This window comes from Blennius ocellaris (genome assembly GCF_963422515.1).
Source record: "Blennius ocellaris genome assembly, chromosome: 10".
Classification (NCBI taxonomy): Eukaryota; Metazoa; Chordata; class Actinopteri; order Blenniiformes; family Blenniidae; genus Blennius; species Blennius ocellaris.
The window spans coordinates 23,146,365-23,218,453 of NC_137659.1; the positions used below are offsets into that span (position 1 = coordinate 23,146,365).

General features: G+C 44.1%; 3 protein-coding genes across 5 annotated transcripts in view; 1 reads left to right on the top strand and 2 right to left on the bottom strand.

The window, feature by feature from the left end:
* Nucleotides 1-302: 302 nt before the first annotated feature.
* paxip1 (PAX interacting (with transcription-activation domain) protein 1) lies at nt 303-17,130 on the bottom strand. Its single transcript, XM_080502851.1, has 22 exons — nt 16,968-17,130; nt 14,857-14,991; nt 14,727-14,770; nt 13,491-13,554; nt 13,265-13,375; nt 12,778-12,853; nt 12,074-12,592; nt 11,363-11,475; nt 9,623-10,535; nt 8,793-8,887; nt 8,583-8,678; nt 8,245-8,382; nt 6,200-6,321; nt 5,902-6,086; nt 5,028-5,071; nt 4,086-4,153; nt 3,907-4,009; nt 3,639-3,807; nt 3,264-3,364; nt 1,846-1,980; nt 1,663-1,738; nt 303-1,038 (listed from the first exon to the last, which is right to left on the bottom strand). Exons 1-22 carry the CDS (start codon nt 17,046-17,048, stop codon nt 944-946), a joined length of 3,483 nt encoding a protein of 1,160 aa, XP_080358977.1. The 5' UTR covers nt 17,049-17,130; the 3' UTR covers nt 303-943.
* Nucleotides 17,131-35,450: 18,320 nt separating this feature from the next.
* Nucleotides 35,451-38,908, top strand: LOC308135040 (homeobox protein engrailed-2b-like; the record flags this gene model as incomplete). The annotated part of the gene is made up of 2 exons (XM_080502914.1): nt 35,451-35,859; nt 38,592-38,908. The coding sequence occupies 2 exons, from the start codon at nt 35,451-35,453 to the stop codon at nt 38,906-38,908; spliced, it is 726 nt and encodes a 241-aa protein (XP_080359040.1).
* Nucleotides 38,909-59,004: 20,096 nt separating this feature from the next.
* cnpy1 (canopy FGF signaling regulator 1) overlaps nt 59,005-72,089 on the bottom strand; it is a 22,615-nt gene continuing 9,530 nt past the window's right edge. For 2 of the 3 annotated variants that reach the window (XM_080503882.1, XM_080503881.1), the window contains exons 4-6: nt 61,583-61,795; nt 59,504-59,600; nt 59,005-59,170 (exon numbers count right to left, since the gene is read on the bottom strand). In XM_080503882.1, the coding sequence (XP_080360008.1) occupies nt 59,130-59,170; nt 59,504-59,600; nt 61,583-61,795 (351 nt within the window). In that variant the 3' untranslated portion in view covers nt 59,005-59,129. The remainder of the gene's footprint in view (nt 59,171-59,503; nt 59,601-61,582; nt 61,796-72,089) is intronic. The other variant, XM_080503883.1, reaches the window with a different exon arrangement.

Below are 72,089 nucleotides of genomic sequence, written 5' to 3' on the forward strand. Positions count from 1 at the left end.
GGTTCTCCAACACTCCAGTGACTGCAAAACAACTCAAGTTTGTTTTACACAAATGTATGTTTATTCCAAAAAAGCAACGTGTACAAACTGAAGCCTTTAGACATTCTATATAAGAAGAAAAGAGTCAATCCTCCCATCAGTTAAACAATCATTTCACAAAAATAACATCCATTTATTTATTTATTTATTGTCAAACAGTAACAAAGAGCTACAAAAAGACTGCAGATCTATGCACGGATTAAAAACATTAAAAAAAAAAAGTCCTCTTCCTCGTCTTCCTCCTCTGCTGCACCATCAAGTGAATTTATATGTGTTGAGTGTTAAGGAGAGAAATGTTTCAGTGCCGTCATGTGTCCTCCAGCTCCACCAGAGGAGTTTTATTCCTGACTCTCAAAAACTCAAACTGAATTCCAATTATAAAAATGTGTTCAAGAAATAATTATAAGAAGATATTTCTACTCAGCTCTTCTGTGTTTCTTTGAAACAAATTACAAGGGAAACGTTGGCTGTGTTAAAAACACCATCAAACCTGCTTTTGTAAAAACAAAATGCCAAAATTATTAAAAAGTATTACTTAGAGTGGAAAAAACTCAATTCAATAACTCAATAGCTTCATTCAAGCAGTGAAATTTATGAATATTTTAGATTTAATAAAATGGGAAAAGTCCCTTTTTGGTTTTTTTTCTTGCAAACAAGAAAACTCGAAAATAAAAGAATCTCAAAACCTCTGAATATATTATTGAAAGCTTATTTTAATTAGTTTTTTTTTTAAGAAAAAGGCATTAATGCACCTTGTGTTTTGACACTTGGCCATGTTAAGTGGTGAGCGACTTCCTTTAGCACCGTTGTTTCTGCCTAGCAACAGCAACGTTAAAAACCTGACGGAGCGCCATACAAAGTGCCGCACCCGTCCAGCATTCTGACTCACATTTGAGACGAGCGGTCAGTTTGACCGGCGGCCTGAGAGAAAAGGATATGATTCGTAGTCCAGCTTCTGCGTGAGGACTCCGGTGAGGACGAACTCGGCGTTGTGGACGTCTGGACAGAAAGCATCGGAGGTGAGAGAAACTCAGAGAACCCTGTGGCGGCTCGTTCAGGGAGGAAACTTTCAGAAACACATGAACCTTTTTCAGGATTTCACACCAAATAAAGTGTCTGCAGCTTCAACGCCGGATAAACGTCTGACGTTAAGAAGAAAAGAACTATTATTCAGGCAGGAACTGAGGTTCTGCATTCATGAAGTGTTATTTATATGTATCGTATTACAATTTTAGCTCTTCTGGCCATTTTTACAGGTTTTCTTCATGGATTTTTCTGCCATTTAGCTGATTAAAGTCAATTGCTTCTAATTATTGGAGCAGTTTGAGCAAAACTAACTTTTTTTCTTCTCATTTCCTTTTTTTTGGGGCTTTCTCCTTTTTCCATTTCTATCTTTTCCTCATAGAAACGACAAAAAAAGAATAGAAGCTGTACGAGAAACTGTAATCATTTTACTTTGTATAATTTTTTTACACATTTTTTAGGTTTGTCTTTTATAAATCCATCTATTCTGGCTGTTTGACCTTATTTAGCTGTTTGTATTCTGGAGATTAGGCCAGTTTTGAAAGTGATTGTAAAAGACTCCAGGTTAAAAGCCGTGCGACGCTCTCAGGCCTCTCTTACCGATGTTTTTTAAGAAGTATTCCCGACACAGGTGAAGGTCGTTGTCACAGGAAATTAAGATGATTTCTGGAAGGTTCTGCAACACAAACAAAACAAAGGAAAAGTTAGTCTTGACATGATGAAGACAAAAAAAAAAAAACTACTGGGAGCTGCTCAGAGCTTTTATTTTGAAGAGTCAGACACCTTGTTCTGTTTGTGCTCCATGATCTTCCTGTACGACGGCTGCTTGGCCAGAAGCTTCCCTCCAGCAGACTCCAGGATGGACTTCATGGTGGACAGGCTGGGACAGATCCCGGGGGTCAGGAAGAAGTACTTCCCCTGTGAGACAAACACCATTCACACATTTAGCTCTCCTCTGATCTAAACCTGCCTTTACACGGCAGGATAAGCTCCCAACGTCATTTCCCCGTCAATCCTGACATTCTTAATGGGATGGACTGCATCTGAATAAGGTTCTTAGAGGGGCGTGTCAGAGTGAGACTTTCCTGATGTTCCTGGAACTTCTTTGTGGCTGTCAAAAACTCTTCCAAACAGAACAAGACTCGCTTCGATACGTGAACTTCCCAACTGAGCGTGGATTAGTTGTCATGTGTGTTGATGTGTTATACAGCATTCCCTCCCTGCAGCTTCCTCCTCTCTGATCAACTCTATGGCATTTCTCTGGATGCTGAGCGATATACATGTTCCTCTTGTGCGCTCCTTCACAGATTGAGCCCTGGGTGGCTGCCCACGACGCTCATAGCAAAATCCACCAGTGTAAAGAACCAAATCCTCCCGACTGGCTGATCCGCCAACGTTTCAAGCGAGTGTCCGTGACGCCTCGGCTCTGAATCCCATAATTCAGGTCAAAACCGTGCTCCGCCGTCAGGGATTGAAATTCGCGTTATTCTTGACTTGTCGCCATTATGTGTAAATGCACCTTCAATGTGACCTGACCTGCATGGTGATAAAAAATGAAGCTGTGGTTTATTTTCCAATAGATGCACTGTGTAGTGAGTAAACGCCGTAATCTCCAGATTATAAGCTGCTCCTGTTTTCACACGCCATGAACCCTGCAGCTCTTCTTCTTCTTCTACGGCAGTTTGCATCCGTTACGTTTCATTACCGCCATCTTCTGGTTTCATCTATCTACATTGTTTCCCACTGCTTTGGACGGACCTGACGATTTCCCTTCTTCTTCTTCTGCATTTGGATTCAACCGCCATCTGCTTGTTCATACCATCCCCACCGCTCAAAAAGAAAGAAAGAAAAGAGGCCTTCTCCCTCCCTCCAGCTCGCCACAGCAGCTGAGTGTAAAACGTATTTTTCTTACAAACAAAACGGAAAAAAAACAAAAAAACCACGCAATCCCCTCAATGAAATCATGTCCTGCTACAACGAGGAAACCTTCTGGACAAGTACGGCTTATAAACGTAAACCGTTTCTTTTCTTGTCCAGTTTAGTATGTGGGACTAATATTCAGCTGCTCAACAGTCTGGAAACTACGGGACAAAATGTAGCTAAGGAGATAAAAGTGAAACCTAAAAAATGGGCAGTTTTTAGTGAAAGAAAGGTTGAAAAAAATCAGAGGTGAAGAAAAGCAGTGATGGTTGTGGTCTGACCTTGAAGAGCGGAGCAGCGTGAGCTCTCTTCAGAGACTCCTCCAGGCTGAAGCCGAACAAAACCTCCGCTTCAGCGTCACGCAGCGTGTAGCTCTGCTCGTCTGACACACACACACACACGCACACGCACACACACACACACACACACACACACACACACACACACACACACACACACACACACACACACACAAGATAAGGATTCCACGGCTGCAGAATTATTAAAGTATGTAGAATCAGTTTGATCTTGAACAGTCGGTAGTTGTTTGTGAGGTCACGGCTCCGATACGAACTCCAAGCTTCCCCTCTCTGCTCGCCGGTTGTTTGTGAAGCTCCAGCTGAGAAGTGGCTCAGGCCACGTTTCCACACACTTACCCATGAACTTCTGGCTCCTCCAGCTCTCCTCCAGCCACTCGGGGCTCACGATGTGTCGCACCACCGACATGGCGGTGAGGAACTTGACGGTGCGGGTCACCTTGCCGGCCACCAGGTGAGTGACCTTCTGACTGCCGTCCGCCACTTCTCCGCCCAGAGCGTGGAGCGTCTGCAGAGTGGGGAGCACACACACGTTACAGTCTCTCACACACACACACACACATATATTCGCACAGACACCAAGGACTCTCCTGAGTAATCCGATTACCTTCGTGTACAGCTGCACTTGAGCCGGTTCGAAGCCAGTGAACAAGACCCGAGGAGTGGACTCTGGAGGAAGCTTCTTACTGGGAGACTGGATGTCCTCCACTCTGCACACACACACACAGTCAGAACAGTGTGTGTGTGTGTGTGTGTGGGGGGGGGGCTGTGGGGCTCTGGACTGACCTGGCCTTCTTGTTGGCCGGAGGGTTTGTGGCGTCGGAGATCTTCTGCTTCTGCAGCAGCTGCAGACTCTGAGCAGCAGAAAGAAAAACAAACGGTGGAGAAACTCGTCATTTCTTCTCCTTCAGCTGCAACAAAGAAACTCCAGAAAAACCTCCGTGAGCAGAATTGACATTTTACTCATTGCTGCTCCTCAGTCTACATTTTTCTTTTACATAGACTTTAACTGCTTTTTCCCCTTACCTCTTATTGATAATAACTAGATCAAATGCTCTTTTGCCTCTTTCCATTTTACATAAAAAGACTTGAAACATTTTGTCTGAACTGAAACTCCTCCGGGTAAATTATATTTGAAACTTTAATCCAATTATTTGCTTTAAGACAACATTTATTTCATTTTGATGAGTCGTCCCCGTTTATTATCAGACGCTTTATGGGTTCAGAAAGTCATTATTCGTGGACATGACTATGAATCCCATCGTCCAGATGGACTCTGAAAGATGAATCAAGCAGGTTGAGCCTCATATTTGTTCCTGCAAACGCTTCATCTACTGTTTTGGTTGCATTTACACTGCCGATGTGTGATTGAAGTAATATTATCAGTTCCATCCGCACTGGCATCTCCTCCAGCAAATCCAGACGTTCATGAAGTAATTTCTTCTCACGGCGAAGGTGGAGGCTGATCCTTCTTCAGATCTTCTATCAAGGCTGCAGATGGTGCTGGTTCCCTGAAGCTGCTCTCCTGATCAGTCATTTGTGCATCGTGTCTTTACGCCACGCTGGAATTCACTGAGCTCCTGAGAGCGACACATTGCTTCACCAATGTTTGTAGAAACATCTTGCATTCCGAGGTCACTGATCTTATTGGATGATTTGAAGAGCTGAGCAAATACTGTTGACAACAGTGTACTGTACCAGCACAGTGACATGAAGAAGTGGACTCACCGCTAAAGCTTCAGGAGAGACTTTGACTGGTGTCCTCCAGGCTCCTGCAGAGGAAACAGTGAAACACTGAGACACGTCACCTCACCACTGCTTCAGCTTCCAGCAACAGAAAGCAGAAAGACCCCTCCAATTATTATTAAACTTCATTCTTTTGTTTTACTTTAACATGCGGAGCCGCTGCATATTTGGTGGCCACATTTGTAACATCTCCCGCGGCGACACGTTTCACCTTGAGCCATGGAATTCCTCCAGACGAAGTCCCTGACCCACAGGAAGTCCAACACTCTGCGCTTACTGTATTGACTGTTATGTCCTCAGAGCAGGTACTTCCTCCGGACCTCAATATAAACAATCTGAAGCCCCGCCCTCACCACTTCCATGTGCTTATGTCCATTCAGTCATAGCGCCACCTTGTGGTAACAGGAATGGAACATGTCTGTACCTTTGCACTGCTCATGCAGTCGCTATTCTTTATGTTAGACTGAGGATTCATCTGAGTCACCTGCTGAACTTCATGTTTTCACTTTAAAGAGGCAGAAATCTTCACATCCCTGATAAGACACTTTTATTTTGAAATATCTTCTGGTACCAATACATGTCTTATGCTTTAAAGTTTGTATCTCTTACACTTACTATAAATTTAGCAGTAAAAAAGTGTTTTGATAAAATAATTGATCATTTTACCCTCCGATTATTCTTTTTTTAGATTTCTGCTCAGTTTTAAAGAAGAAAAAAAAAAAGCACTGCTGGCTGAGCTTGTTTTGCTCAAACTGCAGCAGAATTGACTGGTTGATTGGGATTGAATCCCGCGGTGCTGGAGTGTCTCAGCGTCTGTCCTACGGTGTGTGTGCGGGCTTTGCCTCCGGAGACGTACCCAGCAGGTTCTGGACCAGCTGTGGGCTCGGCACCAGGGGCTCTGGGTGCGTGTAGATGGAGTATCTGCTGTGCTGGATCTGCCGCAGAGCCTCGAAGTTTCCCAGCAGGATGTCACACAGCCACTGGGCGTTCACACACGGGATCTTCCATTCCTTGGCCTTCTCATATTTGAGCCCGCTGGGTCTGGGCAGGGAAAAACACCAGAGCTGAAATGAAACTGTTAACGCAACTCCACTGATCTGATGTTTTAAGCACGTTTCAGTTTCTCCAGCGAGAAAAGGCCGCCTGGGACTCACTCCTTGCAGATGAGCACGGTGTTGCTGCGACACAGATATCCAGTGTGCCTGGCGCCGGCCAGGTACGCCATCAGCTTCAGGTCGTCCCTGTCCGCATCCACAAAGCCCGTCACCGAGATGATCTGAGAGAAAACAGCAGGCTGGTCATCATCCAAGGCCACTAGTTTCATTCAAAACGCCTCTCAACTTCTTACAAACACCGACAAAGCAAAACATATAGAATCGATGAGGACTGTTTTCTGGATTACAAGTCACATCGGTGAGAAAACGTAGCATGAAAAGTTTCCTTCAGCTGTCAAGCAGTGACATCTAGTGGTTGCAGATAGTAGTACCATATGTTTTGATAAATACCGTATATAAGTCACATGGTCAAGAGAACAACTAAAATTGTGGCTGGAAGGTAAAATGTTCTGTACCTTTCTTAGTTCAACATACTGCTTTATAGTCCAGCTTAAAAGAATCGACACTCCTTCTCCACAGGATTGAAGAAGCCGTTTCCTCCAGTGTCTGACCTCTAGTGGTGAGCCGCTGCACGACAGAGAACTGGCATCTATTTCACCAACTAATGTTTCAGTTGCCGGGTGATTGGTCAGACTTTCAACCCTTTAATATCCCGACACATCCATACTACAAACAGTTGCCACCAAAAGCAACACGACATAAAGAGACAAATGAAGAAGTGAATGTTTTATGGTTTTCAGTTAATTTTTCAAGTTTTATTTTGTTTCCAAAAAAGGAAATTCGGATTTATTGAAGTTAATTTTGGAACCAACAACATCTGCAGTCAGGATTCCTGGTCAACATGCTTTACTCTTGGTTCCTACAGGTTTCTACAACTTAAACTCAAGTCCTTTTAAAACTACTTACAACTGAATTTAATGTTCATTTAAAGCCTATCTTCACAGCCATGCAGGTCAAAATGAGCAACGCCTTGATTCCCACTGTTCCAAGTTCAATTTGATTTGACTTGTTGGGTTTTTGTATTAAAAGCACTGAGAAATGACTGTGTTGTATTTGGTGCTAAATAAATAAAGTGAAACTGAATTGAAGTTGAGTTGATTTCTTGCACAAGGTGCAGCGAGCGTCAAATACATTCCCCTCCACTGGTGTCGACAAGATCAACAATTATTCTTTTCTCCAACTGGTCATTCTCATTACATTTGCACTTCCCCATGCTTCTCGCTACCGAGGCGTCCCATGAAGTTTCCATAATCAGATTTCTCAGACTATAAGCGAGTGACTCATGGCTTTAAAGCAGAACAGAAACACAATTTATTTTAGAAACAGTCAAATATAAGATGACTCTATTCAGTGAAAATCCATCCATAATATTTGCTCATTGTTACATGATCTCAGTAGTTTAGTGGTTAGCGACACTGCGTCATGACCCGCCCTACTTTGCCTCTGATTGGCTAATACTTGCTGCATTCTCAAATCTGATTGGTTAATGTCTATGTTTACCGTGCACCATGACGAGCCAACCAGAGACAGAGTAGTGCGGGTCCCTGAGACGCGTTTGTCCAATCAGGTGCAGCACGTGACTTGATGCTACATGCTAAAGAGAGTCAGGGCTAACGCAGTAGCGATGCTACACGTCATTAAAGAATGAGTGATACGCTCATGAGCGAGGTGGAGAGTTTGTGGCAGCACACGCTCTTGTGGACACGTCACGCCTGCCGCCGGCATTTTCATATCAAACCAGTGGAGGAGGAGGAAGAGGAGGAAGAGGAGCAGGTTTAACGAGCAGTGAGCGCAGCATTCGGTGTCATCCTCAACTATTCACAGTAGCTTTACTAAACTTAAGACCTGCAATATCAAATGTAATGCCTTTTTCAGACTTTTTTTAAGGTATCAAATGCGGATATGTATAATCAATCATTTCAAGACTTTTTAAGACCCGGCGGGAACCCTGCTTTACTGTAAACATGTTTTCACTTGATAAATGTGCTGGGAACCAAGAAACAACCTGTGTCTTATATCAAACACACCTGCAGGCACAGGGCTGCTGGCGCCGTGAAGAAGAGGAGCGGTTTGCGTTTACGTACGTGCTGGGAGCAGGGCTTGGCTCCAGGAGGGAAGGCGAAGGGCAGGTGCAGCGTCCGGTGAGGAGGAACCATCCTCTTCTTCTTCAGCACGGTGTTGAGCCAGTGGGCCGTCACACAGCGCTTCCCTTCTCTCAGAGCCTGAGACACAAAACCTTGACTTTCACTTCTTCTAGTGCAGAAACCTTCAACTCTTACAAACAAACAAGTGTTTTTCTTACAGCACAGCCACTGAATAAAAATACATTTTTGTATATATATTGGGTGCATATTGAGAATTTTTTTAAAAAGCAGGTTAATACTATTTACCAGTCGCCACGGTCAGTTCCACTCAGCCTTACCTGGACATACATGGTGCTGACTTGACTCTCACACAGCAGGTGAGTGCAGCGGCTGGTCAGGGTGGAGTCCACAGCGCCTCCACAGGCCTGGATGACCTGCGGACGGAGTTCAGGAAACACTCGTCTGCCTCAGACCGTTTCACCGAGTTCCATCAAACTGGATGAAAGCATTGCCGTTCGGGTCAACTTGTCCCTGACGGGTCGTCTTACCCTCTTCCATGTGGCCAGGAGTTGTTTGTCCGCCATTTGTTCGGGGTAGTCAGCGATAGCGAACACGCAGCCCAACAGGAAGCCGTCCGGTGGAACTGAGAGGAAACGTGCAGACGTCAGTCAGCGTGAATCACACAACGCCCCCGTGCAACTTTTAATTTGAATGCACACTGGAGCTGCATGATGCCAGTGAAAGTTGCTTTAATGTTGATTATTGCGATTGCAATGTGACTTGTGATAAACATTTCGGTGTATGATGTTGAGGTTCTTGTGCTCTTTGGGGTGTGTACATAGCAACATAACACTCATTGTCGTTTTGGACCAACTTGTAAGCATTTTAGAAGCAGAGCCGACTGTTGACTTTGTTGTTTTCAGTAAGAGTCCTTGATGTTTGTGTTTCTGACTACTGCATTCAAGACTACGTTTTGAATGCAGAGTGCATGGAACACTTTCAACGCAGTCAAACAGGAATGGCAAAGGCTGCGAATTAAAAATAAATAATAAATGCCGCAGCTTTCATCTTTGAGAGGCATAGCATTTTAACCGACGAAGTGAGCGCTCCTCTGTGCTGATAGCCAATCATCAGCTCGAGACTAGAGCCTCATGTGTATCCATCCACCAACAACGACGGCGCCTTCAGAGCCGCTGGAGGAATAATGTGGGATGATTTATGGTTGGAAATGTTGGTGTGACATGTTGTGGAGTGTTGCTTCAACAAGAGGAGACACAACAAGCAGCTCCTGGTGGGAGGTGATGTGATGTTACACTCTGGACCACAGCATTGCAGTGTGAAGTGACGGTAGTCCGACACCAACAGTCGTCATACTCACTCTCTTGTCCCGGCTCATGTCCAAAGAGTTGGGTGATGTGATGCTGCTGCTGGAGCTGCGGCTGCAGCGTCGTGGTCTGCGGCTGCTGATGTTGCTGTTGTTGTTGTTGCTGCTGCTGCAGGGCCTGCTGGTTCTGATTCTGCAGAACCTGCTGGTGCTGCTGGTTCTGCAGGTGCTGCTTCTGCATCTGTTGCATGTGCTGCTGCTGAAGGAAATGTTGCTGCTGCTGCTGCTGTTGCTGCTGCTGCTGCAGATGCTGCTGGTGCAGCTGCTGCTGATTCTGCTGCTGCTGCAACATCTGCATGCGCTGCTGCTGCTGAAACTGCTGGAGCTGCTGCTGCAGCGCCTGCTGCTGCTGGAGCTGCTGCAGGCCGGGTCGAAGGAGCTGCTGGGGCCGCAGCTGCTGCTGGGAGAAGGCGTGCTGTTGTTGTTGTTGTTGTTGTTGTTGCTGCTGCTGCTGCGGCTGCTGTGGCTGCTGCTGCTGCTGCTGGGAAAACATCTGCTGTTGGTGCAGAAACTGTTGCTGCTGTTGGGGCAACTGTTGAAAGCCTTGTTGTTGTGCAACCTGAGATTGCTGCTGTTGATGTTGCTGTTGTGATTGAAGCTGCATCATCTGATGCTGCTGCTGCTGCTGCTGCTGCTGCTGCTGCTGCTGCTGCTGCTGCTGCTGCTGCTGCTGGAAGTGCATCATGGGATGCTGCTGCTGCTGCGGCGGTAACTGCTGATGTTGCTGCTGTTGTTGGTGTGACTGGTGCTGTTGTAGTAACTGCTGCTGCTCGGCGGTGAGCGGCTGCGCCGTCAGCTTGGTCTGATTGAACAGAAGAGGGTTGGTGCTGTTCGGAATCTGAACATGGCTCTGATTGGTCTGCTGGTCCAATGGCTTTGTCTGATTGGCTGTGAGATTCTGGATGATCTGTGGGAAAGGTAAACAACGTTTCTACATCACATGAGCGAACAGTTTTTATACCTCCAGGGAAAAAGTAAAGACACCAGACAAACTGCTCATGCTCGCCCACTGATTTGCTACAAATTGCAAATGTAACTCAGTAAGGCGTTTCCTCAATACTTAGAAATGTTCGCAGGGTCGCGCTACAGACAAGTCCTCATTAACATGTTGCTTGGTTTTGCACGTTCACAACATTTGCACAGATCTCAGCAAGTAATTGTTGATTTTTTAAATCCTTGTCTGGAGTCCTTTTGAATTCAGTTTATATGAAACAGAAAGTGTTACAATTGAGCTTTCAAAAGGGCGGTGTGGTCTTCATCCAGCAGTTTCTACCCTTATTTCATGAGCTCGATGAGCCCAGATGTCTCATGGTGGAATCATTGCAGAAGTGAGGAGAAACTCCATGTTTAAATCGGTCAAGAATTCTTAGAAGGCTCACAGAACTGTTGCACAACATACGTGCCTCAGTTGCAAAGCAGCCATAAGTTTGTAATTCATGTTTTCCTGCAAGTGAAGCTCAGCAAAGTTTAACACAAATTACCTGGGAGTTTAGACAACATTGTGTCACTTGCTGTGAACGCTTTTATTTGAATGGAAGAGTTGTTTTTCTTTTGCAAGGTAGCGTTTTATATTATGGAAAAGGCGAGTCATCTATGCAATACAAATAGACCCACTTGTTTAATTGGTTCATTACTACAAGAGGCGCCGGAAAAACTGTCTACCAGAGATTCAGGAAGAAAACAAACAACATCAAAGACTATCAGAAGGACCAAGCGGCGTTGTTTTGTTCTTACATGTGCGACGTTGGCCGGCCGGTTGACCGGCTGCATGTCGGAGTTGTTGGTGATATTCCGAAGCGTTCTGGCGGCGGCGCTCCATCCTGGAAGGCCCTCTTGGACGGGCACGCCTGCAGCAGAGACAAGAGAGGAGCAGCTGTTAAAGATGCTGCTATTCTGAGGAAACATCTTCTAACTTATAGAAGTTTCAGATAAAGACAGAAGCAGAAAGTTATAAATACATTTGATCAATTAACCTTTGTCTAACCAGGAAAAAGAAGCCATTGAGATGGAGATCTCTTGTACAAGGGTGACCTGGCCAGGAGTTCCTAAGAGCTGGAGGCAGCCCTCTGTTAACTGAAAGGTCATTTCTTTCATCCTGAGCCACTTGGAGCTGAACGTTACACTGACTTCTGCATCACTGCCAAAACAGTGACAGTGAAGTAAATTGGACTTTAATAATGACTGATTCACAGATCAGAACGGATCCAAACCTTGTGATTTGAAAGTAACAATCAGGAATCAATTGCAGAAAGTGGCTGGAGATTTGAGGAGCCGTTAATCTTATTTATATATTCAAAGTGTCGTGAATAAAGAAGATTTCACCGTCGTTCGCTCTGAGAGGAGCAGGACTGTTATAGTATGTGAGAAATAAAGGTTCTGATGTTCCGTCAGCAGTTGAACCCCGTTTGACAGAAGTGAGCGTGACGTTTGAGCAGCCGAACTGACCTTGCTGTGCAGCGTGGCTGATGGCGGCGGCGGCGGTGCGAGCCTCGGCAGCGACGGCCCCCCCGGGGACCGGCGGCACGGTGGCACACAGGTTGATCAGCCCGCTGCTGTTGGACGCCGCCGGGTCCTTGATGCCGGGCGGCCCGGTCCGCCGCCGCGCCGTACCGGTGGGAGCGGGCGCCGTCGGCGTGACGACCTCCGCCGGCGTCCAGTTGAGGTTGGTCCCCTCCTTTTCGGTGGAGGAGTCGTCGTCAGAGTCGTCAAACATGCGCTCGCTGCGACGCTCGGGTTTGCGCGGGGAGGACGTCGGCGAGATGGAGTTGAGCCTTTTGGGTCCCGGCCGCCTGCGGGGGCTGGACTCCTCGCCGGACGAGCCGCCGCTGGTCATGCGGGACCTTCGCGGGCTGTAGCTGCCTGAGTGAGAGTGATCGTAGGAGTCTGCCTCGCTCTCCTCGTCCTCCTCCGGCTCCACGTACGCCAGTCTGGGGTGATAGAGCGCCTCGTCCTTCCTGCTTTTATCTGAGACGAGCAGGAAACGCCCAGTAAGGAGAAGAAATATCTGTTAGAGATTCGTAAATATCTGTACGTAAACATGAGATATGCTGAGTAACTCTCTCTCTCACACTCTGTGGTGTTGAGATCCAGAAAAGTGGCATTTCGGCTGAATATTCTATGGAAAACGAGGGTGAAACACACAATTCTACCTTTCACAGAGTCTGTTATCCAGTCCAGGGTCACGATCTTGATACCTTGATGTTTCAGAGCACATTCAAACTTGGCCTGGAAGCAAACAAACAAACAAACAAACAGATCAGTTAATAATAAGTCGAGAGTCTGAGGAAAGCTTTTCTAATGACCTGAGAACAAAGCGTTCAACCAATCACAGCACTAAAAGTAAACTAATACACATTGTTCTGGTAGCCTGTATATTCCTAATCATCCATCAAATCAGCCTTGTTTATTATTCACTTCTTGGGTCTCTTATTACTGCTCTACAACCAGCTTTCTTATCTAAATGCAGGAAAACTGGTTTATAAATACATCATAAAAGTAAAAATACGACTGGATCCCGACATCCCGAGTGTCTGAGTCAAGATGTGTTTTGGGTTGATTTTTTTTAAAAAGTGCTTCGGCTGCTTGCGAATGAATAAGAGAAAAGAGAAAAGATGTCCAGAGAAAAGATGGACTCACTCCTTTCGGCTCCTTCACCACCAAGTGTGTGACCTTCTTGTTGAGGTTGAGCTGACATTCTCCTCCGTAGAAGGTGATATAAGCCCACAGCGTGTTCAGGTCGTCTGGAAGCTGTGGACAAACACACAGAAGTTCTGAGCTCCGTCTGACAGACGCACACGTCTTATAAAAGTGGAAGCGGCTGAAGGACGAGGGGACTGATTCACTCGACGGGCCACACTCTCACCCGAGGAAGGCAGGCCGTCACACCGAAGAAGATCTGTCCTGATTCGGGGGAGAATCCTGTGACTCTGCAGCCGCTACGGTTATGGAAATCACAACTGCGTCAACCAGTTTACAGTACTACGTCACGGAGCACCTCAACTCTCTGGCTTTTTGTGGAGAAAAGGCGTAGCAGCGATGGTGTGGTTCAGGAGCAGGACAGCGACGACACAGCAGCTGAAACATGTGGCAGTCACAATGAGGATGAAGGATCGTCCACCGGAGTTGATGTGTGTGTTTATTTCAGCTCAATCCGTTTATTGCCGGTTCAAATGTGCTTTATAAAGAAAGTGAACGACCACACAATGGTCAAAACGATTGAATGATGAAGCGTGAGGTTGTACATTCCTGAGTCCGGTTGAAGATAGTGAGGCAGGATCAATTCCAATTAGTCAGGGTTTAAAATTATTTATCACATCTACACACATTTCAGTGTTTTTGAGGGTCTTGTGCTTTAAATGTTTGACCTTTGACCTTCTTTTCATGAACCGTTGTAAATTGTGCTCTACATACTCCTTTGACTGTTATGATTACAGAACTTTAAATATAGTTGGGAATTGTTTTTTTTTAGCATAATCCTGACTGATACAACCAGATTTCATACAAGTACAGTTGAATATCTGTGCAAACAATCCACAGCTTACCTCAGGGCAGTTGAGGCCACGCCCCCTTGATGCACACTTGAGCTCAAAGCACCAGACTATTGCGGCCACACATTTGAGCAAAGTCAAGCAAGTTTTGACGAAACTATATTTAACAAATTTGATGGATTACAAATGTTTAACTTACAAATATCACATAGAAATGTTAGAGGTGTTGAATTTAAACGTTTTTACGATGTTTCCACGATTCGGCATCAACGCTGCGAACGAAACAGTCAATTATATTGAATATTTCAAACATCCTCTTGTTTAACTTCCCATGGGAATTTATCAGAAACTTTCTGACATGTTTTTCACTCCTTTGCAACACGATGCTCACGCTGATGTCCGTCTGTGGTCGTCTCACTGAAGCTTTTGCCACAAGCGTTTAGTTCTTTCTTTATTTAAAATGATTCAGAAATCAGAATCTTATATTGAATCTGATGAAACCATAGTTATATCTGTTAGTTGCAGTCCTGAGTTTCACACAAAATGCAAACTTTCCAGTCATTAGGATGATAGCATTGGCTCTTGAACCTCCTGTTGCGGTGAAAGGATACGGCAAGAGATCTCCACACCGCACCGAGAGGATGACCCATGACGGCTGAAAAACAAAGTCAACTGCAGATGAAAACACTTCCTCTCTGCTTGCTCTCGCTCAGTGTGAAAACAAAAAGCCGCGGCCGTTACCTTGACAACGGGCAGGTCAAACACCTCTCTGGACTCGCCCACCTCGGGGTTGTCCCCGTCCTCGGCGATGATGTGAGTAGCCAGTGCATTGTAGGAGACTTCCTTGCCCTTTCCTGCTTTCAGCAGCTGCACCACCTGAAACAGCAGCGGAGGATTCAATCAGAAATCATCAGCAGCAGTTACCATTCATGTCGGTCGAGACTCACAATATTCAAAATATTTCGAAGAATATATATTGGATTCATTAACAAACAGTTAATCAATGTGGTGAGTTTGACATTTGAAAGAAAACCACATAAAGACACAGTTGAGCTGTTGTATATTAACCCATGGGGGTGAGCAAAAATACTGATACTTGGGTAAATATCAACATTTGTTAAAATGATACAATATTGATTTTCCAGTCTTCAATATCGACACGCTCCCTGACAGGGAGTTCCCCCGGGCAGTGCAGGACACATCTGTGCAGTGTAGTTTGGGCTTTTCAAACAGGAACTGAAGTGAGTTTAAAAAAACAAGAAAAGAAAAAAGATGAGAGTAATGAAATGGACGAAACACATTTGCAAAGACTGCCTCGCCACAATACACTACAACAAAACCAACTCCCATGTTCACCTGAAAAAACACCACGCTGAAGAGTTAGCAACAACGCCTCTCATGCTGAATGTGTCTGTCTGTCTGCAAAGCCTGCAACGGTACCAATCCCCGGACATGTCACAAGATGTGAATCTCGTCGCAGCGCGAGCAACAAAGTGGCTGAAATATCTACAAAAACAGTCCAACCGCCACACGCAAACTACCAGCATACAACAAAGTCGGTAACAAAATGTTAGATCATTTAAAAGAATCACTTCTGACAGTTTCATGATAAGACATTAAATATGTGTGATTTTGCTCACCTGTTTATCAAGAACAAAATTCATATAATCATGTCTCACTTGAAAATGTCTCTGAAGTAGAAAAGTCCTAAAATGTACACTATAATTATAACTATAACTATATATATATCCTTGTTTGTCAATACAACGGGCTACCATATGCACAAACTCAAGAGAATCTCAAGATATTTTCACGTACAGCCTTTGGCAGAGCCAGATAATGTACACAGCTAAAATATGGCCGCATTATATCAGGTAGACATGATATACGCAACAACAAATCAATTTGTGTTGAACATAAAGGTATGCGAAGTATATACTTGTAATTTCTCTTCAAATGTGTGTCCTTCTGACTTTTCGGGGAATGACTGCACAGTGTATGGAACGATAATCTATCTGTTGTGACGGGAGCAGAAGGCATGTTGCATATGATGATAATTGAGATATATTTTTCAGCTCTGGCCTCAATCACTGCCACAGAATCCGGAGTTGGAAGTTAGAATCAGAGAACTTCAATACTCTGATAGTGGATCAAGTGCGTTGCTTTCTTCAAACCAGTTGTATTTGTTGAAATGTATTTAGTAGATTGACGGCGAGCAGCCCCGACGTGTCAATCATCACAGATGTAAGACGAAACACGGCGGCTCGGCGGGATGTGACAGGTCTGGCATGCATCTGCAGAACGAACACAAACAAGGCGAGCAAGGCGCGACGTGGGAGCACTATTTGGCAGGAAGTGCTGCGCGGCTCCCAGCCACAGGTCTCCAATAACAGCGCGGGATAAAGCGGCCGCGCATGCGCACTCAGGAGGTCCAATGGAGCAGAATATGGTCGTTAAATAACAGTGTAATCCTGGGTGCTTCAGTACGCATCTCAATAAACAAGTAACTGTGCGGGGGTAGAAGAGCAGGCGAGCTTCAAACAAGACAAGTCATATAATGTCAACGCTGAGGCAGCGACCAACCAGGCTCGAGACGAGCAGCTCAGCCCCCAAAACTAACAGCTAATGCTAAGCGACAGAGCCGGGAGAAGCACGAATATACAGTCAACACGAAGCGCGAGCAGTTTCTGAGACCTCACAGCGACGTTTAGACCGCTACAATCAAAACACACGCCCAGCTCATAACGGAGCGTGCAGTTAGCTCGGCTGCTCGCTCCCCACTCAGATTGAATGGGTTAGCAGGTTAGCATGCTACTTGTGAAAGCTAAAACAAGCTAACGCCAGAGCCTCACCTTCTGGTCAATGTCCCCAACCACGTAGAATTTGACATCTTTAAAAAGTTCATCGGAAACCTTATTTTCCTCGCCAGACATGGCTGTGTGGTGAATTCATAGGACTAAATATTAATAAAAGACTGCAAAGCTGAGAAGGAGTAAAGTGTCTCTGCTGCTTGATGTGGACACACTCCAGCGCCAAATCACTGAGCGCGCCTTGGACCGCTGCATTGTGCGGAGGGAGGAGGGGAGTCCAGACAATATCACCAATTGTACTTACATTTATTAAACTTTATCTGACCCTATATTGAATTACACCACACAATTGTATTGTCTTAAAAGGCTATTTGCTTGAGAATACGAAAATACTACAAATTAATAATAGTATCTTGTACATAGTTTATTGTAATAACATGTAACCCCCCCTCTAATATGAGAGTTAATGTTTATATCTCGATGTGTGACGGGAACTTGACAGGACAGGACACTTCAGTGTTATTGACATTTGGGACAAACGACCTTAAAAAGTCACATTATTAATACATGATAATAAAACACGAGCACACAGCAATGTGATGCAGTGAAATATATTCGTGGATTTATAATGCTCGATCTTTAATAGTATAAATATGATTCAGTTGGACTTCATATAATGTCTGTGAAAATGATGTAAACGCCTACTGTGGTTTATTGTGCAGAACACATCACTTTATGACAAATCGTTGGCTTCTTCAGACGGAAGAATCACCTATTTTGGTTTGGACCATCAAAAAGAGTCACTTCTCTTGACTCCCCTGTGGCTTAATTCTCAGATATTTAGTGGCTGAAATTATTCTTGTGTCTGTCCAACTGTCAAGTTGCAAAGATTACTATCCTCGGCCGCCGTTAAATATCATTATTGTTCTTGTGCCTGCCTTAGTGGAAAAGTGCAAAGATTATTATCCTTGGTGGCATTTAATGTTTATTTTATTTCTTTCCTTCGGCCCTTTTTTCCTGCGTGCCTGAAGAAGCTTATTTGGGATCTGAGGCTCGCAGGTTTGAATCCCACAGCTTCAGGCACTCTGGTTTTCCCCAACATTACAAAAACCTACATTTCAGGATGATTTGCCGTGCTCATAATTTGTCCAGATATGTGTGTGTGTGTGTGTGTGTGTGTGTTTGCCCTCTAATGGACTGGCGACCGGTGGAGGGTCCACTCTGGAGCGTCACGCATGTTCAACTTGGATTCCTCTAAAAGTGCCAAGAATTTACTGAGCTGTATTCGGTGCCATACAAATATAATTGAAATGACTTGAAAGAAATAAGATGGAAGCCAACTTGATCAATTTCTTCTCTACATTTAACCCATCCTACTCATCGTCAAGCTGAACTATACACGCTCGGAGCAGTGGGCAGCCACAGTGCACAGCGCTCTGGGAAACAGTAGAGGTCAAGGATCATGCTCAAGTTATCATAGTGGTGAAATTCAACAGGCGGAATAGAAAAAGCAGAGAGGTAAGAGGGGCTTCAGCACTTGAGTCCTAAACTTCGGCACTCTCGCCACCTCTGGAGAAAAGTAGGTGTGCATCCCGTCACATCCTGTCACAATCATCCAAACAGGTTTTGCTTCTCTGCTGAAGGATGTGTAATTCTGATTTTCTAACATGTCATTCCTTTTACAATTTGTTCCTGTGCTGGTTAATTACTTCTTTCATTAGCAGGTGTCAAGCCAGCTGGCAAGTGCACGCACACACACACACACACACACACACACACACACACACACACACACACACACACACACACACACACACACACACACACACACACACACACCATGCATTGCACGGTGAATCAGGGCTGCATCAGCTCTGAGCGACCCTGACAAACTGAGTCCAGAGCAGTAATTGAAGGAGCTTCCTGACAGCTACATTAATGATGTAGACGGTCGCCTCTTGATCTCCTCACTATGAAATGAAAGTATCACTTTCGACACACCTCTGCTCATTACGCACGACGTTGGTCCTGCTCTTTTTTCCCTGTCACCCCGTGCCCCCCGATCAAAGTGATACTGGGCCACGGGAGCAGTAATTGGACGAGCCATTTGACAGCTACATTTACGCTGATCAGCAGATGACCGTACAGCCATTAGATTTAGACATCTCTCTTTCGGCACGGCTCTGACATGATGAAGCAGATTGATTAAGGAACGTTTACCCATGTGGTGTTTTCTTTCACAGGTATGAGAGTTGTATCTTCATAAGGAGACTCGATGACTGCTCAAATGAATTAACTCTGGAGACATCCAGCAGGAGAAACTGTGAGGACATACCTGGACGCTGAGTGTTCATTATAAAGATATTTCCCGATGAAATCAGCTCCACTAAGAGAAGAGAAAGTGTCAAAGCTGGGATAATATGTGTGACCAATAATACAATGTCTGTTTTATCAGGCAAATCAGAGTGACCTTAAGTTTGGAGAAATGTCATGTTATTGTTTATGTCAACAATAAATATGGTGCAAAGGAAACACTGAAAGGTCTGATCTTAATGAAAAGGTACATACATTAGTCTCAATACAGTCATTAAAACAACTCATTAAAAAGTCATTTAAAAAATGTTATTGTCAAGGGAAGACAATAAACTTTTGATGTGTTTTGGTTGTTTATTTATGTGACAGTTGTGAAAAATGACACTTTTTCTGTGTAAACAGAAAATAGTCAATAGAATTGTTTTTACACATGCATGAATGTATTGCCAACATCAATTTAAGATTGGAGAAATGTTTGTACTATTCACTGTTTTTAATTTAATAGCTCTTCTCCAAAAAAGTGTAAATTTACTGCACCGTCATCTGAATACATGAAGATTCCTACACAGAGACAGTGAGTGGCTCTATATAATAAATACAGACACCTTTACATCATCCTGCTCTCTGCTCACATGCCTATTTGGTTTAGTTCAAGAAACAGCACCAACTAGTGGCCTGACATGCCAACTACACGTTTTTAGCACTTCATAGTTTCTGCATGTTTGTTTTCCAAGCACCCTTAAAGGTTTTCTTTCTGTTAAGTAAAAATCTCCTCATTGAAACATTCATAGGTTCAGAATAAATCAGTGATTTATGTAAGCTGTGTGCTTTAGAATTAGAATTAGAAGCTTAGAATTAGAAGCTTTTATTGTCATTGTACAATAAAATTGCACAACGAAATTGCGGTGTAGCTAAAAACACACAGTAGACATACAATATAAAATACCAATGTAGCTGCCTGAGGTACCTTGGCTAATAAGTAGTGCGGTTGAGCACAAGGTACCTGTTATTGCACAGAGTAATATGGAGTATGGTGTATTGCACACAGTATGAGGTAGATGGTCTGAGGTAGTAGTTTATAAGTGTTCAGTGCAGTGATAGCTTGAGGGAAGAAACTGTCCCACAGTCTGTTGGTCCTGGTACTGATGGACCGGTACCGCCGTCCCTCAGTCTATTGGTCCTGGTCCTGATGGACCGGTACCGCCGTCCCTCAGTCTGTTGGTCCTGGTCCTGATGGACCGGTACCGCCGTCCCTCAGTCTGTTGGTCCTGGTCCTGATGGACCGGTACCGCCGTCCCTCAGTCTATTGGTCCTGGTCCTGATGGACCGGTACCGCCGTCCCTCAGTCTGTTGGTCCTGGTCCTGATGGACCGGTACCGCCGTCCTAAGGGCAGCAGTTCGAACAGGTGGTGTGCAGGGTGGGTGTGGTCAGCTGTGATCGCCTCAGCTCTTCTGAGGCGCCGTGCCATGTAGATGTCTTTTAGTGTGGGGAGGGGACAGCCGATGATCCCCTGCGCCGTCTTTACGACCCTCTGGAGCCTCCTGCGGTCGGCCTCGGTGCAGTGGGAGAACCACACGGGGATGCAGTAGGTCAGGATGCTCTCCATGGTCAATCGGTAGAAGGTCACCAGCAGCTTCTGGCAGATGTCCTTCTTCCTGAGCACCCCCAGGAAGTGCAGCCGCTGCTGGGCCTTCTTGACGATGGCCGAGGTGTTACCAGACCACCAGAGGTAAGCCCAGATCACGGTGCCCAGGAAAGTGAAGCTGTGGACCCTTTCCACGAGCTCGCCGTTGATGTGAAGGTGGGGTGGGTCCGACGTGCGACTCCTCCTGAAGTCCAGGACGACCTCCTTGGTCTTGGCGGTGTTCAGGATCAGGTTGTTCATGGAGCACCAGGCGGACAGTTGCAGGACCTCGTCCCTGTATGCCGACTCGTCACCGTTGGTGATCAGTCCCACCACTGTAGTGTCGTCGGCGAACTTCACCATGGTGTTGCTGGGGTGCGCAGGTCTGCAGAGGTATAAGTTCTGATAGTGAATCCATTCGTCTTTGATATGCACTCCTGGGTTGCAGGTCACTGGAACTGATCCAACAGGTTGACAACAGGTAACCTGGAAAACCTCACGCACAGTTACAGTCTCCAATTAGCCTTTCATGCATATTCTTGGGGCTTCCTGAGTAAATCCATAGCTGCACAGAGAGAACATGCAAAATGACTTCAACCTAGAACATTGTTGTTCCACCGGGTGTCACCAGAAAGGACTGCATGCTAATGCTATTAATTCATTCTGAATATGTACAATATTTCCATTATGTCTGTGAATAAAGCCTCCTCCTAAATGACATATAGTTAGTGTGTGAGGGTTTTACTTCCTGGTTTTTGGTCTCCTCTTGTCAGGCTGTTAGTGAAGGTGCATTCGGGGGGAAGCCCTTCCTTCACAGTGCAGTGTGTATCAGATGCAGTCTTGAACTATAGGTGTCATTCTCAGGCTGTGGCTTCGTTCATTAGGATCATAGGATCTTTATGTCTGGTGGTGCTTCCGGCCCAAAGCACGACTCACACCATCATTTGGAAACTCCGAGCTGATTGGCTGGAGGTGATGAGTCGGCGCCAGTCGTGGCAAATGCCAGTTTGTTTGTTTTTTGGTTTTTTTGACAAAATCATTGTGGGAAACCACATTACATGAATTTTGTACAAGTCTAGTGGTCAAGTTCTTGCCTCACACACGGCAGCAGCAAGGCGAAATGTTTTTTCTTATTTTCACTGTTTTGGATCAATGAGCTAACCTCTATTGCTCAACAATTTCACAAGATTGGCACCCGTATAACCATTAAATGATATTTAACAGGGTAACCAGTTAATCCAACCAGTTTATCCAATATTAGTGCATCCGTTACAATGCATTAATGTTTACGGTGGATTTATCGCAATGATTTGTAGAAACGCTGTCATTCAACCAGTTTTAACCAGAATGTGACCCAGAAGAAGAAGAAGAAGAAGAAGAAGAAGAAGAAGGCTCCTGAAGATGATGAGTTAAAAATATTGTGTCTGAATAAATGACTTAGTTTGGTCGTTTGTGTTTTTGCAGTTACTACCAAGTAGCTAATGCTAGCTCCTGCTAACTGCTAGTTTTTCATATGATACTGAATGTATTCAGCATATCAGTGAGACAGAGCTCCACTACCAGAGTGGTTGTCTCCTCACATCCATGAAAAGAAAATCTGTGATTCTCCTGTACGAGCACACCTTAACTAAAATGTGGAGCAGGGAAAAAGAGGGAGATGACATACATTTCCACTTCTGGGTTCTCATACACAGGCTATGATGACACATATTACTGTTAGAAAACCATTATAAAGACAAGTTTGCCTAATATGGGACTTTTATGTCAAATAAATGTGATCATCTCCACATCAAGCCATTTTACCGGAGGTTCGTCTTGCAGGAAACATCACAAACTCCAGGAGCGGTGTCCTCCAGGTGACTTTTTTCGGCCAATAGGTCACCTGCTCAGTACGTCTCTGATCCACAGAGAATAAATCAATAAATCAGAAACAATGTTGGTTAAAAAAAAATGTAAACATTTTTTTAAACAAATTTTAAACAAGAAAAACACAGATTTTTGTCAATTTTACATTTGTCTTTTGTTTTGTTTTGTTGTTTTTTGTTGTTGTTGTTTTTTAATTATCTTTCAGAAGTTTTATGTTATATTTGTTTTTTAAGTGCTTTTATACAACTTTTCAAAGACCATTGTAGCCATTTTTTAGTTGCTTAGGTTTTGATGTCATTTTAGGTGTTTTACCTTTGATTTAATCAGTTTTTGCGACTGTAACTATTTCACATTCAGCTATTTTAGTTGGTTTTGTCAGTTTAATCAATTCCCTTAGAATGTTTCAGTTTTTGTACCCTTTTAACTGTTTATCCATTGTAGCTTTATTGAATTTGTCTTTTTGCACCGTGATATAGGAGACCCTTTGAACAACTGTCATCTGTGCAACTAAATTAAAAAAAGATAAATATGTTTATTTGCATATTATTATGTTAGAGCTGCCACGGATTAGAAATCTCTGATAGGTTTGACTGCGTTGTCTTGATTTTTAAATGTTAAATACGTTTTGGTTGTACAAATCTTCTCGGTGGGCGTGGCCAAAAATTGTGTGTGTGTGTGTGTGTGTGTGTGTGTGTGTGTGTGTGTGTGTATGTGTGTGTGTGTGTGTGTGTGTGTGTGTGTGTGTGTGTGTTGTCATTATCAGACCATTATGGAGCAAAGGGACGTTTTAATTGAAAAAGAGAGAATGACCTCCAAGAGCGGAGGAAAAGAAGTGAGAGAGAGTCTAATGGAAAACTTCCCCAGGGTTTGGCACACAGTACTTACTGCCACCCAGATTCAATCAGCAGCATCAGATTAAAGAGATGGAGGAACGCAGTTTTAATTAGGGCATTTTAAAACATAGTTTTTAGCAGGAACAATTATAGCATTTGCTTGATGGTTTGTGAAAAGACGACAGAACGAGGTGCGTAAAGAGATAAAGTGACGGTTGCTCTGCATCCAGTCAAGGTCATATGAGTGTGAAACTGCATGTTCCAGCTTTCTGCTTCAGTTTTTATGCTGTGGACTGAATGTCTGGACCTTCACTGTCATTGAGGGATCGTTTATAATCAAGGAAGTTAAATCATGATGGATGAACCATCGCTAAAGATTACTCAACAATGTCAGCGGTAATTACAGATTTCAAACACTCATTTAAAAGTCTCATAATATTCAGTTTTCAACAATTTGTCTGAAGAATTTGTCTAACCCTAACCCTAACCCCATCCCGAATTTCATCCAGTCAAGCTCATGTTCACATTTCCCTGTTTGATCCGGACCAGAGTTCTCTTCAGGGAGTGGAGAGTCATATTCTTAAATCGCAATATAGACGCCACTTGCTACTGGTCCGGCTTCCATGATGTGTCGTATGTTGTTACTCGGCAATAAAAAGGATGTTTCCAGCCATTGATCCGAGTAAAAAAGTGCTCAGAGCTTTAATCATTACAAAAATAATCCTCCATCAATAAAAATCAGTGAATAACAGTTTCATAGTTCTTTAAGATGCCAACCAAAACAAACCTTTCTCAACAGCGATCAAAAGACGTACGCTTACTTCCAGTAGCTTCACCGGAAAGGAAATTCTGAGGCATATTTAACCTCCCCAGCCGGAAAATAATGTCACTGCCCCCTTTGGTGGAGAAAAAAGACAAGAAACAATCCATACGAACTTAAACCCAAACTGGCTCCAACAGGGAGTTTCTGGGAAAAACAGTTTCGTTTGGGCGTCTCGCACGCTCCCCTGACTCTGAACCGCATCTAACAAAAGATCTCTGGTCCCCTTCAAGACGTCCACCTCGGTACTCATGCAAGCGGTGTTTCCAGTGGGCGGGGTGAGAGGACGCGACCTAGTGCACAATGCATTCTGGGTGGTGAACAAACAAAGCTGACCGCACGAATCAGAAGAAGCAGATGCAGAAAGAAAAAGTTGGAAAATATCCCACGGGCAGACGTGGAGTCGTGAGGAAGAAGTCGTGAGGAAGAATTTGTGAGAAAGACGCTCATTAATATCTGGTCTGTCGACTACATGTCGCCTTTCACTCCCCGAAAGTGAAAGGCCCCTAAAAGTCCCTCTAGTGGCTCCACTGAGAACAGGAGGCTTCTGTCTGCCTACGCCGACTGCAGACCGTCTCAGGAGAAAAGCTTTCCGGTGTTTCAGATTAAGTCGTTTTCCCTGTTAACTGGTGACCCTTTAGTATCCCTTGTTGCTGCAAATAACAGACGTTGATAATGGGAGAGAAATGTGTAGCCATCCTGATGCATGCTGTTTAACAGTATTTACAATAAAGTTTTAAAATGTTATAGATTTTGTGAGTCTTATTTGAATTTATACTGTTACTAGCAGCAGTGATGAAGGGTACTTAAGGAAGTTGGTCACCGCTTAACAGGGAAACCAGTTAATTTGAAACACTGGTACAATGTGTTAATGTTTACAGTGGATTTATCGCTGTGACTCGTATAAACAACGTTGATCAACCAGTTAGGAGCAGAATGTGACCCAGAAGGAGAGACTTCTGGAGAAGGTGCATTAAAAAATGTTGTATCCTAATAAGTTACTCAGTTGGGTGTAGCTGTGTGTGTGTGTGTGTGTGTGTGTGTGTGTGTGTGTGTGTGTGTGTGTGTGTGTGTGTGTGTGTGTGTGTGTGTGTGTGTGTGTGTGTGTGTGTGTGTGTGTTTGTTTGTTTGTTTGTGTGTGTGTGTGTGTGTGTGTGTGTGTGTGTGTGTGTGTGTGTGTGTGTGTGTGTGTGTGTGTGTGTGTGTGTGTGTGTGTGTGTGTGTGTGTGTGGCTCCTACTAACTGTTATGGTTTTTCATATTATACTGAATCTATTCAGTATATCAGTGAGACCGAGCTCCACTACCAGAGGGAGTGGTTGTCTCCCCTCATGATGTCATGAAGGGAAAAATCTATGCTTCACCTGTATGAATCACTAAAAACTGGAACAAGGCAGTGAGTGAGAGGACAGACCTCGTACATGTACATAGGCCATGGGGACACATGATACTGCTAGAAAACCATTATCAAGTGAATTTTGCATCAAATGGGACCTTTGATGTGTTGATGTGTGATGGGTGGATGGATGGATGGATGGATGGATGGATAGATGGATGGATGGATGGATGGATGGATGGATGGATGTGAGAGTGTGTAGTTGTCTCCTCGTGTTTGTCCTGTGATGGACTGGCAGCCTGTTCAGCCCTCAGGATTAATGCGACTTGACCCCGACCCGGGAATAGAAGATGGAGGGATGAATCGGATTGTAATCCACATGAATCCACTTGATGTGAACTGATCTCCGTCTGAACTGAACTGAATAAACCTGAAAAAGGCAATTAACTGAATTAATGTTTGAATACCTACCAAATTCTGATTGAATTGCAATAGTTTCAACTGAATGAGAGAGAAAGAGAAATAAAGAGAGAGAGAGAGAGAGAGAGAGAGAGAGAGAGAGAGAGAGAGCACAGCCTACAGGCAGAAGACACAATATTATTTACATGTAATAGTGAAACACGGAGGGTGAGGAAGGGAAGGAGCTCAGTGTCCAGCAGCCTGAACCTTCAGCAGCTTCAGTAGAAAATGGTTCCCAGGAGACCTGAACCACCTGGAAGCTTTATTAAATAAAAGTAAAGTCTTAAGTCTAACCTTAAAAGTAGAACCTGTCAGCCTCCTTGACTGGAACTGGGAGTCGGTTCCACATGAGAGGAGCCTGAGAGGTTCAAGCTCTGCCTCCCATTCTGCTTTTAGAAAACCCAGGAACCTCCAGTGAGCAGAGGACCGAAGGTTCTGCTGAGTAATGTGGAACTAACATCTCTCTAAGACACAATAAAGCTGCTTGTTCACACACCAGATCACCACTATGCTGGTTTTTCTCTTGTTTCTGACAAGTAAAACAAGGGAAACTGTATTTAGCTGTTAAAGTTTAGGTCCTTTAATGAGCTGAAGGGTTTCCTCTGATGGTGAGTGCACACAAAATCCACTTCTTCAACATTCCCTCAGTGACCCACACACAAACTGCAGAGGTTTTACAGTGTTGTCGAGTGCATCTTGTGTTTTTAGTGATCTCAATGAATCGATAACATGTAGCAATATAAAGACAAGTGTAGTTCCATGAATTTTAACTTGATATTAGTAAAGCCACTGTGTGTGCACAGACAACACGGTGAAACTGCAGAGATAAAGTGCCTGGAAGGAAATGAAATGTAGATTTTTATTCTTCCCTCAGACAAGTTCTGCTGCATAAAGTCTCCTCTGCTTGATATCATGAGGCTGTTTAATGATCATCATTATCACATTATAATTAATTTAACCTAATTAATAGAGATGGCATCTTTTTGTACAACACATCGAGTTGTACGATTGTATTACTTCTTTAGCTCATTTGATCAATTATATTGGATACAGCAGCGTTTTGTTTTGTTTCCTGTATGGACTGGTATCTTGTGATTCACTTTTATGGATTGAAGAACAAAAATAAAAATGTTCGTCTTTTAATTTGCAGAACCCATGAAAGAATGGTCTCTAGGTAGGCCATGATGTAAACCTCACATCCACTGGCCCTCTGTCAAGCATAGCCAGAGTGAAACAAAGAGAAGGAGCAACAAGAAACCTGAACAATACAACTAATTTGTGGTCTTTTGTTTTATTTTTTTGCCTCCTTTTCCCCAGACCTACAGGCCAACACCTCCCGTTTCAGATTCCACCGAGAGCTGCATCCTTTTATTCTGCACAGCACAAAGTTAGTGAGCTCTTTGAAAATAATAATATAAAAAAAAAAGGGCAATGGAGCAAAACCTCTCTTTGTGAGCGGGCAGCCTTGTGAACTCATGCAGGACCGAGCGCCGGTCCAGGACGCCAAGCTCCGCTGGAGCCCGGGAGGCCCCGTCAGCCCGGCCTGCAGCTGCATTCACTGCGGGTTTATCCACGGCATGGCGATCAGGGGGATTAGAGAGGGACCTGAGAGGAACAGGCCCGCTCCGGGCCTTTTGAAGGCGCTGTCAGAGGTCAGCAGAGCCGAGTGGAGCCGAGGAGCCAGGAGGAAGACCAGCAGAGCTTCCAGGTAGGAGCGGTGTCGCACATTCGGCAGGAACCTTGTGGGTTTCGTCAGGATGACTTCTGATTTAAAACAGTGGATGTTTGTTCATGTCAGTGCTCTGATCTTAACAATCCCATTTCAAAATGTGGATTCCTCCCAAAAATCATTAGAATACAAGTAATTGTTTCACGCAATAACAGGACAGGTTGATGTTTGGAGCTAAATATCAGATCAGCTTGAATAAAAAACAAAATGTGTCACTTTTAGTGCTGCAGAGGTTTAACAACCATTTCCAGACACGATTCACTGGGACTGGCTGTATCAGAGGCTGATGTGAGAAAAAAAAACATAGACTGACCTCAAATTTGAAAAAGCTTTGTCTTTAAGAACCAGGAACACAATTCACATCATTTCTAATCTGTTATCATGAGGATTTGGGAGGTTTTCTGCATAATTTGAGTGTTTAACTGTTCAGAAAAAACTGCTGTGATGGAGGCTCTTCAACATTTTATTCTATTTAACCTATAAACGTGGAATATGCTGTGTTCAGCCCTGGATTTAAAATCTCATCTATGAAAACAACATGACTTTAAACTACTTGACCTGCACAGAATGTTTTGTTCTTTTTTGTTTTGAACACCTGTGAATGACAGTAAACTGGACGTTGATCTGGGCTCTGCTGCTCTTTGTGATTTTTCCTTTAACTGAGACAGTTTTATTTGAATGTGCAGCTGCTTTGTTCTCAGACCCATGAAATATTAGCAGAATTGGTCCAAATCCACATTTTCCCTTTGTTTCAGGGCAAAGAAGCACTTTATTATCACATTCACGTCAACTGAACTCTTTCCTTTTGTGAAGCAGTTGTAAATGCCATGTGAATCCTTCGTTGACACAATGAGACACACAGATAGCCACAGCCGTCACTGAGGCGTCAGGCTGCACTCGCCTCCAGGCCTCACTGCTCAACAAAATGGAAAATCCAATTTCCATTCTGAAAATAGAATAACCATAAAATTCTTTTCTTCCTTTTTAAAATTCATCAGTTTTGTTTTAAAAGTGTAGTATAAATACAAATGTAATAAAATGCTGTGTGTGACAAGTAGAAAAATGAGAAAAATGGAAATAATAGTGAAAATCCTGTTTAATAAAGGAGTGTGAAAATGTTTATTAGGGAGACAAATGATGGGGGAAGGGGGTCACCATGTTAAAAAGGGGGGTCCAGACACCCTTCTACCCCATGAGTTCTGCCTTTCATTTGTTTATATTTGCTAGTTTAACAGTTTGACCTATAATTGATGGGTAATTAACTACTTTTATTGACTAATTTCTTGATAGATTGTCTTCTTTACCATTTTTAAGCTCTTCTGTTGTCCTGCAGGCCAGATTTTCCCTCCTGGCAGGCCACACTGCATGTTTGCCCCTACTGATTTAGAGGAGCTCATATTTCTGTGTATGTTTGTCCAGAGTTGTTTTTAATTCTCTGAAATTCTCTGACATCCGGTCAAGAAAAGGACAGTTTTTTTTGTTTTTATTAAATATGTTTTCTTCTCTGTTGAAATGCCTCAAACGCGGCTTTACCAGGAGTCCTCGAGAGCTTCACCTATAAGGTCACAGTTCAAACAGCGTGCGGCTTTTTACTGTCTTTCACTTCCACACGAAGTGCGCGTGTGCGTCCGCGCGCTAATTCCCCCCGCGCGCTCTCTCTGTGCGTAAAAGGCAGCAGACTGAGCGGAATAGGAAGTGTCCCTCTAACCTCGGAGCCCCTCCGCCCCCTCTGGGAGGGTTTTTGTAAAGCGGACAGGAAGCTGATGGTCCCGGCTGACCTCCGCTTTGTCTCCCCGCTCATCTCACATCTGGACTCCAACACAATGTGGACAGAAGCGGCGAGGCGCGTCTTCAGGCCGCGCGCGCGTCAACGACAGCGGACTGAAACGAAGCTGCCTCCAATATCCAATATCCAATAAAGTTCCTCCAAGGCTGCGTGGCGTGACCGGAAAGACTATAATATTGATGACATTATAGCCACCTGAGAACAAAACACCAGACGTGGAATAGAAATACAAATTCGTGTAATATGTGAAGTTTGTATAATTGAAATGATCACGAGGCCTGTGCTGAGGAAAACTAAATAAACTAACAACACCACGTTTCAGAATTCCTAAATAATCTCAGCTGCTCACAGAAAGGTCATTGAAAATGGAAAACGGTGCAGAACAATCGGTACAACTGACAGATAAATGAGGCGTGGTTTCTTTATATTTTTTATCACGAATATCAGCTTTTGTTTGAAAAGGACAAAGGCGCAACTTTGACCTCACATTCGGATCATTTAGGGCTTTTTTAAAACATTATTTATAATGTGTTAAAAGAACTTCGTGTGATCTGATGTTCCAACTTATTAAATCATGTTAAAAACGTATTTTTGTGCTTCAATGCTGCGTTTTATTCAAAAGCAGAAACAATTAGAAAAGAAAATACCAACCACACAAATAAAATGGATGACTGTGACTAATTTGTTCGTTGGGTTTTTTTTCCCACTTTGATGATTATTTGTCTCTTTCAGGAGCATTAATCTATCAAAAAACAAAAAAAAAACACCACAATGTTCAAGAGACAGAATGAGAGCATTGATCAGATTAATGTTTCGAAATGACACTTCCGGTGAGAGAGACGTGGAATATTCTGATAACAAAACGTTTGTTATGTTCCAAGCGTATAATCTTTATTGTATATATCTGACAATGGTGTGTGTGTGTGTGTGTGTGTGTGTGTGTGTGTGTGTGTGTGTGTGTGTGTGTGTGTGTGTGTGTGTGTGTGTGTGTGTGTGTGTGTGTGTGTGTGTGTGTGTGTGTGTGTGTGTGAGACAGAGAGAGAGAGAGAGAGAGAGAGAGAGAGAGAGCAAGATAATTTCATTTTTAGACAAACTAAAAACAGATTTGATAACTTCAAATGAGAGCTGTAATTATGCCACCTTCCTGTCATTATCAGTCGCTAATTGTTTGTAAAGTTAAAAACAAAGGCGGAAATTATTGTTGTTTTTCACATTATTACTTCATTTAATTGTTCAAGTGGTTTCAGACACGGAACTATTGCTCAAGAGGACTTTTTTGTCTATTTTTGGTGGCGCGCGCGCACACACACACACACACACACACACACACACACACACACACACACACACACACACACACACACACACACACACACACACACACACACAAGACGCGCCGATAGACAGAAATCAGAAATCACGGGAGGAGACGTGGAGACATAAAAAGACAAACAAACCGGTCTGGATCAAGTGTCCAGCCACATTGATGTTCTCCATTACTGTCCCTCAATAAACATGTAATCTTAACCTTTATTGTTCGAGCCACCCTCACGTTCATCCCAACCCGCCCTCACCTCCACTTCCACCTCCACCTCCACCTCCACCTCCACCTCCACCCAGATCAGTTTGCCCCCTCGAACGCGCAGCAGCGTTGGTGTTGAGCGCCTCGTGCAGAGTTTGACTAAGGAGGCCTCAGCCTGCCTCGAACGCCACCAAGAGACTCCAAGACCCCCCCCCCCCAAAAAAATAAAAATAAAAAATAAACCAAGGTTTCAGCCTCATAGCATTAAAACAGCTCCAAAGTGCGTAGTTGATCTTTGATATTTGACTGTTTTACTGTTTTACTTCTGCTCACGCCACTTTTACACAACAATGTTTCCGTGGGATCTTTTCTACGTCACACGGTTTAAAGAAATGAATGCTCTTAAAATCATCAGCTCCCTTCTGTCAGGAGGAGAGAAGGGACCGGTCACCACTCATTGCTTGCATTAGCCCTTTTAAGACGGAGACTTTTACGCACGGAGACGACGGAGGTGATAAGTTATCATTCTGATGTTATCCATGCATTTAAAACAAAAACAAAAAAATGCAATTAATGGGCGTAGCTTTTGCTTTTCATTGGCGTTGCTTTTCTGCTACAAAGACATTTAAAATGACAAATATAGGTCAAATAGATGAGATTGTTTTTCATGAAGAGGTGACGAAATGCTGCGTGGTCAAACGATCGATCTATCTATCTATCATATATCTATCTATCAATCTATCTATCTATCTATCTATCTATCTATCTATCTATCTATCTATCTATCTATCTATCTATCTATCTATCTATCTATCTATCTATCTATCTATCTATGACTATAACAAGCAGCAGAGGTATTGTAAGAGAAGGACGGTGTATGAAATGTACCTGAGCCTCACGTCACCTGCTCGACTCTTCATTGGTTTGTGAAGGTTGAAGGCGCACATCGTGTAAAACGGTCATTTTCACTCATTCCTTAAAACTATCTTTGTCAATTGTTCATTTAAAAAGCTCCAACCCTCGTATGAATTTATTATTATTATTTGTAAATCATTTCTCAAGAAGGCAGGTTTAATTCCAAGACAGAGCTTTTCCCCACGTGATATGCGACAAACGTCACTTTGATAAGAACTCGCTGAAAACATCAAAGGAATATTATTTGTTCTAAATTTTGGGAGGAAAACACAAACCCTGTGTGTGTGTGTGCGTGTGTGTGTGTGTGTGTGTGTGTGTGTGTGTGTGTGTGTGTGTGTGTGTGTGTGCGTGCGTGCGGGCGCACAGCTCACGGACTTACTATTTTGGCACCAGTGTTTCGTTTGAGGACAAACAGTGAAGGTGAGGTCCAGTTTTGTTATTTCAGTTTTGGTGGAGGAGAGTTTTAATGTTGCGTGTTTGATCAGCACTGCGGTGGAATCTGAATCTGTCGTTTATTATCTCTGTGGGGAAATAAAGCAAGTCCCCTTGAGTCACATTTGCAGTAAGGAAACATTTCAAGGTTATAGAATCAGACTTGTTTGAGCCGTGGAAGGACTCACACAGTGAAAATGAGAAGTTCCATTTGATTATTAGCCATTTAATTTTCCTCCAAAGTAACAGGAGCAATATACTCTCCAATCAGCACTCAGAGTTCACTCACATTATTTTCTAATTAAAGTGAACATCATATACAATTTTCAATGCACCAGGGCCGGACCCAGATAGAGAATGGGAGGGGGGTGAGGGGGGGGGGGGGGGGGGGGGGGGGGCAGTTCCACTTGTGAGGCCCCAAAAAGTAAGAAATATGCAGCTGATTCCTTTGCAAAACAGGCAACTTCTTCAGTTCTTCACATTTCTTTACAATAGAAAAGTAAAAAAAAAAAAAAACAGGAAATATTTCATTAAATAGTTTACGTGAATAGATTTTTGAAAATGAAATGAAAACATATAAACTGCAGTTTTTCCTCCTCTGCTTTGGCATGGTGTCTTTCACTTTCTTTAAACATATGGAAATGTTAAATCCTATCACAAAATATTTGATCATGCTTATAGGAAATAAAATCATGCATCTACTTGTTTATAATAGCGCCTTCTATTTGCAAACAACACGATAAACTGAGGAAAAGTATTACTCAATAATTTTGCTGCTGTAATTCTGTAATGTAGGATTTTGGAGTTTTGAACTTTAAAACGGATTTTTATGATATATTTTTAGCCTTAAATCACATTTGATAGTATTTACTTACATTGAAAGTTAAAGAAAACCCTTTTCATGAGTCACTTAATTTGTCTTCTTAGTGAAGACAGAAATGAGTTGTTTACTTCCTCCAGTCAACATCAAGTCCCTTTGGTTACATACATTTCATCAACATCTGGTACTTCAGTGGAGTTATGAGTAATATATTCAAAAGACAGTTAAGTCGCTTTAGTGTTATAAAAGAACAACCGAACCTTCCCAGCATTGCTAATCATTACACGGTACAACATTTTATTCGTAGTAAAGAGAAATATTTTCACGTGGAAATAAAGGCCATCATCAGCGCTCCTGTGCACTTGAAGCTGCAGCTGACAATTATACCGATGACTGACATCCCTGTAGACCAATCACAGCCTGGGAAATACACGGAGGTCCCGCCCAGGTGGGCGGGGCGACCATGGCAACGCCCCCTTTCACTCGCCTACAAGCTTCAGTCTTTCTCTGAGAGATAAAACTGCACAGACCAGAATGGAAACAAGCCAGAGGGTTTGTTTTATTATGCTGGTTCATGTTTCTAGTGATCCACGTTAATGTCAACATATTCCAGTGCAATATACATCCAGCAGGAGCAGACCAGAACTTCTCCGTGATACACTGGCATGGGAAATCCAATTCATTCATCCATCTGAAGGTTAAACTAACCATCACTCATCTATTTCATGTGCTGCTTTTACTTTCTTTGTGGTGGAAAACAGCCTGCAGGGAACCACAGATTAAATTCTGAATATTCAATATGAACTCGATTAGACACAGAATAACTCAGTTAACGTGACTGCGGTGAAAAATTATCATTTTCACGGATAATTGTCATATTTTAGATTGTGTAAGTCATCCAATTTAGACGAAAATCAGTTTGTGTGGGATCAAACATCAACAAGAAGCAAAATATTCATTTTCGGGATCTTTTTTTTCCTTCATATACTGTATATTAGAGGTGCTAGACATTCAGCCTGGGTGCCAAAAACAATTGCAAAAGATTGTCTGGTATTTGTCAGTAGGTGTAGCTCATGCTGCTAATCCATCAGGATGTTGGTGTTTTAGTGAGAGTGCTGGACATGGTAGAAAACTGAGACCTGAGCCAGGAGACCAGTGACACAGTGAAAACCAGCTCCCTGGTCGCTTCGTCTGAATGAATGCATGGAAATGCTCCAAACGCATGACGACATGCGGGGATGTTCCGCTGTCATTTTGCAGGTGACATCGTTAAAAACGGCACACTGTTGAAATTGATGCTATTTTAATTTGTAAAATTAACCTTTTTTCATTAAACATAACCTGTTCTGTGATGTAGTCACGTCGTTTTGTACTGAATCAAAGAAGTAAATACATTTAGGGGTTTTTATGTAGATATTTTGCTGATGAGGCCGTTTGGAGACAGAACCGGTGTGAATGTGGCTCCTGGACTTAAACATTCTACCTTTATGGTTTCACGTGTAGGAAATTTCCGCTGGCACCTGAACGCATCTTCAATTGTGAATTGCGGATTGGAGTTATCGGCGCCTCGTGGGGAATCCGGAGCGTCACGTGACGCGCACTCCGGCTTCCCATTGGCTCCAGGCACGTGTCTGATTACGCTATAGTGTGACGTCACCGGAGGGCCCGGCAGCCAATCAGAAATGGGAACCAAAAAGCGTAGTGAAAGTATTTGAGCGGCTCTTTATTAGAGCAGGTTAGTGCGCGGCGGCGGTAATTGTTGTGCAGGGAGCCGGGGAAAAAAAACCCAAATAACAACACGGTGGTTTATTTTTATTTTCTCCAACTCGTTTGTAATTTTGGAAGTGAAGAAACATCGAGTCCAGCCATGAGGTTCTGACCAGAAACTGAAGCATGTTTTTTTCTTTGTCAAAATCATCAGAGGCGCGTTTTCACTGCAAAACTGAATTAACCCCACAAAGAGTTCGTTTCCCAAGTCGTCGCTTGTGGCGCGTGAGAGGGAGGAAAATAAAGCAATAATTTCCTGGGATCGGGAATCAGGTGTTCGGAGGCTGCGCGGGCTTCATCACCATGGAGGAGAACGCAGCGCGTCCGGAGGAGTCCGGAGAGGAGTCGAACCGGGCCATCCTGCCGCTCCTGCAGCCGCCGGCAGCGCTCTCCCACCGGATCACCAACTTCTACATCGACAACATCCTGCGGCCGGACTTCGGTCGGAAGAGGAAGGACGGCTCTCTGTTTGCAGAGGAGGACAGTCTGGGAGTGATCCTCCGGAGAGACGAGCTGAGGGGCAGGAAAGCGTCCAAACCGGGGGCCGAGGCGGAGGACTCGGGCTCCTCCGACGACGACCAGCAGCCGGACTGTGAGTCCGGGGATGCGGAGGTGGAGGGCGGCCAGCAGGCCAGCGCCGCGCCGCCGGCCAAGCCGATGCTGTGGCCTGCCTGGGTTTATTGCACGCGCTACTCGGACCGCCCGTCCTCAGGTTGGTGCGACATAAAACACTAATCACTTTTTTTTTTTTTTTTTATCATCATCATCGTTATTATTATTATTATTATTATTAACTTTACTTAAAAAAAGAAAAAATAAACTTTTCCATTGATTAAACACACCGATTTGCAGAAAATCACCCCTTTTTCGAGTATTATCATATTCGAAAAGGGAAATTTAAAGAAGCGCGTCAAAACCTGGAATTCGTTTGTTCATCGAGCTGATTCCTAATAGACATATCACAACCTGACAAACCAATTATTGCTTTGTCATAACTAATACCAGCTACCGTCATTATTCCACCCTCATCGTTTCTGTTGCAAAAAGCTTCGCGACAACAAACTTCCTACAACATCAAATTAAAACACGACTTCACGAGGAAAATAAAGACTTATTTCAAATGTTTGAGGTTTACTATTTTGGTCTATTTGATTTTGGAAAACCGGCCATAAAGTCCACAAGCTGCAGTTAGAAATAAGCTTTCAATTAAAAACCATCTCCATGTTAAGGTGAACATGTTTAGAAATAAAGTTAAACCAAGTTTAACGCCATTGTTCCCCCATCTTCTTTGTTAATATGGCATTAGCATATTTTTTTTGACAATGTGGGGGGGTTGGTTTCCAAAAAGTGAAGGCCGTGTATCCCCCAAAAAGAAAAAGCTCCAATGCACCCCCACAAAAGACAAGAACGAATAATAATAATAATAATAATAATAATAATCATAATAATCATAATAATAATAGTAATAATAATAATAATAATACTTGTATTCGACTTTGATGCTAAACTTTGATTTGAAAGGTTTTATTTTGAAGAGTGTCATATTATCTTGAAAAGTAAAGAGCATAGTTTGTCATTTTTGTTAGATATTTTTTTCCATTTTGCGTAAAGACGCGACATTTACTTCTTTTCTTTGTCACGATGGATTTAAATCAGTCTTATTGATCGACTAAACAACTTGGAGAGTGGAAGGAAACGCATTTTGATCCCCGGAAGAGTTTTTAAACGCACTCAAAAGGAAGTGATGTGTATTTTAAATGTAGTAAAGGAGGAGAAATGAAAAGTTTCCACTGAGGCCCAGGCAGGCAGCATCGAGCTTGTGAAAAGATCACAAAGGGCCTTTAAAAAAAGAGGTTGTGCAGAAAGCAGTTCTCATTTCCACCATTTATCACATTTATTAAACTCACACGACTTTAAATCTAACAAACCGAATGACCAAGATCTTTAAAGTTTGTTTTGTAAATCGTGCATTGTTTTTGTTAAAGTCCATTTTTTTTAATATGCTTTGGAAGTCACTGTTGTAAAGCGCATGACTTATATACTCGAGCTGATATTTCCTTCCGTCCTCGTGTTTCTGATATTTAATTTCATGTAGAAAACGTCTCGTCCGAAACGAAACCGGTCGTTTTCTCTCTCTTTTTTTTTTTTGGAAAGTACTTTTTTTCCCTTCAAAAATGGAGTTCCTATGGTAACAGGGAGGGAAAGAGGCGCCTAACTCCCCCATCCTCCATCATCCCAAACCCCACCCCCATGTGCACCACCACCTCCTCCTCTTCCTCCTCCTCCTCCTCCTCCTCCTCTTCATCCTCCTCCTCTTCATCCTCCCTTTAATTTCCGGGAATAAAAAAAAAAGTTGTGGCAGGAAATGAGTCTCAGAACAACAAAGATGGAAAAATCCGGCAAAGAAAAGTAACATTTGTTTTATAATCAGTGAGAATCTGTCCGTGCACGTGAATCGTGCGAGTTGTTGAATCTTTGACGGTAAAATAATGGCAGTGAGGTGAAACACGCGTTTCTGGGAAAGGAATTTGGATCAAATCAGCCAGAAAATCAAGACTCGACCAGTTTGTGTGGTTTTGAATCAGTTTTATCATTTAAAAATACACATAAAAAAATCTCTTTGCTCTGCGATCATTCTCCCTTTTCCTTTCCAAACATTATTTTAATATAATACTGATCATAACACTATTTATTTTTACTAAAATACTCCATGCGACTGTGGATTGTTGCAGAACGAAACCCTGTCACATATACACGTTGAGTAATTGTATCTTGATGTGGATGCCTGTTTGTTTGGGTTTTCTTTTTAAAGCGTCCATTAATTGAACCAAATCCTTCACTCACGCCTTCGCAGGCATCATTATTTTCTACTTTAAAGAAAATGCACTTATTTTTGTGGGTAACTGGAGGTCGGATCTCCGTGAATAGTGGCGATATTACTGAGTTGGCAAAAAGACAATGCGAAGTTGATTAGTTTGTGTGTTTACTTTTTTTTTTTTTTTTTTGGCACTGCGTAAATAGACTGAGGCGGAAATCACGAGGGAAGAAGTGAGTCTGGACCCCACCCCCAGTCCTTTCACGGAAGAAAAACATACATTTATACCCCCTGCATATAAAATTACTGCCTCCTCTCCTGAAATTAATTAAATAGATAAATAAATAAATAAATGGAGGGAGGCAATGTGATCGTCCGGCCAAGAAAATAATGAATGAATATTGAGCAACATGAGATCTGGATGAGTGTTCAGTTCGCGGCCAGAATATCCAGTGTTTTGGTTGAGTTGGTACAATTAAATAAACCAATGTATTCTATTAATCTAAAGATTTATTATAATGAGCCCCAACATTGGATCTGTTGCCGCCTGAGCGTCGATAAATGCTGTTCAGTAACTCTAACCTGCTGTTATTGCCCCCCCCCCCCCCCCTCCCCTCATCCCACCCAAGGGCCCAGATCCCGCAAACCAAAGAAAGCGCCGACCCCCAACAAGGAGGACAAGCGGCCCCGGACGGCCTTCACCGCGGAGCAGCTGCAGCGGCTCAAGACGGAGTTCCAGAACAACCGGTACCTGACGGAGCAGCGGCGCCAGGCCCTGGCCCGGGAGCTGGGCCTCAACGAGTCCCAGATCAAGATCTGGTTTCAGAACAAGCGGGCCAAGATCAAGAAGGCCACCGGGGGGAAGAACTCTCTGGCGCTGCACCTGATGGCGCAGGGACTGTACAACCACGCCGCGTCCAAGGACGCCAAGTCGGACAGCGACTAGAGACCCGAGGGAGGATGGAGGCTCTGAAACATGCAATAAAATCACTCCAGTACCAGCATTCATATTTAAAACTCCACCAGAGACGATGACCAGACGTTATTTTTAGTGTGTGTGTGTGTGTGTGTGTGTGTGTGTGTGTGTGTGTGTGTGTGTGTGTGTGTGTGTGTGTGTGTGTGTGTGTGTGTGTGTGCACGCGCACCGGGGCTGCAGCTCTTGACCAGCTTCAGGCTGCGTTCAGGCCTCAGCCTGTAGTGGGAGACCTCCTCCGTCCTCCATTATTATTATTTGTTATTTACCTGAACAACAACAAGCCGGGGCTGTCTGATCGCCTCCTGCTTGTTTCTTCTAGAGAAGTGAAAGAATCATCGAGGTTTCAATTGACATTTGTGGTGGGGAAAAAAATGCCGAGTGTGATTTTAGCGAAATACAAGCAATAATTTGGGATATATGAGAAATGATCAGTATTATTTAGGAATAAAGTCAGTTGTTCCTGTTTTAAACAACATTTTTCAATGTAATATTTTAAAAACGAGTTTGTTTTTTCTCACATCCGGCCGGATTATACTTAAAATTGTTGCATCGTTCATGATGATTTTTTTTTTTTTAACTCTCTGGTCGTGGATTGGATGAACTCAGGCCCTGACAAACCTCCAGACATCCAGAAGATGAGCTCAGGCGCTGATGAACACACGAGGCCTGTTCTTGTTTCTGTTTCTCTGAGAGTGTGCAGGGTGGGGGGGGGGGGGCCCGCGCTGCTGCAGCCCCGTGTGACCTCCAGCGTCTGTCCGCCTGTGTGTGAAAACTCTTCAGCTGAAATCCAAAGATTTGATCCCGCTGCATTGTGGGAACTGTGAATCCAGAATCAGCCCCTGGTGGCGTTCTGACCTCTCGGACTGTTGCTCATGTTTCTACCTGCAGGCAGAGGAGGAAACGAACTCCGCTCAAACTTTCTACTCGAATAACCTTCAGTCAGACTCCATTATGAGTGAGGAGAAAAAAATAAAATAAATTTAAATCACACAAATAATTAGAAACCATGTAAGTGCGTTGAATTATTTGTCAAATTCCAATGAAATAGTTTTCAGTATTTTGTGTTGTCAAAGGCAATGCGTTGCTATGTTTTGTAATCTTTTAAAGTCATTAAATGTAAGTGGATAGAGACCGTTTATACAAGCCGAAATCAACCGGTGAAAAAACTGAAATATTTAATAAAAATTTAAATTATTCCAAAATTATAAAACTCCCTGACTGGAACAAAAGTATAAATGGATGTCTTAAAATAAGCTTTAGTTCGTCAAAAATACACGAGACCCCTGCAAAAATCATACCCAGAAGTTTATAATTCAAATAATTCTTTACAGAAACAAGGAAAATTAAATAAATAAATTACTTTTATGCACCCAGATGAATAATTGTGCATTTAAGTAAACGTGGCAAACAAATGCAGACAACGTGACATTTTTTATTTTCAACTTTCTGGACACAAACCTGTAAAATATCACCTCAGTATGATCCGTTTTGACAATAGCAATGCGAGTATTAGTAATCTATTACTTCCGCCTGTGCCTGCAGGTCTGAGGATTCTCCTCAGTGTGAGAATGTTACCATTTATCTGGAATTAAAGGTCGACTTTATACCAGCTGAACAAGAGACTTGGCGACTGAAACCATCACGTTTATCTATTGTTTTCATTTCTTTTCAGGAAATTAGATTTTTATCTGATGTGAAAAGTGAAACTGTGTCAAACCCTGGACCTATACAGCAGAGGAGGACATGTACAACTACAAATGTGCCGGAAAATACTTTTATTGGTTGCTAAGAAAATAAAGGGACCGTTCTATTCCTTTTTTTTTATAATCCTGCGAACGTCTACGTGGGAATCGAGGGGCTCCGGAGTGTTTACATAACTTATTTTTCCTGCAGTAACTTTTGTGTTTGAACGCACCAGCTGCCTGGTCACGAGCCAAACTGAGGTCTTATGAAGCAGTGAATGTCTTTATTACACTTTTATCATCATTTCCTCTCTGGACGAGCGTCTGTCTGCCTTAAAGCTCTACGAACTTCCTCCGGGTTATTCCGACAAGAGCAGCTGTTTTCCATGTCGGAAATGGGATTTTTTTTTTTTTTTTTTTTTAAGAATGGATTTGTTTGTCTCCTCTCAGTAAGTTCTCTTTTATATACAACATGTAAATAATTTATATCATAATGGTGTGGTGGTAAATAAACGACAGCAATGCAGAAATCACATTTTCTGATGGTTTTATTCCTTTTCTTTTAATGAGATTTAAATGAAAGAAGTCACAATGAGTCCTACAACAATAAAAAAAAAAAAAGAAAAAACAGCTGACAGTCTGCACACTGACCACCCCTCCATCCTCAAATCTGCTTCCTCTGCAACATTCACTCAGCGTTTTCTGTCCACGCAGCACATTTCCCTTCTGGCTGCGTTAGAAATACAACCACCATTAGAATACAGTTTGGATGGAAAAAGTACATTTCAGGCTGCTCCTCATTGAAAACCAAACAAAATCTGTATATGCAAAGCAAAGAATGTTTACTCACACATACCCCGCTCAGTGAAAAAAGGAAAACTAATAACACAAACCTTTAGGATGTGTCTTTTCATTTATTTGGCTCAAAATTTGACCATATTCACATTTTACTATTTATATTTTCTATTGATACAAGCATGATGATGATGATGATGATGATGATGATGGTGATGATGGTGGTGGTGCTGGTGATGGTGAAACCCTTGAGCACATTTGATACTTTGAGTTCAACAGAAAAAGTAAATTAAACAAACCTATAATTTATGACTTTAAAGTAGAACAAATAAATTCATTATTGACAGTAAACTCATATAAACCAACCATAAAGCATATTTAGTGAAAACAATAGTGTGCAGAATGTTAAATAGCTTCAAACAAGAGTAAATACATGTTGCAATGCTCTGAAAAATGAAAACTGGAGGTGTTAATGGTTCAGTTTGAATCGTGTTTAATAAAATGCAAAGTGAATGAACAGACTCTTTAACATTTCATCCTGAAACACAGACCTGCTGTTTTCTGTTTCTTCGTTTTAACTTCATGATGTTTGTATCAGGACTGTTTAGGCCATGACATTAGTTTATATTCTACAAATTCACCGTAAAAAAAAACCCCGTTTGTTTTATTACTGGCATTATTACACTGCTGCAGAAGAAATCTGGATCCAACTGGATGTTTTCCTCTTGGTGTTTCTTGGTTGAAAAGTAACATTTCCTTTGCACACTATTCTGTATTATGATGGCAATATTTGTGTGAACTGATTATTTCCCTCATTCTAGTTGTGTTTATTACGATGCAGGATGTTGAATCTGAACCAATTAATGTTACAAGCCGTCACCTCAGCAGGTAAAACTATGTCCACACTTAGCTGCGTAATTGCTAACTCAGCAGTTCTGGAATCACTTCCATTCCCGGGACTGTGTAAAAGCTGCTAAGAGGACTGAAGCTCCAGGGCGCCATGAGGCTGTGGAGACAGTGAAGACGATTCTGACTGATCTTCATCTTGTTTCACTCTGCCTGCAGGGACATCGTGGGCAGGTCAGCTTGATACAAGGCCAAGGCTGTGAGAAACCCACACGTTTCTGAGTTATTCATCCATATTCAAATTTGGTTTTGTAGAAATGTTGCAGGAAAAAAGTGACAAAAATCAAGAAAACAAAGTCACAAAAGGATAATTCCCATTCACATCTCCATGGAAAACAGAGCAGAGCGATGACTGAGAACACATGGTTGGGTTCTGACCCTGCTTCCTCCCCACAACTGACCCAGCAGCTAAATGATGCATCTGAGCATTTTACCTGAACACCCGAGTGCGGCAGAGGGGGGGGAAAAAAAACCCAAAACCAAACCAGAAAGCGAGAAAGAAGTGTGACGATCAGTGAGGAAATCCACCCAGAAGGAGCTGGGGCTGTCTGGAACTGGTCCATTGGCAGCAGCGGCAGCGGCGGCAGCAGCGAGCGGGACTCAGTGAAAGGCTGCAGAAGCTCTCATCTGCATTTCCTTTCTTAGCCGGCTTGTATGTGGAAGTAACGCCCAACGGCTGCTGACTCGAGGAGCCGAGCCTCTCATGACTGGGAAGAGGAAAGAGAGGAGAAAGAGCAGCAAGCTGGGCTTCTATGCACAGTCTGGGGCCGCCAGTGTGTGTGTGTGTGTGTGTGTGTGTGTGTGTGTGTGTGTTGGGGGAGAGCCTGGATGAAGGTCAGAATTGTTTTGGGTGACCATGCGAGGAGCAGCAGGTGGAGCAGCAGCGGCCAAGAGTCGGTGTGAAACGGACACATTTCCACTGTTTGGTTCCAACTGAGTCGTGGATGAGAGAAGAGCCTCATGGCACACTTCACATCAGCACTCAGCAACCAGCACACAGACAACAACAACAACAACAACCAACTGTCAGAGGAGAAGCCACACTTTCACCTTTAGCTCTCTATTTTAATGATAATGATGTCAAATAAAGTGGTTTGGGGTAAAAAGTCAACATTTCTTTCCCTTCTTAAAGCTCTTCAGTTGAAACTGGTGTTCTCACTGGTGCTGATTGCAGGTCAGTTGTTGAGAAGAAATTCTGATAATAAATAATAAGTAAATAATAAATAAGAACTAAAATGAGGATGTTTTTAGTATACACGTTTTTTTTTACAATGCTATTTATAGCAATATTTACTATATTCACAATATATTAAAAATAAATGCCATATCAAATAATTATATTCTAATGTATTAATAAACAACATCTAAATATTATATTTCTATCATATTCGTATTCATGATCAGGTCAAACATTAAAATGATGCAATTAATTCAATCCAATTTAATATATGTCACTCAGTAATAATGTAGAGAACAGGATCACTATATGACGTTCTGAATATGTTCAACCTCCATTACCAAGAATGACCACTAAGTGGCAGTGTACATCACACATGTACATGTTTTATTAGTAAAAAGAGGACGATAGCGATGAAGACGGTTTCATGTTATATCTTTTCATTATATATGTGGTTCATTTTATCTCTGCTACAACGATCCATCCATCCATCCATCATCCATCCAACCAACCATCCATCCATCATCCATCATCCATCATCCATCCAACCAACCATCCATCCATCCATCCATCCATCCACCCATCCATCCATCCATCCGTCATCCATCCACCCATCCATCCATCTATCCATCCACCAATCCATCCATCCATCATCCATCTATCCATCCATCCATCATCCATCCATCCATCCATCCATCAACCCATCCATCCATCAACCCATCCATCCATCCATCCATCCATCCATCCATCCATCCATCATCCATGGTCATTTCAGTGTCTTTACCAGCAGTGCTAATAAACATAATAACATCATGATAATCCACGTGTCCCAAGAAATATTTATTACTAAAATAATTACTTGTTCAATTGTTTTAATACTATAAGACAACCATCAACAGAGTTGCTACGTGATACACAAACACCTGACATCAGTCAATCACTATCGTCAGTTGTTATTTATCTTTTCATTAAACTCTGCATAGCCCAGAGACACTGGTGAACGTTGGATCACCACTATATTCCTCAACTTTTACTGCTGATGCATCCTGGGGCAGAGAGATCCTACAAGGGCAACCACTACCACCACCACCACCACCACCACCACCACCACGACAATCACCACCACCACCACCACCACCACCACGACAATCACCACCACCACCACCACCACCACCACCACGACAATCACCACCACCACCAACAACAACAACGAGTTAGATGAGTCGGCGTCAGGATCATGCTGAGGCAACAAGCAGACCAACCTCCACCACCCAGCATCTTGCTCGATAACATCCAGTCTTGTCTCTGGACAACCAGCTGGACGACAGAGCCGGGGGGACGAACCGACGGGACACGAGAGACTCCTCATCATCTGCCTCATGGAGAAATGACTGACCGCCACGATCCCGGACCACACCGTTCAATCAGGAGTTCTTCACGGTTCACCATCTGGACACCATCCTGAGTCAGGAAAGTCTAGAGGTGGAGGTGTCTAATACCAACAACTGGTACAGAGATGTTGTTTATCTGTCAAAGTCCTGTGACTGGAACTCTTAACTATTAAACATTGGTCCTTTAACTTCCCCTGAGAATTCATCTCTGTTATTCTCAGCACTGTCTACAATCATCCGTGAGCGGACACAAACGCTGCGTTAACCGAGCTCCACGATGCTATCTCTAGCTAGCAGGCTAACCAATAGGAATCAGACTCATCCTGGCCGGGGGTTGTAACAGTTGTAGGTGCCGGGTTGGACTGACCAATTCGAGTCAATCCCACTCTTGGCGACCACGAAGTGGAAGAAGTTCGATGCAGCTCTGATGGTGCTGTCGGTTTACGGAAGCGTCGGTGAATTTATTGGGAAACTAACAGAGGACACTATCCCCAAAGAATCTATCGGAGAGTTTCTCAACCAGAGGACATGGATGAACAAAGGAATGTGACACTTGCAGTGACACTGCGAGTGTCACATGTGAAAGCGGCGGTTCAGGCCCTGAACCGTCGCCTCCAACACGGAACTCTCCACCGGAGACATGAGACCTGAATCTAACACCTTCATGAAGTTTGCTGATGACACAACAGTGATGGATTTGATCTCCAACATCAACGAGAGGAAGTACCTGGTGGAGATCAGCCACCTGGAGGACATGCAAAGAAGACAGCCTCCTCCTGAACGTCAGCAAAACCAAGGTGCTTCAGGTATCTGGGTGTCGACATCACATAAGACCTGACCACAAAGCAGGTTTAACATATCCAGGTTATCTTTGTGTTATCTGGATTGGCAAACCCTGGCATGTGCAACCCCTGATACTATGAATCAGGCTATCAATTCAGTAACCTGAGGCTTTATCCCATCTGGATCAGTGTACATTCACATTAAGAGGCGGGGTTTGCAGCATCTGACCAATCACAAACCCTGCAGAGCAGCTTACTTTACCTTGGAGGAGCAGACAATTCTTCAAAAACATGAAGACCCAAAGACGTCATCCAGGCCAAAAGCAACACCAAAATCCAGGAAGGAACGCTGCAGAACTTCACACACTGTGCTAATATCATGTCAATTCATCAGCCAATATGAACTGATGGCAGTGTGATCGATCACTTTCACTTCATAACGACATAAACTTGTCTAACAGAGCTTCCTCACTGATCTTCCTTCAGTTGATATGTTCTATGGAGTTGTTTGAGGCTCCGCCCCCTCGTGTGTTTGTGTTGGAATATAAATTCCTCACTGTGACGGCACACGTCTGTTTTTATGAATCCATCTTCCTGTCAGGTGCAGTGTTGCCACAGTTACCATGAAAAAGTTATTTGATTACTGATTACCAGTTACTCCATAAAAAGGCAACTTACTGATTACTTATTTTTAAAATTAACTACCGGTAAGCTAGATTACAAATAACTTTTTAGTTACTTTCATCAGCTGCCGACACCACCCCCCACTGTCTCAACATGAAAATTACAACCTGTTTTGCCACAAACTCTGCTGATCTCTGCCTCCTGCTCCTGCTGATACATATTTAACCTTTGACCTTCATTCTTTGTTGTATTTATATCTGACTCATGCTTTTATTATCACATTTTACTGTTACTGGTATTTATTTACCCTGAGATGTAGTTGTAGTCTGTTGTTGCACTATTTAGCTATTTATTTGCACTGCCTGCTCTATGTGACTTTTTAATTGCCCCCCAGGGACAAATAAAGTCTTTGGTTGATTGGTTGATTGATTGATTGATTGATCGATTGCTTGATTGATTGATTGATTGATTGATTGATAAAAAGGGGGGCTTCCTGCCAATGTATCTTTTTACAACAATAGTATATCATCTCTACAGTTATGTTCCTGTTGCCATGATATAAGGTTTAGTGATGATGTTTGTTGGTTCCGATTCTTTTGTGTTACCTGAACGCACCATTAGAGTGAGTGTGCCTGTGATTGGCTGGAGTGGAGAAGGGGGCGGGTCAGGTCAGATGGCATGTGTCCATTTGGAGGAGAATGGTGGGAGTGGCCAGGTTCTGTTTAATAAGAAAGTGGTTTCACAGACAAGAAACTTGTCCTGCGAGACGCTACAACATTAACGCTACGACAGTAACGCTACGACAGCAACGCTACGACAGTAACGCTACGACAGTAACGCTACGACAGTAAAGCTACGACAGTAACGCTACGACAGTAACGCCACGACAGTAAAGCTACGACAGTAACGCTACGACAGCAACGCTACGACAGCAACGCTACGACAGCAACGCCACGGCAGTAACGCCACGACAGTAAAGCTACGACAATTACGCTACGACAGTAACGCTACGACAGTAACGCTACGACAGTAAAGCTACGACAGTAACGCTACGACAGCAACGCTACGACAGTAAAGCTACGACAGTAACGCTACGACAGCAACGCTACGACAGCAACGCCACGACAGTAACGCCACGACAGTAAAGCTACGACAATTACGCTACGACAGTAACGCTACGACAGTAACGTTACGACAGTAACGCTACGACAGTAACGCTACGACAGTAACGTTACGACAGTAACGCTACGACAGTAAAGCTACGACAGTTACGCTATGACAGTAACGCTACGACAGTAACGCTACAACAGTAACACTACAACAGTAAAGCTACAACATTAACGCTACAACAGTAATGCTACAACAGTAACGCTACAACAGTAAAGCTATAACATTAATGCTACAACAGTAACGCTACAAGAGTAACGCTAAAAAAATGAAGGCTACAACAGTAAGGCTACAACAGTAATGCTACAACAGTAACGCTACAACAGTAATGCTACAACAGTAATGCTACAACAGTAACGCTACAACAGTAAGGCTACAACAGTAACGCTACAACAGTAAGGCTACAACAGTAATGCTACAACAGTAACGCTACAACAGTAAGGCTACAACAGTAAGGCTACAACAGCAATGCTACAACAGTAACGCTACAACAGTAACGCCACAACAGTAACGCCACAACAGTAACGCCACAACAGTAACGCCACAACAGTAACGCTACAACAGTAATGCTACAACAGTAACGCTACAACAGTAAGGCTACAACAGCAATGCTACAACAGTAACGCTACAACAGTAACGCCACAACAGTAATGCTACAACAGTAATGCTACAACAGTAACGCTACAACAGTAATGCTGCAACAGTAACGCTACAACAGTAATGCACAGTGACTTCGATAAGTAACTTTAATCTGATTACTGGTTTAGAAACAGTAACATGTCAGATTACTCATTACTGAAAAAAGTGGTCATATGAGACTAACTAGTTACTAATTAACTTGTTACCAGTGCCACTGATCAGGTGTGACCAACATTATTTTCCTCATTAATACAGATCAACTGTCGTGGAGGTAAACAGACTTGACCACTACACTGGTTGACCTGTTATCAGGAACATCACCTGCTGGTAGAGGGTTAGTGTGAGTTAGATGATTTACCTGGTAAGAAGTGAACCTCAGTACGTAAAACCCTGTCTTGATCCAGAGTTGATGGATTCTGCAAATAGAGGACTTGATTTGGTGATATTTTACTTTATTTATTTATTTATTTATTTTGCATCATAACACGAATATTACTCTGATTTTCCTTTGTAAATTTCAGCTTATTCAAGTTTTGCAAAAATAAATTAAAAAGCATTGTAAACTATTTCTGTATCTTTACAATGGAAAGAAGTAAAAGGTTTGTCGGTGATGCTGTCATGTTGTCACACTGTGGGCTGATGAAGACTTGTTGGTATTTCATAATAAGAGGCAGGACAAAACTCGTCGGCTATTTCTACACACCAAATCTCAACTCAACTGAATAATCTTGTTTTTAAATAGAGAACACTTGGTTGTATTACTGCCAGTCGCTGCAGTCAGCATGATGTTTCTGCAGACCTTCGATTTGTCATGTGTAAAACACATGGTTTTGGTTAGTTTTGGTCATTGAAGAGGGTATTTTATTATATGGAGGTAATGATAAATGAGTTATTATTTTGATCACATATCTGTACTTTTTACTTGAGGATGTTTGTCTTTGCTGGTTCTAGCTTCCACAAATGATGACGTGGAGCAACTTCCTGTTTTTCAAAATAAAATACATTATTTCAAATCATGCATGATAATCTCAAGGCAACTTTTATGATTGGTGGTAAGACTTTAAAAGTATTTCTTCTTAAACATTTTCCATTTATAGGAGTTTATAGCTCATAGGAAGTTTCCCCAATCCAATTGACTATTGATTTCTTTTCACTTAAAACTTGGTTTATAACTTCTGTAAACACAATTAATGACAAAAAAAAGTGTCATCATTTAGACAACTATTACATTTGTGCACCGAATACGTTGATATAAGATCAATTCCGAGTGCAAGTTTCCACAGCAGTCAGTTTGTACTTGTATTTTCCCTCTTTTGAGTAAATGAGTGAAATCATTACTTTTGCTGAGTATTTCAAAACGGGTATCTATTTAAGTAGAAGCTCCTTGATTCAGAAAAAGGAACAGCCCGTGGTGAGAGGTTTGAAGTCAAGCTGGATCCAAAACAGGCTGTTTTGGGCTTAAAAACATCTTATTTACCCAAAGTTCATGCTTCCCCTTGTCATAAACTTAACCTCTCCTACAGGCAGAGGCAAAGGGCAGACGTGCAGAGAAAAGAAAAGTACATATCTCAAAGTATGGATGTCCCCCGTGTCTCCGGCAGACAAAAGACGGCCCCCGCGGTTCCCCTTCCCCCCACTGAGTAATTTAGCCGTACTTCTCCAAACGCTTCCTAGTCAAACGTGGAATATGGAACGAAGGAGGACGGGGGCTTTGTGGCGGAAATATAATTACGGCGGCTAAAAGCCGGTGGAGGCGGAGAAAGGGGGGATGACATCAGAGCAATTTCACACCCGGGCCTGGGACGGCCGGGCCAAGCCTGGGCCAATCCCGGGCCAAGCCTGGGCCTCGCCGCGCTACGCTGATCAAAGCCCGCTGCAGCTGCCACTGAGGCGGCGGAAAAAAAGGGGCGACTTAGCTATGCTAATCTCCAGGACAAATATATTTTAATCTTGTTAGAATACAAGTTAATGCTGCCGCTCAGTCGCCAAACTTTATGCCAGAAGAGAAACGACCCAAAAGTGCAACACTTTGTCTTTAACAGGTTAAGCTCTCACTGACCGTCGTCCGCGGCGTGCGGCCGCAGCGATGCAGCCTCCATCACCATAGCAACACTGTCAACACACATTTGAACCGTTTTCACCAACGATCCACCAAATGAAATTCACTTGGAGCCAAAAAAAAAACCATGTTTAACTTTGAAAAGGAAGATTAATAGAGTTCGTTAAATGTATATGTTATAAGGCTGCAACGACTAAAGCCGCTGACATTGCTTTTATGAAAGTTAACATAAGTTATTCTAGCTTTGTAGTTATTCATTTTTTTATATTCATTTTAGCTTTTTAGTTATTATAGGTTTTTCCACCAGTAATTTTTGACATTTTTGAGACATTTTAAGCAATTCAAGTAGTTTCATCATTCATCATTATTTTTCTTTCTTTCTTGAGACGTTGAGCCACTTTTTTCATTTTGGCAGATTTACCTTTTCACTGATAAATGATTGTTTCAACAATTTAGCTCACGCAGTACTTTCCATGTATAAAATGCTTTGATTTCAGTTATTTCAAGCCACTTTACTAGTTTCAGGTGTTTGAGTAACAATTGTTTTCACCCATTCTAAGCCATGTAGCTCTCCGTCATCAGTCTAACTCATTTACATTTTGACTATTTTAAGTTGAAACCATTTTTAAGATTTAGCAATTCAACTTATTTTATTAGGTATCGTTTTTAGTTGTTTGTCTCCTGCTGTTTAAATCGATCTGGCTGCTTTTCTGTTTTAGCTTTGTCTGAGCTATTGTTGCCTATTTAGTGATTCCACATCATAGATATTTTACTTTTATTTATCTACTTATGAATATATAATACATTTATATATAATATAAATATGAGCAGTTTTTCATTACTTTAAGAGGTTTCAGCTATTTTGGGTGCTTTATAAGGTTGTAGCCATTATTTGCTGTTTTGGTTGTTTGAGCTATATCAAGCTTTCATCAGAGTTTTGTTAACTAATAATCCGAAACATAAGAAATCAAACATTTTGTTCAGCCAGCACTAGTGGCCGTTCAAATCTCAGTTAAATTAACCTCTGTTTGGATTTTTTGGAACCCATTTGGATTAATTCTCTCTGAGAGACGCTGCTGGACCATCAACATTCATCACCAGCAGTGAAATTCAGAGGACAGATAACACAGATTGATGCAAATAAATCCATTTTGTTTATTCAGAAAACAGAAATATAGACTGTAATGATATTGTTGTGAACACGACATAAACTGTGATTATCAGTCATGTGTAGATGGATTTAAATCAAGACTTGATCAGGACTTTTAGAGTTCATGATGACCTGAATTCATGGAAGTGCCAATGATACTGTAAAAAAGAAAAAACTCCAGTGTCATTAGCAAAGAACTCTAAAGACGTAATTTGCTCACCCGACGTCGCAGTCAGAGGCTTTCTTGATGAAAATTAAAATGATACAATCTGCACTCCAAATTCTAATCTGGGGGTCGTCTGCAACCTTTCCCACCAAAAGAGCCGTTTTTGTCTCTTTCAACCAAATAGAATTCTTCTGGAACCACAAAACATCTTTCATCATAAAGTTATTCACTGGGTTTTCCTGAAAGTACATTTAGGACATTTCATGACAACAATTTAGAATGAAGTGCTGATTTAGCCTCTGAAGCCGACTATCATTGATTCAGCTCTTTTGGTTGTTTTTGCCATTTTAACAGTTTGATCCATTTTCGCTCCATTCTTGACAACTTCAACCATTTTGGCTACTTTTTTCTTTCTACCCACATGGAAAGAACCTATATGAGGATATATGCACATATTTGAAACCTATATGCAGCATATATGCACATATATGACAATATATATGCTGCATATATGCACATATATGCTGCATATATGCACATAAATGCTGCTTATATGCTGCATCTATGCATATATATGCCACATATAGGCAAAACCAAGGTGCATATATGTGAACATACAGGCCGTATAGGTCTCCTGCACTGCTTCTTTATTTCCACATATATATATAGCCCATATCTCACTTTGGCAACTGTCATATCAAGGCAATAACTAAGAACTGACTAAAAAACAATTATGCAAGAAGAACTTATGTATGTGCGAACACGTGAAATTGGTATCACATGTAATTGGCATGTTATTTAATTTAACTATGGCAATTAAGTGAGAGGAGATGGAAAGCAATGATGTCTACATGTTTTCCAGAAACATTTATGAGAACAATTCTTTCTTGTACGAAGATAGTGGAAAAGAAGGAAATGCATAACAAAATGGTTTGTCGTTTTCTTTATTTTGTCAATCAAGCCTTTTTTACAATTTCAATCACTTCCAGATTCACATTCCAGCTCATACACATTCACCGTTATACCCACCAAATGTGTGGAGGCTTTAATATAGTCATGTTATAGAAAGAATGGAAATAGACACCCCACCCGTAAAACACATTTTTATTTTATTTGTTTAGAATCATTTGGTAGCCAATCCTCCTTTCCTGGTTTTTAACAACTTGACTCTTTTTTTTAATCTGCAATTTTTGCAATCAGGGTCTTTTTAACCATTTTAATTCGGAGTGACTTTATTGAAAATAATCCAGGTATGCAAACAGTTTAAAAAAAAAAAAGAGAACAGCCTGACAATGGCTGTCCATGTCATGTTCAGAAAGCTTGGGAGAACCGATACAGAGGAACTAAAGAGGCGCATGTGGCTCTGGAGCTGCAGGCTGCAGGCCGCTGCTCCAGACCAAGCAGGACTTCATGGGTGAAGACGAGGACGACAGGAAAAAACACCCGAGTGTAAGAAAGAGATGCTCCAGAGTCAGTCTGGGATCTTTTCTTCTAATTCCATGGTGGAGGCATCATCACATTCTGGGGCTGCTTTGCCCAGTGTGCAACTTCAAACCTTTCGAGTAAGTTTAGAGGCTTTTATCCAAAATCTGTCCCGCGATGAAACTGTGTCCTCTGGACTGGTCCACAAGCTTCTACCCAGACATCAATCAGTCTCCTGGTGACTGGCGGTGTGTAGGATTAATAATCATTCTTGGTTTCACCGACGATCAAAGGACTGAAGGTCAATTCAACCACATGAGATCTTTTACACTGCAGCATGGGAAATCGAAAGAAAAACACCAAAGTTGACCGAACAAACTTCCTTTTTAGACATTTATCGAATGAAATTTGTATGTTTTTATAGCAGTGCTTTATCAGAATTTAGACTTTAGGTACAAAGAAGGACTTTTTGACGGCCGTTCAGTCTCACGTCCTCGTTCAACAGATACACAGACACTGAAATGGCTCCGCACATGGGAGAAAAGTGAACATGTGATGATCTTAGGGGGGAAAGTATGGAGAATAACTGCATTATATATGCAGATATATACAGTATGTAAGCAGTTTTGACGCTAAAAGTATGAGTGACATTTGCTTGATGAAGTGAAATTGACGTGATCTGTTTGTAAGAGATCAGAATTAAAGCACCAGAGTTAGACAGTCACCTTGTAGGTGCGTCTGGCTCCTAGCTGATCTCAGGCTGTTTCTATTATTCTTACTAGGAAAAAAAAACCCTGCTGACTTCTAAACCGTTTGGAATAATGAGTGAAATACAAAGCAGAGCACAATGGGGCTTTTACCATCTATCAAACATACATTATCATTGTAGGATCAGTGTACCGAAATACACACACAAAAGACCGACTGAACTGCAATGAATTATTTAATGAATTATGAATCATTTACTGTGCATTCATCAGATAATTCAAAGTGAGTGTTTTTAATATTAGTAATGAATTTGACAAAAATTGCATGATTAGCTATTAAGCCCTTTCTAATCACTACATTTCCCTATAATTAACAGTCTTTTAACATCGCTTTGAGTGGCCAGAAATAACTATTCTACTCTATTACTTCATAACTGGTGGCCACAAGGCAGAAGCATAATCGTCAATGATAAATGACCAAAGAAAACAAAAGAAAACCCCAGAATATAGTTAGAGCAGATTTGAATTATGTGCAAGACAAAGAGCAAGATAGATGGATTATAGAGCTTTATTATCAGAATTGAAAAATATACACCATAGGCACATACATGAATGGAATATCTTTTCAAAAGGCTGAAATTAGGCTTTAATAGCATCTAAAAACAAAGAAATAAAAAGTATAAAAGCACAGTGAGAACAATTTTGAAAAACAAACATCATTTATTGTAAATTCTATCATTAAATAACATTATCTGATGTCGAACTCTTGTGCGTTTGAACATCATTTCACATTAAAAGCATCAATAAGATATTTTTACTCGGCATGACGAGAGATGCAACACATAACAGCAGCTCCTCTTTGTGTTCAGCATGACTGTATTATTGACTCCTTGATTCTCACCAGATTGATAATATTTTGGATAAACGTAGCTTTGTGAGAGTTGAAAAGAAAAAAAACAAAAACAAAAACACCATATTTATACCTAAAGCATGTTTAACAGATTTGCTCATCACGAGTGTTTTCACGTCCTGGTAGCGGCTGCCTGGTAAAAGTCAATGTGTGGGCCAATGGGCTGCGAGCAGAGAGCATTAAAGGCGTCTGTCCCCCCCCCCCGCAGCACCCTGTCAGCACCTTGGTAACCCTTGATCTGTCAGGGGTGGAAGCTGAGCCGCTTGACATTTCCAGACAGGCAGCGGCACAATGAGCTCGTATGGGTCCTACTGTGACTGGAGCGCCCCAGCAGAGAGGAAATCAAACCGGCAGCGTGGGGGGGGGGGGGGGGGGGGGGCTGCATGGGCGCACTGCTGCCGCTGCAGTGCAAAAAACACACAAACAGCATCCGGGCCTGTGCTTGTCATCATTTATTCATCATTTCAGGGTCAAAACCCACAATTAAACAAGAGAGGATTAGCATTCTCGCATGAACGACAAGAACAAACCTCCAGCAGGGGCGGGTCAGTGTTTGCTGGTGAGAGGAGGAAGAAAACAAACCAAACAAACAGAAACAATCTGATTAAAGGGATATCAGAGGACGAGTCAGGAAGGAGGTGTGAGTTTCTTCTTCTCTTTTAAAGGGAACCTTTGGTTTCTTCGTGATATTCGGCCGGCACGTTGACGTAGGACGATGTCCTCTGGTTCACTTCAGAGCAAATCTTTGTTACAATTAATTGAATGTGTGAAGGTTAAAAGGCTGTTTGAAGCACATGTCCCTGTTTGAGTTCATATGAAGGGGATTTAAAGACGCTGCAGGTTATTAACTCAACGTGTCCTACTGGCCAAAGGGATCTCAACAAGGACAATTGTGGACATAATTCAATAGAGCAGTGGTTTGGAACAACATGAGCTTGTTTAGCCCTTCAGTAGTGGCTCCCTGAAGCGTTCTCAAAATCATACATAAATAAACAGTTATCATTTTTTTTTTTTTCTTACTCAAGAGTCATTTTCAAATTGACGCTTAAAAAAGGCACAATAACTACAATGGGGGGAAAAATAACAAAAACCACAAGAAATTAGAAAAAAACTGCTTAGAAAAAAATTTATGTCAAGACTTTCTCAAAGAAAAAAGTTTAAAATGGGGAAAATAACAGCTTAAGGAGAGTCAAAACAGTAAGTCTGCTAAAAAAAAAAATCAGAAATTAAACGTTTACCATCCTAAATTGTTGTTGAAACTTCATAAATGCAACATAAAAATACAGTTTTTGTACATATATTAAAACCATTTATGAAACTTTAAGAACTACGTGGGCCTCATTTTTAATGGTTAAACGTTTTGCGGCTCCAGTTAAATTGGATTTGGTGACAATAACGGCTCTGTTGGTCATAAAGGTTGAAAACCCCTGAACACAGGCTCTTCCAGTCCTCAAGCTCTGGAGGAGCGAAGAGAAAAAGCACTGTTACTTGGTCTAAAGGACCCAAATAGCTCGGTAGCTGGTTTTACTTTGAAGGTGTCTTTTTTGTGTGTGTGCAAGTTCTATTGTAAATGGTAGGTGCTTTTACTTTGAAGGCCCGAGCATAAGAAACAGCACGAGTAACACAAATAAGACTTTGAAAAGGTTATTTAACGTTAACAAAGCGTTGATGGAGACATAAGGTTGGTATATATTTCGGTTACTATGCAGATTAATTTAGATTCGATTGGGTTTTATGTCGGGGTGTTCAGACAAGCACAGATGTTAAAACAATTACCTCAGTCCTACTAAACGCGATAGAAAATGGTGACTTTATTCAAGCTAGAGGGGAAAGTTCACACTTTAGTTAGTTAAAGCACTCTTTTGATTTATTTGACAGTATTTATACATGAATTGAAGGTAATCTGTTACCAAAAGAGTGAATGAAACCAGAACTGATCCAGTCCGAGGAGCAGAAATCTGGCGCGGCGCAGGAGTTTACAAACAAGTCCAGTAACTTCTGTCACTATAGTGAAAGTTTCAGTGAAAGTTTCAGTGAAAGTTTCAGTGAGCTATTTGCTACTTTTGCTGAAGGTGGAAAGTTGAAGTGTTTTCCTGCTGTCGTCTCTCTTGGCTGAGGTTAACCTTTATCCACTGTTGCATCCAGTGTTGGGATTTACAGTACTAGCACGCCTCTGGCTAAGCCACGCCCCCTGAGTTACTGTGGCCACAAGCCGTCGCTAGCTGCAGCTTACTGCTTGTTACGCTTGGTTTTTTAATGGCAACACTGTTCGCCAATTCCACTGGTGTCAACGATGCTCGCTAATCAAGTAGCTCGTTGGCTAACCGAAGGCAAACTGGTAATCCTCATAGTTTACTTGTAACTAAACTTCTGCTAACGTAGCCACCGCGGGCTAGCACCTAGCACGAGCTGGGATGTTTGCGGGTTGCAGAGCCGGATCTCATCTCCTCCAAAGCTAACAGACCGCTGAAGCTGTTTTTAGTAATGGAGGTCGAGGAGGAGGAGGAGGAGGAGGAGGAGGAAGAGGAGGAGGAGGAGGAGGAGGAGGAGGAGGAGGTGGAGGAGGAGGACAGAGAAGCCACCATCGATACGAATGAGAACGTAGCAAACAATTAAATAGCAAAGAAGTTGTACTGATTTATTTGGTGCGTTATCCCACCAGTTGGTACTTGTTGAATGCTCGTGGTTCATTTGCCTCGGGGGCGGAGCTTAGCCAACAGCCCATTGAAAGTATTGCAATTTATCATGATTTACTTTTTTTTTTTTACGGTGAATGCTTATTGGGATCTATAATCATTAAGTTAAAACAAACAAAAACAACAACCTTCGAGTGCAGGTTAGACGCTTTTCTAGTGTGTCTTCATTGAAACATTATTTTCCCTGCTACATATTTGTTTTTGACCAAAACATGATGAATTAATAACAAGTTATCTCCATAATGCAATATATTCAGCACTGGAAAGTTGTGTTTTGACAATTACTATCAGTTGTACCTTCCACTTGATTCTTAACTTTCTTTCATCTTAAAATCAATGTGAAAGAAAAAGGAATCTCTGTTGCAGTTTGTAAAATTGGGCTGGTTTGATCAAATTAAGTTGGCTATGAGAGCAGATGAAGCAAAGATTTGTCATTTTCATGAAAGACGAAGGTGAAGTATTAAAACAAAAATCTTCAAAATGCTTGAAAATGAGGACACGGCAGGTCAAAGTCGCCTCATGCAGATTGTGGGTGAGGGTGGAGGAGGTGAGAAACCATGAGGAGCCACAGACTGAAGCTTCAGTGAAAGATGAGAGTTGAGGATGAAGAAGTCAGATAAACACAACACCCCATTTTGCTCTCCACCCTTCTTAACAGAAATCCTTGTGATTGGTTCCTCTCTGGTCAACAGGCCTCACTGATGATGAAATGAAATCCCTTCTCATGAAACCAACAGTGAAAGACCCAGAGTGTCACACTGATACTCAACGTTTGTCCTGCAGTCTGCAGCTAATCTCCTTCTTAAAAACTACACATCCGCCTCCTCCAGCTCGGCCCAAGCAGAAACTTAGAGTCCTCGACAGGAAACGTTTTAACATATCAATACACCTCGTTGTGACCAATCCTGGGCCGGCTGCTGCTGGCTCTGCTCCAATCGGAGAACGGGACGCCTCGGCGCCGCCACACCTGCTAGTTTGCGTGAGAGGACGCTTGACTATTGGAAATCCGCATGTTCACGTGAGGACGGCGGCTCGGCGCAGCACAGGAGCCGCTCGGGTTTGAACACCTGAAAGGTTTGACCACTTCTACACAACCAGACAGTGAAGAATCATTCCATCCAGCAGTCTCATCCTCAAACATGGTGCTGTCACCACTCAGAGAACCAACTCTGCAGTGAATAGTTTGATGAATTCAAACGGCTTGTACACTGGAAAAGGCTCAGACTCATTCAAAAAATACTAAATGGATTCCACTGTGTATTTCCCATATTTATGAATGAAATGATGTGTACACACTGAAAATATAGACAATATCTGTTCTTCAGCCACTTCTCCAAATGACCGAACCCTAAGGCTTCCTGTATTTTCATAATAAAATATAATGTTGTCCACGCCAGATCCACAGTCAATAAATATGCGTTGACTGGTGCTAGTGAGAGGCTTTTACTTTGAAGGTTAAAGCAATAGTAAGTGTCTCCAACATGTATAGTGTATTTTACATTCTCAGCACGCAGCGGCGCTTTTAAAAGCTTTGTGTTTTAATGATATAGTATTAATAATGGAGTAGTATTCATTATTTATTGCCTTGCCGTATTGCTTTTATCTGATTTCATTACATTTGTATGTGACACTCAAACCCCTCCACCTTTCATTTTCAATCGCAAATAGTTCAACTATTTCTGCTTGGTTAGTTAATCTCAGCTCAACGTCATCCACATATAATTAAAGCTGCTCTGGAATGAAGTGTGACGACTTTGCAAAAAAAAAAAAAAAAAGACTTTGCACACGTCAGTGATTCTGTAAATTGTTTTATTTATTTAAAAAAAGATGATAAAAATGGTTGCTTCGTCTTAATTAAAGTCCCGATTTGTCCACAATGTCCCGGTTAAAGCCGGCCCCACCTCGGTCCGCCGACTCCCTACAGCTCCTCGTTTGTGTGGCTGCTGCCTGCACAGTAGTCTGGAAATGAAAACACACAAAGACAATCTGTTAATAAAGTGGAAATAAATCACCAGTGTCGATCAAAAGAGACATTTGTGGTTAAAATGAGGTGACGGATCAGGAGTAAAAACACAAGAAAATAGTGCAAACACTGCGATGATGCGTACGGCGGTGGAGGACGTTGGTTGAAGGTTTTCGTGAGCTTTTCTAAATCAGCCAAACGGTTCAGAGTTCAAACAATGAAGTTTTTCTTTTCTTATGTTTCCTCCCCGAGGTCGGCATAATCCAGTGAGGTGAAGCGTGTGACGCGCGGGGAGGTATAGATGTGTGGAGAAGAAGGAGCGGCGCTACCTGACGCCCGGTTGCATAACTCCTGCTGCTCCACGTCTCCGCCCCGGCTGAACGCCGCGATGATGTCGTCCTCCAGCTCCTCCACCAGCGTCTCACACTGACACACACACACACACACACACACAGAGGAGTCGTGGCCCCGGGGCACTTCGGGAACAGAGGCAGCTCGGCCACGTGCGCACGCACACGCACACACACACACACACACACACACACACACACACGGTTCGTGGTGTCTCCTCACACAATGGAGGGCGGTAGCCATGTTTCTCTCCCGTGTGCCAAAGCGATCAGCCATTTTGACAAGTTGGTGGTCACGCAGACCAAACTCACAAGTCCTTTTCCCTTTTCGACACTTTAAACGTCTCACAGCTTCTTCAGAAACTTTACACCCAAGATAAAGATCTGCAGTTTAATTTCCGTTGAACTTGTTTGATTCAAAGGCCACGGCGCGTCCACAGTACACGGAGCACAGGAGGACTTATTGAGGCTGTTTGGGTGCTTTTTAAAAAAAAAATCCTGCATATAAAATCTTATTATTTATATTTCTTTCCAAACGGGAAACAATGAACCCTCGTCAAACACGAGCTGCACAAAACCCACAACGTTTTGTAATACATAGAAAAAGAACAATTCCTGAGGCGCTGCGAGTGTGACAAGATGTCGACTGTGATCTGAAGCTCGTGTTTCTCCATTCATAAAAAACAACAACAACATCCCTGGCAGTGTTTCAGTCACATGACACCGTGTGGCATGATGCAGCTTCTCGTTCCCACCGAGCCATGTGATCACCGACTCCACGCTACAAAATACTCCACGTACTGTATTTACAGTCCGTTTCTGGACAAGTGGAGGCAGAGGCTTCTTCTGGAGCGGCTCACAAATAGAAACACGCTTTACAGTTCTGAGCTTAAACTTTAATTACGCGCTAATTGAACTGTTTGATATCATTTCAACACTCAATTCAAGAACATTTCAGAAGGGAACTTTTTAGAGTTTTAACACGAAACAACTCAGGGTGAATAAAATGGATGAAAACTGTAAAACTGGTAAAAATGAAATCAGGTCTCACAACTTGTAGGTAAATCTAAAAAAAAAATCTGCAAAAGTTAAAAACGTGTTTTCGAACAGGTTTAACCATCTTGGCTCAATAGTGACGTATGAAAGTAGAAGAGTACGTTTTAAAGAAACAACCATACGTTGTTAGTTTCCTCATGAAGGGTTAAACGTATAAATAAGTATTTGTTTATTAAAAAATAAAACGAAGCAGGTCAGCAGGTTTTTAAAGACTGACGACACAAACTCACTGAATGTAAAAGTTAGCAAGTAAAGCAACTTAAATGAATGTTTTCATGCTCGTCTCCTGGTTTGGTTTTATTTTCACTGTTGGAAGCGTCAACCTGCATGAAAAACGCTTCACGGATAAACATTCTTCTGACAATCAAGCTCAAACCTGCAGAAATATTATGAAATAAAAACTAGCAATATGTATATGCTGCACGCGTGTGTACGCTTATGTTAATGTGCCTAATTGTTTACCTTGTAATACTTCCTATATTCATAGTTTTCATTTGACATCACAACAATGTAATCTAACATTAATGTCTCCTCTCAGTTTTAATCCTTAGGTGCCCTTCATTTGTTAGTCCACACCCTGAAATGCCCTTTTGATATAAGAAAATCTGTTGGAAGTATATGGATCTTCTTTGTGAAATCACATAAATTCACACACACACACAGATATAGTTCTTTAGTATTTACTGTATATTAACAAAGGATGGCTCAGCAGCTCTGACTGGGAGGAAGACGAGCTGTATTGACGCTGAAGGCCCAAAACAATATGTTTGGAGTATCAAGACAAACGTTCAGTAACGTTGGAATGAACTTAATATTCCCACAACTATTGAACTATTCACATGTTAATGTTCAGCAGAGGCAGTTATCCATTTATTAATGAAAAAGAAAGTGGCTACTTTCTCTAAAGACACACACACACACACACACACACACACACACACACACACACACACACACACACACACACACACACACACACACAAAACACACACACACACTTACTGCGAACTTGAGTGCGCCGGACGCCTCGGGCCCGTCGAACTGGAAGTTCTTGAAGTCTGGGAATTCTCCGGCGGCGCCGCTGCCCCTGGGAGCAAACCTGCGGTACTGCTTGTGCTGCGTGTCGGGGTGGAGGTGGAGGGCGTAGTCGCTCATGCTGTCGCACACGCCCTCCAGGAGCTCGCTGAGGTGAGTCTCGGAGCGGGCCAGCGGGACCTGCACACCAAGAACAAACGACTTTTACCCACACTACTGCCAGTGCCAAAGTGGTGTGTGGTGTCAGCTGTGTTACGGAAGGGTGTGGTGGGGGGTGGGGGGATGGGGGGGGGGGGGGGGGGGGGCACAGTGGGGGTCAGCAGGGTGAGCTTCTGCCCCCTCCAACTCTGACTTTTAACCTGTGTGAGCAGCCTCCTCCTCCACCTCTTCCGGAGGTGTCTAGACGGGTCAAGACAGGTGCAGCTCTCTGTTCTCCGCCTCCCCGGAAGGAGAGAGGGCGGGAGGGCTGACGGGGCAAGGAGAGGGCAGGAAGAGGGCCGACGTGGAGGCAGGGACGCAGGGGCGGTGGGGGGGGGGGGGGGTCGGTGCTCTTTGCACCTCAAACAGGAATGAAAAAAAAACCCAACAATCCGCGGGGGAGTGTGAGAGGGGGGTGTTTCCTAAGAAGGGTGGGGTCAGAGGAGGAGGAGGCCTGAACAGAAGCCAAGTGCAGCTCATCTCCTCCGCTCCGTCTCCTGGTGCTATTCATCTCCCGCCCCCCCGCCCCCCCCGCCCCACCGCCACCCTCCACTGATCAAAGGAGGAAATCTTCCTTGTATGCTCTGGTCAAACGGTGGCAGAGTGGAGGTGGGGGGTGGAGGGTGGAGGGTGGAGGGTGGGGGGGTGCAGCACCCCCGAGGAGGAAGGGAGGGTTGGAGGGCATCTTGCAGATGAACTGGATTTCGTAACAATAAGGATAAATTATTCCCTGACCTCTTTTGTTTCTTTTCAGAATTGGCTATGTTCCCTTCCGGGCCAGGCCTACTGATCACAGTACACAGTACACACAGTACACACAGTGTACACACACACACACACACACAGGGTGACAAGAGGCCTCTCCACCATCTGTTTTCTAGTCGTCTTCCTCTGCGTTGTTCATCCAGACTGAGCATCAACGGTGATCCTGCCGTCTTTCCCTTCATCTCCAGACCTCTGCAGCTCCGACAACACCGAGGCAGTAAAGAGGAAGGAAGTTGACCAGCGAAGAGAAAAGCAAAGCGGCGCGGGGCCAAAGGTTGGCGGGGCCGAGCTCGGGGGGGGATGTAGGTCACCGCGGCCCGCTCACGATGAGGTTCACCTATCAATCAAAATCTGCCCGTGACGACTTTGACAGTTCATCTCTGGACCACGGAACGGGCTCTGCTCCCGTCTCGCCACACGCACGGGCCACGACCATCATTTCAGAGTAATCGCATTACTTTAAAGACGAGTTTGGGAAAATAAAAAGTGAAATCAATGTGAGACATCACTGTATAACAGTTCCATTCAGCAGGTTTTCCTCACAGAACCCTGATGCGACGAGATTTCTTGTTCAGAACCGGAGCTCCTTCACCTCAAGTCATCCAAAAAAGCAGCAACTCAAAAATAAACTTTTACCATTTACTTCCAAACGTCACTTTCCACTGCAACTTTAAATAGAATACATATTTAAAGGAAACTCACGCACAAAACTAAACATGTTGCATACAAATCAAATTTGAATTAAACAAGCGTCATTACAGATACACACACCAACCCGAATAATATCAAAGCAAACATTTAAACAAGTATGTAGAACTTGATTGACAATAAAACAACTTGACTACAAAAAAGAAGCATTAATGTCTATTATAGATATACTTAATTAAAAATATGATCAATCACATTGAACACATTTCGGACGTTTTTCCTAAAATAAATATTGTGATCTATTAGTGAATTTAAGTTTCTGAGACATTTTAAGTAAATACACTTTAGTATTTAAGAAGACTCAGGAACAAATAATCTTCGTCACTAAAGCAGGAGACACATAATTGGTAAGATGAATGAAAAGAAATATATATATTAATATATAATACATAACAAAAAATTATATTGAGGTGTAACACATAAAGTGCATTTAGTTATATATATATGGATTTTTATTATAATGTGAAACGCTCTTAACTTCACATCGTTTGTGTGAGAGTGTATATTTAAACATGTTAAAAAAATAATGACAAACGTATATTTGCATGTTATATGTACATATATGGGATGGCTGTTATATACACAAATACGTACGTACACACACACATATAATATAAAAAAAAGGGTCTAATATGGATGGAGGAGTGACTTTGGACTCCATTGTGTTTTTAATCATTCAGGTTTTATTGACTAGATAATTAATTAATTCGATATGAAAATAATCAGATGTCCTGATAACATGGACAAAACCAAGACCCATATAAGTTTATTGTCATTATTATGAGTTGAAAATTTAATCTCAAACTAAATCCTCAGTCTCATTCACATCCCATTTAGAGGGGGGGATAAAAAAAAAAAAAAGGGAAAAAAAAGAGAGAGCGAGAGTTCTCTCCCCCTGGCCGACAATAAAACCATGTCGGTCCATCTCAGCCCATGGGCTTGGGTCTGAGTCATTATCATGCCATGGTACAAAATGGTTTGGAATTAAAGCCCTTCCTTGCCAGTCGGAGCCCGGTGAAAGGGAGCTGTCAGTCACAGCGTTGTTTGAAGAATGGGGTGAGGGGTGGTGGTGGTGTGCGGCCGCCGCAGCCACAGAATAGGCTTCTCAGGGATGCCATCCTCCATTCAATTCCCATTGGACAGGGAGCCATTATTGCACCGCTGTGGACAGGGGCCTTTCAATTTCATTGTCCTGCTGATATGGGCCAATGAAGACCCATAAATTAATAATAATAATAACATTGTCATCACAGTGGAGAGGAGAAGGAAGCGCCAATGTCATTTGGAGCATTATGCTATTTAAAGCGTAGCGTAATGAATGGGAGTGTCTGTGATAATAGTGTGATGATAATACAGCGACTTCCCTTTGACAAGAAGCTGTTGGTAATTATCCAGGAATCCAGACTGTAAATGATATTCATTCTTTAAGGAGGAATTAAGTGGCCTGTTGTTCGCGGTTTAGAGGTGAAGATAGGTGAGGTCGCACAAAGAGAAGAAAGAACACTGACTGGCTTTCCAAACAGAAGAGGTGAGAAAAGATGAAAGCAAACATACATTTTAGAATATTCATGTTAATTGGTTTTGCAGTCACAATAAATGTACCCATAAGCACTGGCTGGTTGTTTTGGACCATTTGGACACAGTGAATATTCTTATTTGGTGATTTGACTTGATAATGTTGTACGAGATGTGAGAGAGGATCGTACCCCGATCCTAAGGTTGGTAGTTTGATGCCCAACTCTGCCCACCCATGAGATACAATAAGAGACCAACAATCCAGCCTTCTGCGGTAAAGTGGGGAACGTTCAGAAAGGTGGACGTTTCCCCCAACACCTAAACAAATAATGACAAAAGGCAAAAGGAATCGATGAAAGGTTTCAATAAAACATTTACTGGGGCTTGTAATCGTCTTGAATGAGTTGTGAGGTCCTGCAAACGTGACTTTTAACATGTTGACATTCCAGGGAAACAATTACAAGGTGGAAGAACTGGGTCTACAGAAGAGATCCTGTATTGATACGGTCAATACTTCTCTACTCTCTTACCTTGGTAAATGCCCCAAAAAGGTGTTTTTCTCTCTGGGGTCTGTTGCTCGAGTGACATTCATGTGCGGTTTTTGAGGTCGTGACACAGTTGTGCAAAATTTCGACATGCAAAGTGCCGATTTAATGTAAAACCAAGTAAATTTGTTGTTCATGTTATGTCTCCAGTCACTGGATGGGGCTGTCATGTTCTTTACCGTGTCATCCACAGGTCCTGTTTGTCCGAGGAGAAGAAAACCAGAAGCCGGCCGGCCTCAACGTGGCCGACGCACAGTAAAGGTCAAACACCAACACAAAAACCAAAACACATGCAGGCTGCTGCTATATTTTTTTAAACGTCATTATTTTGAACCAAATCCCAGCAACAAGGTCACGGTCCCTCGCAGGATTCAGGAGTGTTAATAAACACCTGCTTCAGTGTCTATATGAAAGTCAAACCCGGGGATGTCATGTTTCATGTCGGCTCCACACTCAGGAAGCAGACTGATGTGAATCTCAAAAAGTAAGTAAAAGAAAAAAGTTCGCTCTTTCTTTCAGCAGTCCGGAAAAAGACCCTCCAAAAAAAAAAAACCCTGTGGTGGATTAAAAACAAGACCACATGTCACCAAACCGCCACATTTCTCAGCCATGATATTCTGTGTCACTGTGTCAACACGTCTTTGTGCATCTTCTCATTCTCAATGCATGACTTCCCACTGGTCACTATGAGATCAACTCCCTGCTTCAACTAAGTTCAATGTCTTTGGAGGCCTAAATGTGTCATTGTTGCGGTGGGCAGGTTTAACTTTTGTGCCACGGAGCAGCCCCATGCCCCCAGGAAGTCCTACTGTGAGGAGGCCAAAGAGCAGAGACTTAAAACCTGCAAATCCTCCTCACTGATGGCATCTAAGCTGTGACATCCCTCCCTCTCCGATTCACTCCAGGTCACAAGCGGCTGAAAAGGAGGGATCCGGGAGGGCATGGGATCAAGGTTTGGCTTCTTCTTTGGCTCAGTAACATTTGATTGACCGAACAAAGCAACAGGTGGAGGTTGGTGTCAGCTCAGGTCAGAGGAGGAGCTCATCCTCGGCGTCCTGAGCAGCACCGTCACCAGAACTCCTCTGTGCTGCTGGGAAACACAGGGTTTTTGTTGGGAGGCAATCTTGAAGTTTTTGGAGGTGAATCGAAGATTTCAATCCAATAAGCAAAAGGGTCAGAGAGATATTAACAGAGGGGCCAACATCCGCATCAGTCCGATGTTCATATTTTAATGTGTGCTTTGTGTCGTTGTGATTCAACAGCCTCTTCTCAGACTGTACAGAACTCTCCACTTCCTGGACAGGCTGAACAAAGCAGCCATTTGTTCGTATGGAGAGATGAGCCACAGACAGACTTACTTTGGTTTGATGGTAATATTTCAACCTCTCAAGCAGTTTTTCTGCACAGGCTGAGATCACTGTGCTCCAGGTTTACCTGAAGATTTTTTTTTAGTGAGGGAAAGTACTCCAGGAAGAAAAGCTGTCAAAGTCTAGTTTCTATAGTTGCACCAGTGAGGCAGCAGCAACATGAATAAACAACATGATGTAGTACATATGCCAGGCCTTTAGGGGTGCTGTGACTCACCAAATACACAAAAAACACAGAAGACGGGGTGACTTCATTGTTTTCCACATTTGCCCGTCCACACTTCAAAGCAGAGCCGGCGTTATAGAACTTCTCTACTCTGGAACTCGTGTTTAAAAAAAACAAACATTTTGATTAATTGTTTTCAGGCTCCTGAAAAGCAGTGCCGAGTGGATAATCGGCCAGAAACGATGCATTTATGTGAAACGGCGTTCTCGTATGGACCGGCCCTAAAAGAAGCTGATCTCGAGGCGTTGAAGGAAACGGAATCTTCTAAGAATGAGGTGGCTTGTGGTGACGTTCATGTCTGGTGAGGCAGCGAGCACTGGCTTTAACAAAATCAGATTTACAAATATCTGCACCAAGCAGAGTAGATTATTGACAGTTTGACCGGCAGCAGTTCAGGGGCCATGTTTACACATAGAGTAAATACTTTTATTAATCCCTCTTCGATGCCGCTTTATTCTGTTGAGGGTCGCAGGGTGCTGGAGCCAATCCCAGCTCACTATGGGTATCCTGCCCTCACCGATGGTTAGGGTTCACTAAATAGTTATGGTTAACTATGGGCGAGGGCAGGATACACCTGGACAACAGAGACAGACAACCACACACATTCATATTCAGACCCAGGTTCAATTTAGAGTCACCAATTAACCTCAAGTGTGTGAGGAAACCTCCCACAGTCCAAGGAGAACATGTGAAGACCCCGGCCAGGATTTGAACCCGGGACCCTCTGGCTGTGAGGGGAGAGTGCTCACCACTGCTTCACTGCTCAGGCCTACTTTATTAATCCCTGGATATAAAACTAGCAAGAATAGAACATAAAATAAGAAAATACTGGTATGAGGAGGGAAATGTTAATATTTAGTAGGAAGTTGCTAATAGATATGTACAGAGTGAAGGGCTGGACAGTCCTGGACCATCAACACCTCCAGCCTCATCAAGAAGCCTCACCAGCACCTGTTCTCACTCCACTCACTGCCCTCGAGAAAATCCAGAGCAAGGCTCCCTGCGTAGGGCTCTGAAAATTGTGAAGGACTCCTCCCATCCTGCACACAGACTTTTTAGCCTCCTGCCTCCTGGCCGCCGCTACAGGAGCCTCCGGGCCGGGAGCCTCCGGACCGGGAGCCTCCGGGTCGGGAGCCTCCGCTACAGGAGCCTCCGCTACAGGAGCCTCCGGACCGGGAGCCTCCGGACCGGGAGCCTCCGGGCCGGGAGCCTCCGCTACAGGAGCCGCCGCTACAGGAGCCTCCGGGCCGGGAGCCTCCGCTACAGGAGCCTCCGCTACAGGAGCCTCCGGGCTGGGAGCCTCCGAACCGGGAGCCTCCGCTACAGGAGACTCCGGACCGGGAGCCTCCGGGCCGGGAGCCTCCGAACCGGGAGCCTCCGCTACAGGAGCCTCCGGGCCAGGAGCCTCCGCTACAGGAGCCTCCGGTCCGGGAGCCTCCGAACCGGGAGCCTCCGAACCGGGAGCCTCCGCTACAGGAGCCTCCGGGCCGGGAGCCTCCGAACCGGGAGCCTCCACTACAGGAGCCTCCGGACCGGGAGCCTCCGAACCGGGAGCCTCCGCTACAGGAGCCTCCGGGCCGGGAGCCTCCGCTACAGGAGCCTCCGCTACAGGAGCCTCCGGACCGGGAGCCTCCGGACCGGGAGCCTCCGGGCCGGGAGCCTCCGCTACAGGAGCCTCCGCTACAGGAGCCTCCGCTACAGGAGCCTCCGGACCGGGAGCCTCCGGACCGGGAGCCTCCGGGTCGGGAGCCTCCGCTACAGGAGCCTCCGCTACAGGAGCCTCCGGACCGGGAGCCTCCGGACCGGGAGCCTCCGGGCCGGGAGCCTCCGCTACAGGAGCCGCCGCTACAGGAGCCTCCGGGCCGGGAGCCTCCGCTACAGGAGCCTCCGCTACAGGAGCCTCCGGGCTGGGAGCCTCCGAACCGGGAGCCTCCGCTACAGGAGACTCCGGACCGGGAGCCTCCGGGCCGGGAGCCTCCGAACCGGGAGCCTCCGCTACAGGAGCCTCCGGGCCAGGAGCCTCCGCTACAGGAGCCTCCGGTCCGGGAGCCTCCGAACCGGGAGCCTCCGAACCGGGAGCCTCCGCTACAGGAGCCTCCGGGCCGGGAGCCTCCGAACCGGGAGCCTCCACTACAGGAGCCTCCGGACCGGGAGCCTCCGAACCGGGAGCCTCCGCTACAGGAGCCTCCGGGCCGGGAGCCTCCGCTACAGGAGCCTCCGCTACAGGAGCCTCCGGACCGGGAGCCTCCGGACCGGGAGCCTCCGGGCCGGGAGCCTCCGCTACAGGAGCCTCCGCTACAGGAGCCTCCGGACCGGGAGCCTCCGGACCGGGAGCCTCCGGGCCGGGAGCCTCCGCTACAGGAGCCTCCGGGCCGGGAGCCTCCGAACCGGGAGCCTCCACTACAGGAGCCTCCGGACCGGGAGCCTCCGAACCGGGAGCCTCCGCTACAGGAGCCTCCGGGCCAGGAGCCTCCGCTACAGGAGCCTCCGGGCCGGGAGCCTCCGAACCGGGAGCCTCCGCTACAGGAGCCTCCGGGCCAGGAGCCTCCGCTACAGGAGCCTCCGGTCCGGGAGCCTCCGAACCGGGAGCCTCCGAACCGGGAGCCTCCGCTACAGGAGCCTCCGGGCCGGGAGCCTCCGAACCGGGAGCCTCCACTACAGGAGCCTCCGGACCGGGAGCCTCCGAACCGGGAGCCTCCGCTACAGGAGCCTCCGGGCCAGGAGCCTCCGCTACAGGAGCCTCCGGACCGGGAGCCTCCGAACCGGGAGCCTCCGCTACAGGAGCCTCCGCTACAGGAGCCTCCGCTACAGGAGCCTCCGGACCGGGAGCCTCCGGGCCGGGAGCCTCCGCTACAGGAGCCGCCGCTACAGGAGCCTCCGGGCCGGGAGCCTCCGCTACAGGAGCCTCCGGGCCGGGAGCCTCCGGACCGGGAGCCTCCGGACCGGGAGCCTCCGGGCCGGGAGCCTCCGCTACAGGAGCCTCCGCTACAGGAGCCTCCGGACCGGGAGCCTCCGGGCCGGGAGCCTCCGCTACAGGAGCCGCCGCTACAGGAGCCTCCGGGCCGGGAGCCTCCGAACCGGGAGCCTCCGCTACAGGAGCCTCCGGACCGGGAGCCTCCGGGCCGGGAGCCTCCGGGCCGGGAGCCTCCGGGCCGGGAGCCTCCGAACCGGGAGCCTCCACTACAGGAGCCTCCGGGCCGGGAGCCTCCGAACCGGGAGCCTCCGCTACAGGAGCCTCCGGGCCAGGAGCCTCCGCTACAGGAGCCTCCGGACCGGGAGCCTCCGAACCGGGAGCCTCCGCTACAGGAGCCTCTGGGCCAGGAGCCTCCGCTACAGGAGCCTCCGGGCCAGGAGCCTCCGCTACAGGAGCCTCCGGGCCGGGAGCCTCCGGGCCGGGAGCCTCCGCTACAGGAGCCGCCGCTACAGGAGCCTCCGGGCCGGGAGCCTCCGAACCGGGAGCCTCCGCTACAGGAGCCTCCGGACCGGGAGCCTCCGGGCCGGGAGCCTCCGGGCCGGGAGCCTCCGGGCCGGGAGCCTCCGAACCGGGAGCCTCCACTACAGGAGCCTCCGGACCGGGAGCCTCCGAACCGGGAGCCTCCGCTACAGGAGCCTCCGGGCCAGGAGCCTCCGCTACAGGAGCCTCCGGGCCAGGAGCCTCCGCTACAGGAGCCTCCGGGCCGGGAGCCTCCGAACCGGGAGCCTCCGCTACAGGAGCCTCCGGGCCAGGAGCCTCCGCTACAGGAGCCTCCGGTCCGGGAGCCTCCGAACCGGGAGCCTCCGAACCGGGAGCCTCCGCTACAGGAGCCTCCGGGCCGGGAGCCTCCGAACCGGGAGCCTCCGAACCAGGAGCCTCCGGACCGGGAGCCTCCGGACCGGGAGCCTCCGGACCGGGAGCCTGCGCTACAGGAGCCTCCGGGCCGGGAGCCTCCGCTACAGGAGCCTCCGGGCCGGGAGCCTCCGGACCGGGAGCCTCCGCTACAGGAGCCTCCGGACCGGGAGCCTCCGCTACAGGAGCCTCCGGACCGGGAGCCTCCGCTACAGGAGCCTCCGAACCGGGAGCCTCCGCTACAGGAGCCTCCGGACCGGGAGCCTCCGCTACAGGAGCCTCCGGGCCGGGAGCCACGGGACCAGGACCAGCAGGCTACGAGACAGTTTCTTCCACAGAGCCGTCACTCTACTGAACTCTCACCCTGTTAAAGCACGTTAATGACACTTAGTCCATTAAATGTAATATAATGTAATTAATGTCAATTCTAGTAATAGCAACCTCACACTGTTCCCTATTTATTTATTATTCATATATGTGTATATGTATATATATATATATAGGAATGTACACTGCTATGCAGATATATTTTAACTGTGTATAATAGCGGATACTTGCGATATTGCACTTCTGGTTAGATGCTAAACTGCATTTTGTTGCATTTGTAATGACAATAAAGTCGAATCTAATCTAATCTAAAAATGATTTACAAAGAAGTGATGAGCTGATTTATATCAACAAGCCAACTGGACATCAAACATGGTCTATTTACTGTCAACTATGGAAAGAAACACAACAAAACTGAAGAAAATAGTTTAAAGATTAAAAAAAACCTGAATGAAAACCAAGTGAATAACAGCCAGCATCGACAAACCGCAGCAGGCGTGGCGCATATATCATTAAAAAAAGGTGCAATGATTTCACCTTTACTGAGAAATGAAGTTCTTCTGGACATAAATGGTAATAATTGGCTCCCGCTTGGATTGAGAGACGAACTCCCTGCGTCTTGCTCTGCAGCAACCATCCCTCACCGGCGCCCCCTACCCCGAGGCCCTTCTTCTGCCTCACCTGCTGTTATGAGGTTGTTGAAACAAGTTTTAATACACACAATAAACATTAGCTAAACTCTGGAGAGTCAGAGGGCAAAACTGCACATTTCAGAGTGACCTTTGATGGTGGTCACCCCAAGACACACCTGTGCAACATTCACACTGTCGACTCAGCATCTCCATACGCCTCACCTGTGAGGTGGGATGGTTATCCTGGCAAAGTGCTCACTAACACAGACTGAGGCAAATGTGTCAACAATATTAGAGAAATAGGTCTTTTGCATATATAGAAAAAGTCTTAGATCTTCGAGTTCATCTCATGAAAAATGAGAGCA

Excerpts from the sequence above, each read along its gene's own strand:
- paxip1 (XM_080502851.1), bottom strand. The coding sequence starts at position 17,048 with ATGTCTGGCGAGGAAAATAAGGTTTCCGATGAACTTTTTAAAGATGTC. Across the intron at positions 11,476-12,073 it reads CAGCCACGCTGCACAGCAAG|GCGTGCCCGTCCAAGAGGGC; the intron begins GTCAGTTCGGCT and ends TCTCTGCTGCAG. Across the intron at positions 1,739-1,845 it reads TGGAGCACAAACAGAACAAG|AACCTTCCAGAAATCATCTT; the intron begins GTGTCTGACTCT and ends TTTGTGTTGCAG.